Source organism: Vicia villosa, linkage group LG5 (assembly GCF_029867415.1).
Source record: "Vicia villosa cultivar HV-30 ecotype Madison, WI linkage group LG5, Vvil1.0, whole genome shotgun sequence".
Lineage (NCBI taxonomy): Eukaryota > Viridiplantae > Streptophyta > Magnoliopsida > Fabales > Fabaceae > Vicia > Vicia villosa.
The window spans coordinates 142,479,202-142,530,218 of NC_081184.1; the positions used below are offsets into that span (position 1 = coordinate 142,479,202).

The following is a 51,017-nucleotide window of genomic DNA, read 5'->3' on the forward strand; positions in this document are numbered from 1 at the left end:
GGTTTCATTGATCATGGTTCTGGCCATTTCTTGCAGAGTCCTATTCTTTCGTTCTACAACTCCATTTTGCTGTGGAGTTCTAGGACAAGAGAAATCATGGGCAATACCATTTTCTTTGAAGAATTCTTCAAAGAATCTGTTCTCAAATTCACCACCATGATCACTTCTAACCTTTATGATTTTACACTCTTTTTCAGATTGAATCTGAATGCAGAAATCAAAGAATACTGAATGGGACTCATCCTTGTGTTTCAAGAATTTTACCCATGTCCAGCGGCTATAATCATCTACGATGACTAATCCATATTTCTTCCCTCTGACAGATGCTGTTTTGACTGGGCCAAACAGATCAATGTGCAAGAGTTCTAATGGCCTTGAGGTAGAAACAACATTCTTGGACTTGAATGCAGGTTTGGAGAACTTGCCCTTCTGACATGCTTCACAAAGAGCATCTGATTTGAATTTCAGATTAGGGAGTCCTCTGACAAGATCCAGTTTGTTAATCTGAGAAATCTTTCTCAAACTAGCATGAGCTAATCTTCTGTGCCAGACCCACTGCTCTTCAGAAACAGACATAAGACAAGTCACCTTCTGACTCATAAGATCTTGCAGATCTGTCTTATAAATGTTGTTCTTCCTCTTGCCGGTAAATAGGATTGAGCCATCCTTCTGATTTACAGCCTTGCAAGACTTTTGATTAAAGATTATATCATAACCATTGTCACTCAATTGACTGATAGATAAGAGGTTATGTGTTAATCCTTCTACAAGAAGTACATTTGAAATGGAAGGAGAGTTACCAGACTTTATAGTTCCAGAACCAATTATCTTGCCCTTCTGATCTCCTCAAAACTTGACTTCTCCTCCAGACTTAAGCACCAGGTCTTGGAACATAGACCTTCTTCCTGTCATGTGTCGTGAGCATCCAGAGTCCAGGTACCACGACATGTTGTGCTTTGTCCTTTTTGCAGCCAAGGATATCTGCAATAGGAATAATCTTATCCTTAGGTACCCACATTTTCTTGGGTCCTTTCTTGTTAGATTTTCTCAAGTTCTGATTGAACTTGGGTTTAACATTGTAAGCAATAGGAGGAACAGCATGATAATTCTTAATGTGAGTTTCATGATATTTCCTAGGTTGTGTCACATGCTTCTTAGTGTGTGTAATGTGAAAACTTTGAGCATGTGAAGTGTGCCTAATATCATGTGAGTGGCCATACTTGAACTGATCATACAATGGCTTGTATGTGATTTTCATTTTATCAACAGGTTCAAGTTTGTATGGGGTTTCACCCTCAAAACCAATGCCGACTCTTTTGTTTCCAGACACAGCATATATCATAGAAGCTAGCTGACTTCTGCCAATACTTCTAGATAAGAACTTCCTGAAACTTAAATCATATTCTTTCAGAATATGGTTTAGACTAGGAGTGGATTTTTCTGAATCAGAAGGAGATCCAACATTATTGGATAATTTTAACAGTTTTTCTTTTAATTCAGAATTCTCCAACTCAAGCTTCTTTGTTTCAAATTCAAATAGCTTTTTCAGCTTTTTGTATTTGAGACTAATCTGAGACTTGAATTCCAGAAGTTCTGTTAGACTGGAAACTAACTCATCTCTAGTAAGTTCAGAAAATACCTCTTCAGAATCTGATTCTGATGTAGATTCTGATCCGTCATCTTCTGTCGCCATCAGCGCACAGTTGGCCTGCTCATCTTCAGAGTCTGAATCATCTTCTGACTCATCCCAGGTTGCCATAAGACCTTTCTTCTTATGAAACTTCTTCTTGGGATTTTCTTTCAGAAGTTTTGGACATTCATTCTTGAAGTGTCCAGGCTCATTGCATTCATAGCACATGACCTTCTTCTTGTCAAATCTTCTGTCATCCGAAGATTCTCCACGTTCAAATTTCTTTGAACTTCTGACGCCTTTGAACTTCCTTTGCTTGTTCTTCCAGAGTTGATTTAGCCTTCTGGAGATCAAGGACAGTTCATCTTCTTCTTCGGATTCTGATTCTTCAGGATCTTCTTCTCTAGCCTGAAAAGCGTTAGTGCATTTCTTGATATTGGATTTTAATGCAATAGACTTACCTTTCTTTTGAGGCTCGTTTGCATCCAGTTCAATTTCATGACTCCTCAGGGCACTGATCAGCTCTTCCAAAGAGACTTCATTTAGATTCTTCGCAATCTTAAATGCAGTCACCATAGGACCCCATCTTCTGGGTAAGCTTCTGATGATCTTCTTTACGTGATCAGCCTTGGTGTATCCTTTGTCAAGAACTCTCAATCCAGCAGTAAGAGTTTGAAATCTTGAAAACATCTTTTCAATGTCTTCATCATCCTCCATCTTGAAGGCTTCCTATTTATGGATTAGAGCAAGAGCTTTAGTCTCCTTGACTTGAGCATTTCCTTCATGAGTCATTTTCAAGGACTCATATATGTCATAGGCCGTTTCCCTGTTAGATATCTTCTCATACTCAGCATGAGATATAGCATTCAGCAAAACAGTTCTGCATTTATGATGATTCCTGAAAAGCTTCTTCTGATCATCACTCATTTCTTGCCTTGTCAGCTTTACGCCACTGGCATTTACCGGATGTTTGTAACCATCCATCAGAAGATCCCATAGATCACCATCTAGACCAAGAAAGTAACTTTCCAGTATTCAAAGTTTTCACCATCAAATACCGGCGGTCTAGTATAACCATTGTTACCGTTGTGTTGCTCAGCAGAGCCAGATGTAGATGTAGACTTTGCAGTTTCATCAGCCATCTTTTACTGAAGCGTTTTTCTCTTCCTGAATCTTTTCTAAACACGGTTAAGTGCTTGCACCTTAGAACCGGCGCTCTGATACCAATTGAAGGATAGAAAAACACTTAGAAAGGGGGGGGGGTTTGAATAAGTGTAGCTTTAAAAACTTGACCGATAAAAATAAATTGCACAGTTATTTTTATCCTGGTTCGTTGTTAACTAAACTACTCCAGTCCACCCCCGCAGAGATGATTTACCTCAACTGAGGATTTAATCCACTAATCGCATGGATTACAATGGTTCTCCACTTAGTCAGCAACTAAGTCTTCCAGAGTCTTCTGATCACACACTGATCACTCCAGGAACAACTGCTTAGATACCCTCTAAGACTTTCTAGAGTATTCTGATCCACACGATCACTCTAGTTACAACCTGCTTAGATAACCTCTAAGACTTCCTAGAGTATTCTGATCCACACGATCACTCTAGTTCCTTACAACTTAATGTAATCTAATCTAAGAGTATTACAATTGCTTCTTAAAAGCTATAATCACAAACTGTGATATTTCTCTTAACGTTTAAGCTTAATCTCACTAATATATTACAACAGCAATGTAGTGAGCTTTGATGAAGATGAAGATTCTGAGCTTTGAATAGAACAGAGTTTCAGCAAGTTAATATGAGTTGTTTTCTACAGAATCGTTAACCTTGCTTCTCATCAGAACTTCATATATATAGGCGTTGGAGAAGATGACCGTTGAGTGCATTTAATGCTTTGCGTGTTCCGTACAGCATCGCATTTAATGTTATACGCTTTTGTCAACTACCTCGAGCCTTGTTCACGCTGTGTCTACTGACGTTGCCTTTAATAGCTTCTAACGTTCCTTTTGTCAGTCAGCGTAGCCTGCCACATGTACTTCCTTCTGATCTGATGTTTGTGAATACAACGTTTGAATATCATCAGAGTCAAACAGCTTGGTGCAAAGCATCTTCTGATCTTCTGACCTTGAAGTGCTTCTGAGCGTGATACCATCAGAACTTCAGTGCTTCTGATCTCATGTTCTTCTGATGCTTCCATAGACCCATGTTTTGATTCTGCTTTGACCATCTTCTGATGTCTTGCCAGACCATGTTCTGATGTTGCATGCTGAACCTTTTGAGACAAAGCTTCTGAGCGCTGAATTATGCATACTCTTTATATATTTCCTGAAAAGGAAATTGCATTGGATTAGAGTACCATATTATCTTAAGCAAAATTCATATTATTGTTATCATCAAAACTAAGATAATTGATCAGAACAAATCTTGTTCTAACATAAACCACTAACTCAGTACCCTCATCGGTTTGATGTCCGGTTCGGTTTTTAAAACACTGCAAGAGGGTGATTAAAAAAAACTTTACTAGAGGCTAAAAACAAAACTCGCTAATATTACAGGGGAAATTTGTATATTTAACCCTATTATAAATAAATATATTTAAAAAAAATATAAAAAATGGGATATTGGTTAATTGGGATATGCATATCTGAAATATCCGAAAACCCCTGAAAATTTGGGTGCGTTCAAATATGCATATCCGAAGGGTATTTTGGGATTTTCATGGGTATTTTTCACCCTATATGGGTGTACAAAAAAATTCTCAAATTATAACAATAGTTTACTTTAAGTCTTATAACAAATCAAGACCAAACTATAATTTTGATATTGTCCAAGAGTACATCAATCTCACCTAGAACTCCTTTGGACGAGACATTATTCCCCAACAATCATAGACCCTAACAAGTAGCAAATCATATTACACTCTTCAAAAAAATTTGAAACTGGATAAAATATTCAATTCCCACCATTTTCATTGACATAGAAATACATACTTAGAATGTAATGATTTCATCTCCTCGACTTTGTCTTGATCACTTTGTTTGATTTCTAGGTATGTTTAATTTCTAGAAAATGTATGAGCATGTCAATGAAAATGGTGGGAATCCTAGAAAGTAATTGTTCAAATCCTATGTAAAGTTTAACTGACCAAACATATGTGATGAAGTCCTGCTCAAATTGTGTCATGCTCGTTGATAATTGTGAATCTATGTACTTACGAGTATAATTAAGAAGAGATTTAAGATGGTGAAGCTTATAGATAACAAGATACAAGTTAATTAATAACTGTTTATTTTTTATGATGACTTGGTTTTGATGATGATAACACTTGAATCAAACAATTATTGAAAGTAACTCAAGCGGTTAAAGATGCACAAGATGGTTAATCAAGTTATCCTACTGAATCAAGCTAAAGACATTTGTTTAAAGTCAACATTGTAGTCTAACAATGAAGACTTAAGGTTTAATCTTTCAACATCTCAGATGATGGTAATTGATGGATTATTTAGCAAGTGAACTAAAATATCATCAAGTAATAATATTTATACTAAGTTTGTCACCATATGGCTTGCTTAATTGCATCACGACAATATCATTGTACAGAGATTACTAAGTTGAGGGGAGGGGGGGGGGGGGGGGGGGGGGGGGGTTGTCATAAAAGTTTGGTTTTCAACAAAAAAGAAAATAAAAAGATGAAATGTTGTAATTTATGAAGATTAATTACAAAGTTATGTTCCAAAATGACAAAATAGTGGAAGTGAGTAAATGCTAATAAATGCATGAGATGTAGTCCCACATATAAAGATTTACTCACATTGAAAGCCTTTATCAAGAGTTAATATAATTAACTCAACAAAAGGACAAAAGAGGATAAAATTATTAGAACAAAATTTGGTTCTTCAATCTTTAGTTTTGATGATAACAATACATATATTTTTTATGTAACAATTTTGTATTCTAATAGTTTTTTAAGTGTGCAGATTCATTATTTTGGTTGATTAAGGATTGGTGTCCAGAAAATCACCAGAATCAGCGTTAACACACATCAGAAAAATTATTCATCCATTTCTAAAGTGACATCAGCAATACTTTTTTCATAATTCTTATGGAGCAAAATATTGTCGTATACCCATCCCCACCATATCTAGATGTAAATTCTCACTATCTTTAGTCTTGCCTGGAATGTTTCGAAGTGTTCCAATCAAACTATCACATACATTTGTTTACAATGTATCACTTCAAGATAATGTCTTACCTTGAGGCTAGATCAACATAGAAGATCAAAGAACACTGATCTCTTTTTCCAAACATTTCTCGCAATGAGCCATTTTTTATTCTTTCCAAAGACAACACTAAGGTTTTATTGTCGTTTATAAACTTCATCCCCGGTTAAAGTTTTAGGAGACTCCTTAGGGATAGGGGTGGCAAAACGGGCGGTGGCACGCCGGGACGGCCCGCACACCCGCCAAAAATGACGGGTTGGGTTGGGATTTTGGGTCCGCCGCCCACTAAAGCCCGCCTCGCCAAAACCCGCCGCCCGTCTAAGTTCGCCCCACCAAATCCCGTCGCCCGCTAAAGTCCGCCTTACCTATTCTCGTTAAGCTCGTCTCGTCCTAAGTCTGTCCTTTTTTAGATAATTTTAGTAATTCAAATTCAGGCACAATCAAGGAGATATATTGTAAATTGCGCGAAGAACATGCCACGAAGTATGGTTAGTGATAAAATTTCCAAAGGGATTCATTCCTTCCGTGGCAATCCCAATCCTAAAGTTTTTTGGCTTAAGACCAAAATTCGGAAATAACGAATCAATTTTCTTCCATTGCAAAGAACCAACTACATGGCAAATTTTTCCATCATATTTTATTTCATCTGCATGCCATCTAATATTCTTTTTGTAATTTTAATTAGCAAAAATTCTCTCTAACCTTAAAATTATTGGCAAGTACCATAACACTTTAACAAGAGGATGTTTGTTGCTAACATCGTCATAGTCAGCATTATTGTTGTCCTTCACCTTATAATGCGACTCACCATATTTCGGACATTGATCAAACTTTTCATAATCTTTCATGTATAATATGAAATCAGTATGGAATTCATGTATTTTTATATACTCCAAACCCCTTGGATACAATATATTCTCGACCTCATAACAACAATCTAGAAAAATGTTATCTTCCGGTAGCATTCTGTTAGGCGCCAAAATGTTAATATGTGGTATAGTTAGTGGTACTTTTCAATTCTATTTTTTTTCTTCAAATTCTTGTATTACCCATTGTTTCGATGTAAATAATAGTATATTTAGTTAATCAAGCAAATATTTTGGTTAATCATTTTTTATCTAATTTGTAGTTTTAAACGTGTGGATTGAAGCTTAAACAATGGAAAGGCTTAAAGAAGGATTTCAAGCATTTTTTAGGAGAAGTTTAGGGCTTCAGGTTGCGCTTAACGCGGTCATAGTTCGGTCAAAGGAGAAAACAAGCGTTTCTGGAAGAAGCTAGCGCGCTTAGCACGGTATGAGTGCGCTTAGCGCGCTTTTAAGGCAGTTTGGTCCTAAGAGGGGGCGCGCTTAACAGCGATTGTCGTGCTTAGTGCGGTCAGCGATATTATATTTCTCTATAAATAGAGGTCTTGAGATATTTTGGAGGAGTTAACACATTTGAGAGCTCAAAACAGAGATATTGAACTATAGCATTACGAAATCAAATAATCAGAGCATCAATCGTTGAGAAATCACCGTCGATGCTTGATCATATTCTCTCTTTACTTGTTTGTGAAGCTACCATTCTATGGATATCTAAATTTCTCTTGTGTCAAGATTAGAGGTATTTAACCTAGCTATTATGTATTTATTTTGATTCTATGTATGTGAACAAGTTTATGATCAATATAGATGTTAATATTTGCCTTTCTTCTTGTCTTTTTGTCTTGGATCATTATTGAGAAATAAGTTCAAGTCTTGACCTAAGTTTTTCATCTATCAATAATCAACTCTAGAGATAATTTTGTGAGTTGATATTCACTTGTATTAAGCTTTCAAAGTTACCATATTGATAGTTAGGATGAGAGATCTTCTAAGGATCAAAATGGTAAAACTCACAATATCGCTTTAGAGATAAACGGTATTGTGAGGATACGTGGTTATATTGATTATTGATAAGTTCACATGCTAAATTATTAGAATACATATGAAATAGGTTAATTAATCCTAATCTTGACATGTTTTTTAATCCGTTAAAACTTAAGCTTTTTACTGTTGTTAACTAAATATCATGCAAACAAAACTTTCCATTACTAAAACCTTTTACAAAACCTTACTCAAAGCACATTAAACTGTAGAACGGCAGTAATATCATATCAATTCCCGTAGAAATGATAAAGAAAATAATTACCCTAATTAAAATGTTTCAACACATTTGTCTCAGCAAATTAAGCAATTCCGTGAATCTTTTATCTGCCCACCCACTTTTTGTCTTCAAATTAAACAATTTTAACACCGCAAACAACCATGTTAAACTTGTGCACCCCTTATATAAAGGCACATCCTTATCACTGCATAAAGTATCATAAATATTAACTTTTCATTAAAGAAGATTCTCAAATATCTCAGATCATATATTCTAGTCGGTCATCCATATCCTCATCATGCCACTTCCATATTGTATAATTTTGATAAATTTCATCCTAACATAGGTGATAGAATATTTCTTTCTTTGAAATTTTTCGATATTTCCGCATACAACACAAGGACCATAAAAGAGTCCATTATTGTTGGGAAGATTTTGTACTGCTTATTCAAGGAACTCAAGAACTTTTTTTTCATACACCATACCTTATCAATCATCTTTCATCCAACTACGATCCGTAATAAATTATGAAATTTATATCAAAAGCTTGTAACATTATTTACCAATACAACATTTAACAATACAACAACACAATAAGAGTGAAACAATCTCAATATCACTCAAGCACGACAATATATAACATTTTCTATAACATAAAAACAATATCAATATCACTCAATCACAATAACATATAACATTTAACAACATAAAAACCAAAAACTCAACATGAATTGTGATAAAGGTGATAAAATAGAGAATGTACCATAACTTGAAGAAGAGGAAGCAACCAATAAATTATTTTCGTGTATGCTTCTTGAAGTTTGGACGTTCCACTCCTTGATTTCAAGAAATGAATTAGGATGAATTTTGGAGTTTGGACTCGCTTTGGTCTGTTCATTCGCTATCTATTTCATCTGTTCATTCGCTAGGGCATTTCTTGTGTTACGAAGGAAATAAACTAAACATGTTATGTTTTAATTTTAAAGAAACAAATTTTGCCATAGTTGAAAAGACCAACCGTAGTAAAACATATTAATTTTAGAGAAACACTTTACAACCATTGACAAATACAATCGTGGTGAAACAATTTACAAATTTTACTATAAAACTGAACAAGTGAGTAAGTCATTCTGATTTCAACATGCATATTTCATTCCTTAAAATTCTTTGAGTTAGATTCAACTGGCCCACCATAATCTACTACAACATATAGTACATATATGAAATTCTGAAACTTACAATACAAATGTCAAGACCGATGTCATAACACCACACAATGTCAAGACAAATGTTATGACATCTGCTGACTGACAACACAAATATCTCAAGACTGTAACGAACTACATAATGATAAATAACACAATCAATTGTTAACCCAGTTTGGTGCAACATCACCTACTCCGGGGCTACCAAGTCAGGAAGAAAATCCATTATAATAGTATTATTTCAAAGCCTAAACAGTCTCAGTTTATAACTTTTATCATAATCACTACCCTGCACAACTTCTACTTAGAAATAAACATCTAGATATGAGAAATCTCATCTCACTTCCAATCACTGCAGTGATAAACCTGCTACCACAAATCCGCTATCACAAACCTTGTGACTGAAATCAAAAGAACCCAATAGAAAGCTTAAAAGCTTTAAGACTGAGAATAATAACTTGATAAACAATCAAGTAACAAATAGTCTACCACATTGTATCAAAAGACACGTGGGTGACTTAAAACACAAGAAACTCTCAAACCTACAACTCAAGACTTCCCTTAATTTACAATTGTGAAAGTTATGTTACATTAGGTCTAGGGGTTCTCTTTAAATACTATTCAGCTGTACATGGGCTTCGAAATCTTTACCCAAATATTCCTAGATCCACAAGCTGAGAGCTCCAACAAATTTCTAGAAAATATCTTTAAATCTTGGAGCAAATCTTCAAGTTTCTTAAATTGTATCAACATCCAGATTAAATCCTCTAGACCTGCGTAAATATCTGTAATATATCCAAAAGAAATATCAAAAAATCAAATCAAATCTGTCAAGATTTAAAACAACCTGTACTGATGTTCTGGTTCAGCATGTCACAATACAGTATCTGTCAGAACATCTATCTTCAATGCAACTTTCTCATTCTGTTGTACCAGCTTGATTAAGATGTTATAACATCTTATTCAGCATTTGTCATGAACCATGTTTTAACAAAATTGTTGCCAATCCTAAAATCATGATACTAAAAATATAAAAATGTGATAAATGCCAACTGTAGCGTATACATACACCATTTTCCTTGAGAGGTGTTATATTCTCTAGAGTCTCTTTGATTTTTCTACATTAGAAAGGTTCATATCTTAGGACCTTTTCTTTTATCCCATGCCAATTGACATATTAAAAACCCTTATATGGTTGCTTTAGCGAAAATGACCTCATTCGCCGCCTCCACTCTCTGACTCATTACACATGTTACTAATTGATACATGTGACCTACAGTCATATTAATGACATATCCTGGTTGAAGCAAACAACACCACAATTTTAAATAAGAGGTTTAACGAGAGCTTTAATAATTCAATCATAGTCCTAAAATATCAAGAGTTATGATCATAACTTATTTATCAAAAATCTCGTCACATACCTATACACTGGTAAGATCTTGACCATAACAAATTATTAGGTAAGTAAGTTCTCTATGATTCAACAAGAACAAAGAGAATGAAAGTTAATTTAAGAATTATCTTTGCTCATTTTAATGGATTTCAAAATGAAAAAAATTTAGATATAAATAAAAATATGACAAGTGTATTTAAATATCGTTTAAGAAGAAAAAGTAGGAGAAAATTTTACACGTACGAGAAAATTATACATTTATCATATTTTTATTAAAAAATAGTAAAAATCACACTAAAAAAAAATTATATTTACATTTTCTCTTTTCAAGAATCCGAAAATTTTCAAGTTGAAATTTTATTTTAATTTTTAAAATTAATTTGCTAATTGATTTACCATCTCAACATTATTATTAGCATGTCAACATTCTAACACTCGTTTTGAGTTTCTTTTACTAATATAGTCATAAATTTGAAAATTGACAACGTGGTACATATTTTGGAACTTAAAAAATCAATATGAAAATATGAAAAGGAAAAAAATCTTAAACGACCGTGGAAATAAATAACTTAAATGACTATAAAATTAAAATATATAAAATAAATATGCTGGTCATTTTTATAAGGTAAATTTCAATCTCAAGCTTGTATTAATTCTTGTCAAAAAAAAAAAAACTTGTATTAATTATTTTTCAACAGAAATTGTATATATACTTAATCCTTTCTCACATCACTAATGCAATTTAGAGTTTGAAGATTAATTAACTTACAAAAAGAAAAAGACAAACATACATTTAGGTGGAGACTAATCACAGGAATATAGTTAAGTGAATAGTCAACTACTTAAAATAGGAAAAATATTATAATGCTGGTTTTAAAAATCTAGTACACATCGTTAACAAGTTGAATGCTACAAATAAAAAAAAAATCTATTTTTAATTGTGATTTAATATCTCAATATGAACGTAATATTTCATGGAAGTGGTTTAGAGCAGTTAATATTTCTTCTGCGTTCTGTAATTTTTATATATGGAACATCTTACCTCTAAAGTGTATAAAGAGGTAAATGTTCGTTTTTGTTGTATTTTACTTATTCGTTATTAATTCCATTACCTATTGAATTTATTTTTTTTACATAAATATAAGAAGAGACCAAATTTTTTAAAAGTAATTGTTTATATAATTATTTTTTTAAATAACTCATGATAAATATTATATTTTTATCAACCAAAACATTTAACTATAAATTATTATAGATTAGACGGCCTCTGCTAGTTTATATAAAATTTCAACTATTGTAACTAATATATAATTGAATAGTCGATATTTAATTATAATTTTTTAAAAACTTTTTATATATTAAATTAATGTTATTAGGTGAATTAATAAATAGTTAAAAAAATAATACAAATTTATAGAATTATTAGATGAATTAAATCTTGTTAATCCAACTTATTATTAATTGATAGTTGCTGAGATATTTGATGGCAATAACACAAGTTAGAACATGCAAAATTCTATTATTTTTAAATAAAAAAATTTTGATCATTAAATTACTAGAAAAACTAATTTCTTATATTTGTTGACTTATAAGTTACACCAATATTTAAAAAAATTTAAATTATTAAATTTGTTGCTATTAATAAAATTTTACAAATTTAATATTTAAAGAGAAAGTTATTTAATATTTATGTAAAAATATTTAACAGGTTTTTTTAATCAACAAAAGTTAATGAGTTAAATCTTTATATTGAAACAAATATATAATTTTTTTTATTGATTCAAATATCTCTTATAAAAAATATTATAGAGCATATTAAAAAAAAGAAAAATAATTAAGAGTAAATGGATAAATATGTCATTAATATATTTTAAAATTTGAAGATGATCTTATAAATTCAACAAAAAGACAATAAATTAAAAGACAATCAGACATTGAATTGCGCTGTTATTTTTTTTAGATGGTAAAATCAATTATATTAAAATTACATTTGTTGTCTTCCACTTTATTTGAGAGTTTCGTCCGAAAATAAATTTTTAAAAAAGTATAAAAAAAATATTTGACATGATTTTGTATAGAATTATAAAAGCGTATTTATCATTTCTATCTTTTAATTTTAAAAATACTATAACAAAATAAAACATATATAAAAAATTTATGTAAGTCCTCTAAAATTCTCAAAAGCCTTTCGATACAAATTTTGAATTCCTTAAATTAGAAAATTTTTGGTATTATGAATAAAAACAAACCCTCTAAAACTCTCCCAATCAAAATCCTTCAATTTTTTTCACTCAATAATTTTTTTTCTCAAAATCCTCCCCAGCTTTCCTCTCCAAAACTCTCAAACAGGCCTTTAGGCAAAATAACATTCTTATGCATCCGTTTTTGACACCGATAAAAGATTCACCGTTGTTTCTGGTTTGACCACTTTACTTGAAGTGGTTTGAAGACAATTAATATCGTTAATAGTCTCATATCGGATCATATAGGGTCTATACATGTGTTTGTAAGAGGAGACAATCCTCACCCTACAAGTCAATTTTGTAGGAACGAGTAATGGCCAATCCAAATTAAAATGATATTAATGTCTCAACATGTTATCAGATTTCCACAATTGGATCACCCACAATTTATTTTCATGCTCAAGTTAAGTCTGAGAGGGTGTGTTAAGAATTCCGCTATAAGTGAGAATAATCCCCACATACAAATCGGTTTTGTAGGGATGAATTAGACTAAATTAAAGAAATATTCATAATAAATTATTACAAAATAAAATAAATTTATGATGATTAATATCCCTCCCGTCTTTATATATAACCAGGAGGAAACATTCTTTGTTTCATAAGCCTTCAACCATTTATTTTATTGCACCATAACATAACCAACACATACACATAAAACAATATCAGAGTCTAATGTTGACAACGGTAGAGCATACTTGGTCATCAATGAAACCAATATTGGCTCAGCTATGCATTTCTCCCAACAAACGCAAGGCCAACAAGAAAGTCAACAACGTTTCATCCGATGAAACATGTCTCAATAACATTCACTCAGATTCTTTTCAGCACTTGTTCGAGCTTGGTCTTCCATGTAACGAGTCTCTGGAAGAAAAACTCTCTTGGATTCAATCACAAATCATAGGTAATGATGCAGAGTTTGATTCTCCGTTTGGAAGAAGGAAACTTGTCTATGCAGATCACACAGCTTCTGGTCGCAGTCTTCATTGCATTGAAAACTTCATCACCAAACATGTTCTTCCTTTCTACGGTATTAATATTCATGCATCTCTAGTTAATATAGTAGAAAAAAAATGAATTTGATAGTGTTTATGAAAGTTGTTTTCTGTTATATATATAGGTAATACTCATACTTCTGAGAGTCACGTTGGAAGTAGAACAACAAAAATGCTACATGAAGCAACCGAATATATTAAGAAATGTTTAGGAGGAGGAGAAGACGAAGCACTCATTTTATGCGGTTCGGGCGCAACCGCGGCGATCAAGAGGCTACAAGAAGTGATGGGAATTGCAGTGCCTTCTATTTTGAGGGAGAGGATGTTGAGGTGTCTTCATGAAGAAGAAAGATGGGTGGTTTTTGTAGGACCTTATGAGCATCATTCAAATTTACTTTCATGGAGGCAAAGTTTGGCTGAGGTTGTAGAGATTGGACTTGATGATAAAGGATTGCTTGACATGGAAGCTTTAAAGATGCAACTTGAAGGTTATAAAGATTCTAATAGACCATTGTTGGGATCTTTCTCTGCTTGTAGTAATGTTACCGGAATTTACTCGGATACGCGCGCGATTGCTAGGCTTCTTCATCAATACAACGGATTTGCATGTTTTGATTTTGCAGCAAGGTATGCATACTATGATAGTCTGTCTTGCACGTCCTCAAAGACGGATCCAGATGATAGTTAATTCGATTTATACAATAGTAGGACTTAGTGCGTTGCACCATTTATCTATTTGATAGCATAAATAATAGTTACATTAATTTGTTTGTTTAATTAGTGGTCCTTATGAGGAGATCAAGATGAGATCAGGGAAGGTTGATGGTTATGATGCTGTGTTTATCAGCCCACATAAGTTTCTAGGTGGTCCTGACTCTCCTGGAGTGCTTTTGATGAACAAAGCTTTGTATCATTTAAAATCTTCACCCCCATCTACTTGTGGAGGTGGAACTGTCAATTACGTCAATGGATTCAATGAAAAGGTACTATAATTTTTCTTCTTCTTGGTATGTAAATTCATAATTAGGTGAACTGTGTCTAAAATGGTAATATCAATGTGATAATTGCGTATAGTATTAAATAGATGTGTCACAAATTAAATGGATGTTATTTTATGTCCAAAAAAACTATATAAAATAATAAATAAAATATTACTACTATTATAACTCTGTATTATCACCACAATTGAAATAGTTTGTGTCATTAATATTTTCGATACAAGTCCAATTCATTGTGTCACTCATGGCATCAGAGTTCGTAAAGGATTTCATGCCTTCTGACTATTTCTTTTTTTGACTAGAATATGTCTTCTGACTTGCAACAACTAATAAAATACCGGTAACTTTGATTTTTTGTCACGTAAATTAATACACAAACATAATATAATAAATTGTATTCAGTAAAACAGTATAGCATTTATGATTTATTTAATATTATCATCACAACTGTATTCCAGATTGAACGCTGTATTTTATAAAAAAAAAAACATTTGAATGCAATATGGCTGAAGTGTTTGGCAAGATAAAATAGAATTATATGACATACCAAAATAAATGTAAGTATGAATGCATACTTAAGTGTGTACCAAAAAATTAAACATAATTATGTGTTAAATATATAAGTTGAAATAGGTGCCGACATTGACATATATTTCTTGTGTATTTGGGTTATATACTAAAAAGTCCATTGCATGATTCACATAAGAAAATGTCAACTATTGTTTTTTCTTGATTCCTTCTTTTGCATTGGACTAGGAGTTTAAATAACGAAAGAACGTCGAAAATCAATTTAAAATAAAAAATATGGACACTTGCTAAAAATTTAAGTGATCTGACATAACATTTTTATTTAATTGAATTTATCAAAATCAATAACGATTCTTAGATTAGTATCAATAACGATTCTTAGATTAGTCGATTTCAAGATCAGATGTTAAAATTTTAAATAAAAAGTTATTTATATAGTACAACTTTTTTTTTTTTACATCTGTATTAACGGATATCTTCGATTTCAGGATACATTATACTTGGAGGATATAGAGGAAAGGGAAAACGGAGGCACACCACCAATAATCCAAACAATGAGAGCAGCATTAGCATTTTGTGTGAAAGAATTCATCAACTACAATGAGATTGAAAAGCTTGAACAATTCTACATCAACAAAGCACTTAAAAGACTCATGTCCAACCAAAACATCCATATTCTAGGAAACTTGAACACCAAAAGACAAGCCATATTGTCATTTGTCATTTACTCTACCACCAATTCTAAGAACAAACGAGGTAAGATACTCAATGGCTCTTTCGTCGCAACATTGTTAAACGATCTCTTCGGTATTCAATCTCGAGGTGGATGTGCTTGTGCTGGACCTTATGGTCACAATTTGCTCAACATCAATCAATCTCAATCACTCGCGGTTAGATCGACGATTCAAGAGGGTTATGTCGGGGTGAAACCGGGTTGGACTAGAGTTAGTTTTCCTTATTACATGAAGGAAGAGGACTTTGAGTTCATTTTGACTGCCATAGAGTTTTTATCTATCTATGGACAAAGGTTTCTTCCACTATACAAGTTTGATTTGAAGAATGGAAGCTGGAGAATAAGGAAACATAAACTTGAGACTTTGATCAAGGAGAGTAAATGTTGTTGTAAAGAAAGTAAAGAGACAACAATGAGTGACTATGTTAAAGTAGGCAGTGAGCATAATGTTGGAAGTAAACAAATTGGAGTGTTGAGAAGGAAATCATACATAGCTGCTAAATGTATTGCTAGGCGACTCCCCAAATTTCATTCTCAAAGCATGATGCATCTTGATGTAGATGTAGATGTAGATCCTAGTGTCCTCCATTTTATAATTTAACTATGAGAATTGTTGTATAGAACTCTTATTAGTAGCTACTCTTACTAATTGATAGTGAGCTTAATAATTGTTAGTGATCTTTAGTGTCGTGGCTACTCTTACTAGTTGATAGTGAGCTTAGTAATTGTTAGTGATCTTTAGTGTCATTAACATACTTGTAACATGTAAGTTTTGTGTCTTGTAAAAAAGACTCATTCCATGATAAAGGTTCACTTTCAAGAATATAGTATAAAGATCTTTTTCTTTTTATATTTTCTTCTTCATGTCTATTTTTTAATTTTGTCTGAAGAAAGGCGCCTTCACAAATCCCAAACTAAATTTTTTAGGCAGTTAGAAAATTTTGTGGACCAGCTAAGGAAGATGGAAGATAATTTTTTCGGTGTGAACTTGTAGCCGAAGTTGTGTCTTTTGTTATCCAAGGTATTATAGAGGAGTTGGCCAGATGGGAAGAAAGTTTGGTGAAAACAGAATGAATTCTTCAAAGCCAGCTAACTGTATTAGACTTCCAATATCAGGAAGATCATGATATCAATTCTTTAAAAAAGGATGCTTATCAAGGTGCTTAGTATCAATTGGAATCTCTAGCTCCAAAGCTTCTTGCTATTCGTACTTCCTTACGACTTTTTTTTATCATTTTATGACGTATTATTTTCCCAAATGCTTGCATACATACTTCTATATGTGTGTTTATCACACTAATACCGAAAAAGGACAACCCGGTGAGCCTGTCGGAATTTCGACCAACTCCTTAATTGGTTGTATGCAAAAGGTTCTATCCAAAATACTAGCCAACAGAACAGTGGTGCAAAAGGTGATTTCAGCTTCACAGTCTGCATTTTTAGAAGGAAGACAAATAACAGATAGTATTTTAATTGCAAATGAGATTGTGGATGAGGCGAAAAGGAAAAAATTAGACGCTCTGATGTTCAAAGTAGATTTCGAAAAAGCTTTTGATTCGGTGGATTGGAAATATTTAGATTCCGTAATGGAGAAGATGGGATTTCATGAGAATTGGCGCAAGTGGATTTTCGAATGTTTACAGGCAGCTCGGATCTCGGTCCTCGTAAACGGCAGCCCTACGAAGGAGTTCGGGGTCGGAAGAGGCTTAAGGCAAGGTGACCCTCTTTCGCCATTTCTCTTCTTAATAGTGGCAGAGGGGCTGAACGTATTAATGGCCAAATCGGTCCAACTTAATCACTTTAAAGGATTTCAATTTGGTAGTGACGGAGTGTCGGTTTCCCACCTGCAATATGCCGACGATACGCTGATAGTGGGCAAAAAGAAATGGAAAAATATATGGGCAATCAAGGCAACACTACAACTATTTGAATTGGCATCGGGTTTGAAGATAAATTTCCATAAAAGCCAACTATTTGGGATTAACGTTCAACAATCATGGCTAGAGGAGGCAGCGCTAGTACTAAATTGCAAAGTTGGTAGTCTCCCGTTTTCTTATCTGGGTCTACCGATCGGGAGTAATCCTCGAAGATTAGGAATGTGGAGACCAGTGGTCGACACTGTTAGGAAAAGATTGTTCAAATGGAACAACAAACACTTATCCATTGGTGGAAGAGTAGTTCTCTTGAAGTCAGTCCTGTATGCTATACCAGTCTACTTCCTTTCCTTCTTTAAGGCACCGTCGAGTATCATTCGCAAACTTGAATCTCTCTTCAAAAAGTTCTTGTGGGGTGGGCGGGAGGACACTAGAAAAATTAATTGGGTGCAATGGGATAGAGTGTGTCGGGCCAAAAGTGAGGGGGGGTTGGGTATTAAGAATTTAAAAGCATTTAATTTAGCTCTATTAGGAAAATGGAAGTGGAGATTACTGTCAGATAAAAATAATTCATGGTATAAAGTGCTGGCAAGCAAGTATGGAGAGAGGAATGGTAGAATAATTGGGGATGGGAGTGATGGTTCAATTTGGTGGAAGGATCTACAAAACATAGAAAAAGGAGTTTGGGGTTTTGAACATAATTGGTTGGTGAGTAACCTTAGTAGAAATATAGGAAATGGTGAGGATACCCTTTTGTGGACGGATTCGTGGTGCGATGGCGTATTGCTAAAGGATAAATATCCAGGTTTGTATAATATATGCGAAGAGAAAAACATCCTGATTAGAGACTTGTTACCAATGGAACAGGAGGAAAGGCTACAAAGATTTAAGTGGAGTAGAGAGCTATCACAAGAAGAACTAGCAGTAATAAACGAAATTGGCGAGAAAATCCAGAACATAACACTTGCTTCAGGGAGGAGGGATAGTTGGAATTGGTGTTCAGGGCAATACTCAGTCAAAGAAGCCTATGAGATTCTTATAGCGAGAACTCCTTCTGACGGAGAGACAAATTACTCAGAAGCTTGGAATAGATTCATACCGTTAAAAGTGGCAGTTCTAGTTTGGAGACTTTTCCAAAATAAGATTGCGTCAAAGGATAACTTAGTTAAGAGAGGAGTTCTCAATCAAACCCAATCGGACTGCCCTTATGGTTGCGCGGTTACTGAAAATGCTTCTCATATTTTCTTTGAATGTATTTTCTCTATGCAGGTTTGGGTGTCGGTCCTAAGGTGGCCGAACATTCATACAGCTATGCACAACAATGCTATAGAAAATTATCACCAGTTTAAAGGACTTTGCGGAACGGGCAGAATGCAAGCGGAGAAACTATGTGTAATTTGGTTCGCCTGTATTTGGATATTGTGGAATGGGCGTAATGAGAAAGTATTTAGAGACAGTTCGAGATCAGCTGAGCAAATGAGCGAAGAAATTAAGATTGCAACATGGAAATGGCTGAAGTGCAAAGTGAAAGGCTTTAACTACCCCCTCAATCATTGGATAACCAATCCGACTGCTTGCTTGGGAATCAGATGCTGAACTATCACTGTGTCATATGTATGTCAACTTATATCCACATCAAGAGCGACATCTCTTTGGTTTCGTCTCACTAATTTTGAAGCGCGTCGGTGTTTTGGTGAAATCAACCGGTTCAGGCGAAATTCTGCTTTCGGTTTTGGTCTAGTGCCCATATGCGTCGACTGTTCGTCCGGTTGTAAGCTTCTGTCGTATGCTGTCCAATTTTTCCTTTTTCTGTTATTACTAGCATAGGAAGTTTGGTTCAGCCTCAAAATTTTGGACTCTTAGACCAACTTTAACTATGCTGCTGGAATAATTTGGAGCAACTGTTATAATTGGATGCATAACCACTTAAGCCTGTTGGACTGCATATCTTTTTGGGTGGGATGGGTGTGAATCTCTTGTATTTTTGTTTAGGATTGGTGGGATTGGTTGTACTGATGGTTAAAGCTTTTTGTTTTCTGTGTTTTGTAGACTGGTGTAACAGGCATTACTTATGCCTTTCCTGTTTCTTTTATTGAATAAATTTTGCTCTTTCAAAAAAAAAAAAATACCTTGCCGTATTTAGCATTTTGATTGTCTACGCTTTGTCTTCGTCTGGCGAGATGCGGTCATGCTTCCATATTTGTACTGCGGTACACGTCATAGTGGATCTTTCCTGGCCAAGGGTAGGAGATCCCCGTCCCTTTCCCATAGGTATGACACGGATCGAGGTTGACGTCTCTAGGCTTCACACGTCCGTCTTTTGGATTAATTAGATCTGAAAGGGGGGGGGGAGGGGTTCACTAGTTACACATAAAAACATGTAATTCTTTGACAATGGGGTATTTGAAAGTTGCAGTTAGACATGCAAAGCGCCTTCGATAGCACTCCTGGGAGAATTGGTTGTTGTAGTCGGGCGTGCAAAACGTCACTGTTAGCTCCCCATAACTCTTTTAGGTGCACTTTAGTGCTGAGGGTTATTTATTGTTGTAGTCGGACGTGCAAAGTGTCTCCAACCGCACCCCTAAGCGTTGAATCTTTAGCACCCTGAAAAGGGAAAAATGGACAAACAAAACAAGCAATTAAAAGATAAATAATAGAGAATGATTTTATTTAAACATCCAATAGTTTCATATATAGGAGAGGTTATACAAGCAAAAGAATTGGACTTTACTTTTTAGTTATAATACCGTTTGATTTTGGCGATGTTTCATGTTCTCAATATCTGCTCTCCTTCCAGATTTTCTAACTAATATTCTCCTTGCCCATTGCTTTATTTTACTCTATAAGGTACTTTCCAGTTGCTACTAGCTTGCCATCACGAGCATTCTTGCCCATAATGTCGACTATCCTTGAGACTAAATTACCCGGTTGAAACTCCTCATGCCATATATGGCGATTGTATTTGGCGGTCATAGTTTGCTGGACAATGGCGCTTGTGAAGGTGATCGTCAGTGTTTTCCTTCCAAAGGGTCTACCTCTTCTCTAAGGGTGGTATTATTTGTCATCCTGGAAAAGCGTTTGTTGTTCTCCGTGTAAACTTCGTATGTAAGTCAAGATGGAGTTTCCCTTATTGTAGACTACTGGGTGGTACGGTATGCCCACAGGATGTGCGGAAGTTCATCTTCCTAAATGCCTTTGGCTTCCTCTAGTCTCTTTTTCAATCCTCTAACTAAGATCCGGTTGGAGGTTTCTGCTTGACCATTGGTTTGTGGGTGTTTTATTGACGAGAAGTTTTGCTTCATCCTAATTTCCTCCATTAGCCTCTGAAATATCCTGTCTATGTATTGTGTTCCATTGTATGTCACAATGGATTGGCGAATTCTGAATCATGCCAACACATTTTTCTTGGAAAACTTCAAAATATTTGCTGATGTGATCTTTGCTAAAGCTCTGACTTCGATCCATTTTGTGAAATATCTAACGACTATGATTAAGTATCTGAGTTGGCCTGATGCTGAGGCGAAGGGATCAAAAAGGTTCATTCCCCATTGCATGAAAGGCCATGATGAGGTAAGAACGTGAAGTTCGGTTGATGAAGCATTGATCGCATTTCTTAACATACTTTCAGGCATCTTGGGTCATGGTTGGCTAGAAGTATCCTGCCTTTAGGACCTTTTTGGATAATGCAGCACCTCCCAAGTTTTACCCGACTATTCTATCGTGTAACTCTAAGAGGGCGTAATCGGCCTCTGCCTTTTCTAGGCATTTTAAAATGAGGGTGGAAAGGCCTCTCATATATAGGACTCCTCTGACCATAGTATATCCACTAGCCTTTTTCTTTATGAGTGCGGCCTCTGATTGATTTGAAGGAAGATTCTTGTGTTCGATATATTGTTTGATATGGGTGATCCAAGAAACATAAGTTGGTGCGCTTACAACCATTATGGTTTCTCTCACTTGAACTATGCTTGGCATTTTCTTGGTCTCCTGGATGAACGATTGATTGATTCCAAGGCTCTGTGTGCTGGCTTGTAAGGATAACATGTCGGTCTGGGTGTTTTCCTCATGGGGAACAAGTGATATTTCGAACTCTTTGAAGTTCGCTAACTCTTCCTCAACCAATTTGAGATATCTTTGCAACAATGGGTCCTTGGCTTACATGTCCCCCCGGATTTGAGAGACGACTAATTGAGAACCAGTCTTCAACTTGAGGCACTCCGCCCTTACTTTTTTGATATGTATGATTTCATATGCTTCGTCAACTCTTGTATAAGGTGATGGCAAATAAATTGGTTGTTTTACTCTCCTTTACCTATCAAACATGAAACAATTAAAAAAACTACATTTGCCATCACCTTTAACAACTACAATTTGCTCAAAGTATTTGTGGATAAAAGGCGGCTTCGAAGTTTAATTTAGTTCTTTAATTTAAAAATGTTTATATTGAGTTTTTAACTTTTTAAAACTTATTATGTTAGTTATTTTTATTTAATTAATGATGAATAAATTTAAAAATTAATTATTAAATTTATCGCTGATTAAATAAAAATGAATAATATATTATATTTCAAAGAGTTAAATGACTAATATAAACATTTTTTAAATTAAAAAAATAAAATAAATAAGCTAACTTACTAGAATGACTTATATTTGAAAAGTGACTATTTTAATATCTCCAATAACTTATATTTTATTAATTGTGATAACTCATGATAAAATATGACTTAACTTCTGTCTAAGATGTGACACAATATTTAATTATCAAGTTTTTTTTCTAATTTAAAAATTGTCTTTTGGAAGTTTTATACTAAATGATTTAACCTTTTTATTTTAATTAAAAACTTGTCACTCATATATGCATGGAAAGAAATATTTGTGCAAATGGAATTGCCATTGCGACTGTTGGTTAAAATGATTTTATTTTGTGGGATAATTTACTAAATTGTATTGGACAATAGTTCTTTAGAAACATATATGAACTTCTTCTTTCAAATTTTATTAAGTTTTTTGTTTCTTATATAATGTACTTTTTTTCCTATGTAGTGTTCTATCCTATAGGTGTTTTTTTATAAGGTGTTTAGCCAACAATTTTTTTGTATTTATTTCTTCTTTGAATTTAGGTTTAGGCCTCCCATTGTTTTTTAATTTCTAATATAAATAATTATGTTTATTTATTTTATAAAAAATATTTTTTATTTTTATTTTTTTTATTTTTTATTTTAATTTATAAATAAATTTTAAAAATTAAATAATTAAATTATTAAAAGTAATTATATGCATGGTCTTACCAACTATAGGCCCCTTTATTCTAGCTTTAAATTTTTTATTTTATTTTTAAGAATTATTTTTATAAAAACATCTTTGAAAGTATATAAAAAAAGTATATTCATTTTTATAATTGAAAAATTAATTTTGACATCCTATAACATAAATATATATTATTAAAGATTAAAACATAGTCAAAATCATAACTTTTTCAAAATGATGTATTTCAAAAAAAGAATTATGAAAAACTAATTTTTAATATAAGTGATTTTTTGAGATTTTAATATAAAAAATAATTATAACAATCTGCTAAAATATCTAAAGTAACATTTTAAAGATAATTGTTTAAATCAATTTTTAATTTAAAGTTTTTTTGTATATATATATATATATATATATATATATATATATATATATATATATATATATATTTCATTTTAAAAAAATTAAACAAGTGGGCATGTATGCTATTAAAAAATCACTTACAACATGTAACATATATAAACTTCAGTAAAAAGGGTAAATTAAAATTTGTAATAAAAAATTATAGAACCAAAGTTTAAAAAATAACTAAAACTGAAAAAGTTGATACATTGAAACAGTTCAAAAATATATTTAATCTTATTATATTACATGTAATGGCTAATGGGTGTGCTGTGAACTGGAAGACAAAAATAAAATATATTAAACATTCATTCCGGTTGAAAGAAAAGCATATAATAATGAGTCAAAAAGGAAAAAAGAAATGCATAGTTAAAGTTCAAATACAATGTTACGAATGCTACCTGAATTCGAAATATACGTAATAAAATAGTGCCAACAGGTTTTGTTCAGTTTCAGCCCATAATATAAAATCCCCCTGAAAATCATAAACTCTATGTCTCTATCAAACTATATAATATATTTTATATTCTCTTATATATAAACCATTCTGAGTATATGTTTCATCACAATAAAAATATCATACATTACTGTATTCAATTCTTGTTTATGGAGCTAGAACAACCATTGTTACCAAAAGCCATAGCTATATTATCTCAAAATGGAGATTCGGAACCCTTATCCAAAATAAGCAATATATCAGAAACATCTAATGATTTTTGCTACCACCCTGAGTCATTTAAGAAGTTGGTGGAAATGGACTTGCCTTGCAATGAATCTGTCGAAGAAAAACTGCGTTGGTTGCGGTCTCAAATCATAGGTAATGATGCAGAATTTGATTCTTCGTTTGGAAGACGGAAACTTGTCTATGCAGATCATACTGCTTCTGGTCGGAGTCTTCATCACAATGAAAATTTCATCATCAATCATCTTCTGCCTTTCTATGGTATGTCACTTCATAATTTACAACACATTATGAAAAATATTGTAATATTTACTTCTTGTTATTCCAACACAGGTAATACGCATACTTGTGACAGCTATGTGGGAAGCCGGACGACGAAAATGCTACACGAAGCAACTGAGTATATTAAGAAATGCTTAGGTGGTGGAGAAGGTGATGCAATCATCTTCTGTGGTTCAGGAACAACTTCAGCCATCAAGAGGCTACAAGAAGTGATGGGAATTGCCATACCTTCTATTTTGAGAGAAAGAATGATGATGTGTCTTAGAGAAGAAGAAAGATGGGTGGTTTTTGTTGGACCTCATGAGCATCACTCAAATTTACTTTCATGGAGGCAGAGTTTGGCTGAGGTTGTAGAGATTGGACTTGATGATCAAGGATTGCTTGACATGGAAGCTCTTAAGATACAGCTTGAAGCTTATAAAGACTCTAATAGACCATTGTTGGGATCTTTCTCTGCTAGTAGTAATGTTACTGGAATTTACTCGGATACGCGAGCAATTGCTAGGCTTCTTCATCAATATAATGGATTTGCATGCTTTGATTTTGCAGCAAGGTATACATAGTTGATTATATTTGTTGTTTGGGACATTTTGTATGTTGGAATGTTTGATGAGATGTGTTTGTTTTTGCTTAGTGGTCCGTATGTGGAGATCGACATGAGATCCGGGAAAATTGATGGATATGATGCTGTGTTCATCAGTCCACATAAGTTTCTTGGTGGTCCAGACTCTCCTGGAGTGCTTTTGATGAACAAGGCTTTGTATCAGCTTAGATCTGCACCTCCATCTACTTGTGGAGGTGGAACTGTCACTTATGTTAATGGCTTCAATGAAAAGGTAAATCTCGTTTCTCATATTTGAATTTTCGGAAAATCATATGCCAAATTATGTGCGAAGGAATAGAACATCGTTTATTAACACTTTGTAAAGAACCTACACAGACACTAGTAATATTCAAGGAAACTTTTTGAATCATATCATGTGTGTGATCAATGTAGGACACATTATACATGGAGAACATAGAAGAAAGGGAAAATGGGGGCACGCCTCCAATAATCCAGACAGTGAGAGCAGCTTTGGCATTTTGGGTGAAAGAATACATTGGCTACAAAGAGATTGAAAAAAGAGAAGAACTATACATTAATAAGGCAATTAAGAGACTTGTATCAAACCCCAACATTAAGATTTTGGGAAACTTGCACGTCAAGCGACAAGCTATACTGTCATTTCTCATCTATTCAACCACCAATTCTCCCTTATCAATAGATAGCAGTTTTCAAGAACAAGAAAAGGAACTTAATCTATGGAAAGAAATGGGGAATCAAAGAGGTAAACCACTTCATGGCCCTTTTGTTGCAGCATTGCTTAACGACATTTTTGGTATTCAAGCTCGAGGTGGTTGTGCTTGTGCTGGACCTTATGGACATGAATTACTCAACATCGATAAATCTCAATCACTTGCTATTAGATCAGCAGTTCAACAGGGCTATATTGGAGTGAAACCTGGTTGGACAAGAGTTAGTTTTCCTTATTACATGAGTGAAGAGGATTTTGAGTACATTCTAAGTGCAATAGAGTTTTTAGCTTTATATGGCCAAAGATTCTTTCCTCTATACACCTTCAATTTGAGGAATGGAAGCTGGAGAATGAAGACAGAAAGTTTTGAGGCATTAAACAAGGAAGAGAAATGCAACATTCCTAATCATTTTTTTAGAAACAATCTAGAGGAAGTTAATAAAAGTGTTGTTGAAGTTAAACAACAAGATGTAGTTGTGAGAAGGAACCAATCTTATTTTGAAGTGGCCAAATATATTGCTAAGAGCCTCCCTAAATTCCCTCCTCAGGGTATATTGCAAGGAGACATTGATTCTGATACCCTCTACTACAGGGTTTGAATTTTGAATGTGTTGTCAATACTTAATACCAAACATTATTTATGAATATATTCAATATTATAACTTTTTACACCTATGAAGGAAGGTAATAATTGTTGTTACTTTTTTTTTACAATAATTTTCATTTTGCTTGTAATATCTTAACTATTCATTATTTATTGTAAATATATTTTTCTCTCTATTATAAATTTTAGGGGTAATTTTAACAAAAGCATTATTACTTTGAATTTTGAAAATAACAATTATAAAGAAACATAATTTTTTTTTTTAAAAGTGACTGTTAAAAAGGAACGGAGTAATAGAAGTTAAGTCTTTATGAATTTAACTGAGATGCACTGTATAAAGATATGTTCACTGTCAGTCAATCATAATCGTTAAAGTATTTAATTTTTTTAATCACATTTAAATTACCGCTTATAAATGGTTGTGATGCATTAATATCATAAAACTTTTACACTAAAAATGCATACCAATTAATCTCAATATTTATTTATTGACACCCATAGTAATAATTGGATTTAAGATGTGTAGATCTAAGTTTGGACTAGAAATTTTCTTATGTGACAATGATTTATCACTAAATCTGATTTAGTTAATTAATTAATTTTTTCATTAAAATAAAAAAATTATTGGTCATTCCATCACTTTAAAATATAGTGAGTAGAGTTTTTCTTAAAAATCTTATGTAAATTTTATAACTTTGATTTTGTCACACCAGTGAAACGTCTTTCTGAGACTGCGAGGCGGGTGATGAATCGTAATATATTTTTTTTTATTCTACCCCTTCCCCGAGGCATATGAAGTGAGGGGTGTCTGATGCGCGTCTCGATCCATGTATCCTACTTAAGTTGTTTTCTATCATTTGGAAGTGAACCGATATGTCTTAAATCATCTCTCATTTTGCCTTAATTACTTCATCTTGTAAGTCTTGTATTTGAGAGTCTGTGTTGTTATATTTACAAAAGTATGAACGAGACACACATGATAGCTCGTCATCACTACTACAAATAATATATTTTATAATAACACTTTCACCTCACTTAACAAACTGATATATAAACTAAACGGTGAGCGCGTCAGTTTTATTTTATTTTTAAAAAAAATCATCTATTCCCTCGGTTGCTACACACAATCAAGGGATAAACTAACTAAGAGACAAACTTTGAATCTCGGCAACAACAAATTACGTTTTATTATTTTTTTATAATTGTGTCATTCTTTTTATTTTGTTTTTTATTCCTTCAATTAACCTACCAACGAAAGGAAAAAATTATTCAATTTTTCCTATAAAAACATTGGTTCATTAAGTTTTGCCCTATTCTAATTTTACTGGATTATTGGTGTTGAAACTTCTTAATTTATCTGTTAATGTGTAAACTCTCTATTATATTAAGTTTTTTGTTCTACGATAATGAGTAGTTAATTTAATTATTGTCATGAATGAGTTTAATTACCATGTATTTTGAATTAAGTTGTCTATTGGAATATTATTATCACGCTATGATTTATCTTTAACTTGTGAGTAATCTAAATTAATGTTTGATGACTTGTAAATTGATTTATGGTTTGTCGTACAATCATAATGCTTGATAAAAATATGACTTAAATGTATTTTTGATTCCTGTAAGTTAGTGAATTTTTTATTTTCGTCCTTGTAAGTTAGTGAATTTTTTATTTTCGTCCCTGTAAGTTTATTTTTTTTGTCTGAGTCCCTATATTTCAAATCTGTTTTCGTTTTAGTCCCAAAAGCCAAAATCCGCATGAAAATCTGCAGGATTCCTGCGGATTTTCCTGCGAATTTTCCTGTGGATTTTGATTTTAGGGACTAAAACGAACGCGAATGTGAAATATAGGGACTCAGATAAAAAAAATAAACTTACAGAGACGAAAATCAAAAACTCGTTAACTTACAAGGACTAAAAGTGCATTTAAGCCTAAAAATATTCTCGTTTTTCATCACCTAAGATTAGGAATGAACCCTTGAAACCGATTGTATTCCCCTTAAATGAACAACTTAGTTTTATTTATAATCCGCTACACACCTTAGGGATTGATTTAAAACTAAAGGTTTATTCACTAAGAAATTAAAGATAAATAATATAGAGAATCGCTAATTACGCAAGATAGTGAATTCATTCGCAAAGTTATTTTATAGTACTAAGGAAAAACAAAGTCAGTTTCATCCCCAGACAATTTTCATCATATTATTTTTAAAAGTTTGTTCGATTAGCGACAAGATGCCACACAAAAATATTAAGACAATATGATTTAAAAGGAGCGAAGAAAAATACAAATTAAATAACACAGATAATTGATAACCCAATTCAGTGCAACATCATTACGTTTAGAGGGCTACATTTCAACAATAGGAAATTCATTAATTCAAGTAGTCAAATTACATGACGGTCTCATCCAAATTCTCTCAGTTTAGTTCCCTTTTCGTAATACTACCTGTGAATTTCAACCCAGACTCCCTCTAAATCTGAGATTTTCTCACTTTCATTCAAACTCTATCCTAAGTGTTTGCAAGAAAACACTTATATATGACGTGATTCAAATTACAATTACATATTAAATACTCTATCCTTCTAAAAATAAGAACGACGCTCAAGAATAAAGTATTAAAATAAAAAATACAAAGGCTCGCTAAAATAAAATACAACACACACAAAACTTCAAAATCGTAGTTGTGAAACAAGGAGAACCAATTCATTAAATAACAAAAGTAGTCCAGCCAAAAAGCCTAGTAGAGTAAGAGCTCGTTTGATCCAACTTTTTATCTACTTTTTGTTGAAGCGGTAAAGCGGCAAGCAACAAAAGATTTGAAAATATTTATCCGGGAATTATCGTGTCCACAGAGATTGGTGATACTGAACTGCCGTTCGACGGATTTTAAGTTCTTGAGCTTGGGTTAAATGGGTTTTAAGTAAACAGGAAAAATATAATATATGAACATAAAATAAATTCATTCTTGATAGAGAATAACTTATCTAGTTTGAATCTAAAATACTCCTCACAAACTTAGATTTATCACTCCACCGTACTCAATCTACAATACTCATCAGAATCACCATATATCCCTCACATCAATGTCCATTTCTGCAACACCGACGAGAGTTTAACTATATTGCTCTTTCGACGATGTCTCAACCGATTGAACAACATAGAGACATTAAACTTAGATATTATGTGGATGTTAACCCCAAACCCTATGTCTATAATCTAGAACTAACAGGTATTCTCCTAATCAAGATTCACGAAGCATATTTCTATAACAACATAAATCCGTAATGATTAAGCAAAAAGATCAGAAAAACACCGATTAAGATTTGTAAAGCAAACTTTATACAACTAATAGAAAGAGTAAAAAACATCCATGGGTTTAGAGTAATTTACATACAAACTCACCAAAAGAGAAATATAAAGAGAAGAGAAGAAGAGGAACCAAACATTTCTTGGTTTGTCAACACCAAACGATGAGAAATTCGACCTCCGATCATCAAGATGCATGCTCCATTGTTGTTTTCAAGCTCTCCCTACTCAAAAATGGTTGTGATGACTTTGGGAACAAATACCCCAAAGCATAACCCTAAAAAATATGATTTTTCCCTATTTAATGACTTTCCAAACCGCCCAGACCGCGCTTAGCGCGCAAATCCGCGCTTAGCCTGCTCAACAGAAAATTGAAATCTTATTTTGGCCATATCTTGAGAACCGTAACTCCGATTTACGCCCGGTTCGAAGCGTTAGAAAGCTTATTCCATGCTCTATCTAAAAATGAATAAATATCAATGAAATTGATGATTTTTCTCATATTTTTTTGAGCCTTATTCGTCGACGAGTTGGTTTCGTTGCTCAAAATCACGTGTTTGAAGCCGTGTCTTCGACACTTTATTGCTCATGCTCCAAATACCCAAGAATACCTACAAAAAGACACAAAAACTATCAAAATGTATAAAAGTATATGAAAATACGACTATTCACAAAGTATACGTATTTATACACAAAACGATGAATTATTCAAACGGTATTAACAAAAAGTATCGATAAGTGCCACTATTTACAAACACAAAATAACTACATTTTTGCAATTATCACTTTTCTTCACCTTATAAGGAGATAGAGGGCCAAACACACTTTTTATAAAGATCTTATGAAAAAAAATAGTTTTTTTTTAAGACAAACAATTGAATAAATTAAAAGGAGCTTGTAAAAAAGGCGTTGAAACCAACTTTTTCGGAGCTTAAATCATGTGGTCGTGGTTCGAATCCCAATGAAAGCACTTTTCTTTAAAAAAATGACACTTGTGCAGTAGACGTAAGTTTTTCAATTTTTTCTATGGTTCATAACATCTAGAGTTATGTTTTATTTTTTCTTTTTTTTCTTCTTCTGTTTACATCGTCATTTTTGTAGATACTAGTATTGTCCAACTTTTTATTCGTTCTGTATATTATATCTTGTTTTATTGTATAATAATTTTCAATAATAATATTATTAATTTCTTATAATACAACAATTAATCAATACGCTATATATATATATCACGAAACAAATTTTAAATTAAAAATAATTTTAAAGTTAAAAAAATAATCATAACCAAACAACTTTAACTTTACTTTAAAAGCTCTTATTTTTAACTTTAATTTTAAGGTGACTTTTAAGACTTAAAAAAGTTGGGTCAAAGTTAAAGTAAATTTTAAGAATAAAGATCTAAAACAAAGTGAATCTCATAAACTAAAAACGAAATCTTCTTTCATTAAAATCAAATCCATTTTTTTAATTAAATCATATACAATCAAAATCTTCTTCAAAAATATGATTTAATAAAATCTTCTTCAATTAATTTGATTTAAAATACTTCTTATAAGCACAATCTTTGTAGACTTTTGGAAGCATTAAAACCAAAACAAATTTTGAATAAATGATGAAGCGATTCAGCTCACACATAGAGCATGCGTCAGAGTCAAACAAAGACAAGACGTTTCAAACAAGTCAAGATATCTTGCTTAATTATAACCTGCCTACAAAAATTAGCCAATCAATTTAATAAAGAACTCTCCCTTTGGCTATTTTTTAAGCAAAGCAACAACATGGATATTATGCATATCCGTTCTTCTTGATCAGATCACACATCTGATAAGCATAACAACAAAGAGTAAAGCAGCAAGAGCATAACATTCCCCATATCAAAACAAAATAGAAAAAAAAAACTTACCCCCTATTTGCCTCAAAAGAGACAAAGGTAGAAGAACTTAGTCAAAATAACAAGTCATCCACATCTAGGCACACAATTACGACAAAAGAAACAACAAAATCCATCCAAAACATATTAAAAAAACTAACAGATCATCAAAACAACAATAAAATCGCTAGAACATAGTATATGAATCATCATCTGAAGGATTGCCATACACGTCCTCACCACTAACTTCCTCATCATCATTTGACATATCTTCATCTTGATCTATCAGCATAATATCTTTCTCACCATCAGGAACATCAAACTGAGAAGAAGAGGCACCAACAGCTTGCAGACAACATTTTAATAAGACTTTCATAAAAACCTTTTCTCGCAAGGGATATGGTGGCAATGATTTCCAGCAAATCTTTGGCTTCATCGATGAGTTCTTTTTGAATGTGATTTCTCATAGGCCCAGACATAAGAGCCACATCAAGCATTTCCTCATCAATAGATAAATTAGATTCATATATAAATGGAACATTGGGGAGAGTAATATTAGGGACATATTTCCCAACAAACAATTAGTAATTGAAATTCGACAATCATGAAGCAACATTGTTATACCCCAAAATTTGCCCGCATCTTTTTTAGAAAGAAGGCAACAGACTTCTGTCTAAAAATTGGGAGTTTCATATAATCTTGGATTTTATTTCATAAATATCCTGATTTTATGAATACTCGGTTTTTAGAATATTTCTTATACGGTATTTTGGTTCGCTGTTGAATTTATTCTTACACAAACGCCAAGTACTGTTTATCACTTTACACACGCTATTTATTTGAGATTTATTTGGAGATAAATAGTACTGACGCAATTGGTACAGAATTAAATTTTGCAGGCGCAGAGTCCGGGGATTCAGACTGTACTGGTAACAAGTAAATTATTATTAGTTTTTGTTTCCCACTAATTTTTGTACTATACTATTGTTTTCAAATCTTTTCCTTTCTTTTCAAATCTCTTTCTTTCAAATCAAATCCTAACTTTATTCCATACATCTCTCTTTTCAAACCCTACCATACACTTTCTTTCAAATCCTACTACCACTCAAATTTTCCTTTTTTGTACGGAATCACTTCATTCCCCAACGTCTCTATCCTTCTTTTCACTCTATAAATACCTCTCATTTTTTCCATAAATTCTCACATCAAATTTCAACTCATTTCTCAAACTTCTACCTCATAATTATTTTCTCTTCTTCCCCGGCAAAAATGACAAAGTGGATGGATACGTTTTTTCTTATGGTCATCACTATTTTGGTGGTGATCATGTCCTTTTTCTGTCTGCATAGTCCTGAAAAATGCGGACCTGGGTTGCTTACACTTCCGTTCATTTATATGTTGCTATTTATAGCATGGGTTTTTAATCGTCATTTTTAAAGTCTGTCGTATCTTTCGCTTTCAAATAATGTACCGTTTATTATATTTGTCGTACTGTTCATTATATTATGTAATATTTGTACTGTCAGTATTAAATGTCGTACTATCTATCGTACTGTCGTTTAATTATCAAGATAATATTATGTGTGTTTTCTGCTAGTTAAATATTTATTTTTCTGTGCATTAAATATTTTTCAAGGTTATTATCGGTAATTTCGTTCACGTACGGTATATTTTATTTATTTATTATGTTTTGTGTTTTTCTAACAACTCATGTAAATAAATTTTCACCATTAACATAACAAAAAAACAAAAAGAAAAAATTAACTTTAACTGTTAAGTTTTCACTTTAACTGTTACGTTAATGCCCGGACAGCCAGTTGACAGTCAAACTCGCTGACAGCACGATTCTCCGTGTTTTGTACCATCAATCAAATCAATCTTTTGCATTTCAAAATTCCAAGATTTTTGTTCTAGAAGTCTTCTGATAATCACATGATCAGCAGAGGCTCAGCACTGCACAAAAATCAGGTACACTTAACTGTCTCCTACACAAACAGTCCCTAACTAGGGTTTTTGTTTTTTTCAGGAGAACAAGTTTTTTTTGAGACCTCAAATGGATTTCATGGACCTCCATATGTCTCAAAGTACCACCAGACAAATTTTCAAACTTCAATTCGCTCAAACGCACAGTCAGCAACTCAAACAGTCAGCAGACGACCAGTTTGACCGAAAAGTCAACAGACAGTCAAAAATGAAATTTTTTGTCAACATCCATATTTTGTCAAAAGATTCATCATTTGATCAATGTTTGATCATAATTCATCAAGAAAAGATCAGAAATCAACAAAACCCTAAGTTTCAAAATTAGGGTTTTCTCCTAAAAAGTCAACTGAACTTTGACCGGCCATAACTCTCTCCTCGTTCATTCAAAAAATTCCAACCAAAGCTTGTTTTTAAGGAAATTCAATTATCTTTCAAATGCAATTGATCCCATGGTCATTAGATTTACCATTTGAAAAATATGAGCTCAGACATTACAGGTCATTTTCAAAGTCAACAAAAAGTGGTTTTTTGTCAAAGGCCATAACATCAAGATAATTTCTCCAAATGAAAAAAGTTTCCAAAGTAGCTTGTAGAGGACATCTTGAGGTTTCTAAAAAGTACAAGAACTCCTTCATATGATCAAAATTGAGGGAGATATGCCTTGTTGAAGTTGGCTATTTTTTGGGAAAATGCATGAAACCAACATTGATCAAAAATGTTTTTTTTCCAAAAGAGGCCAAGTTTTCATGATCCAAACATGATTCTAATGATGCTAAGGGCCTCCCACGACCAACCTTAGGCCCATAACATTTTTATTTCTTTTTTAGTTTAATTTTATTACATTTAAAGTTAAATTAAAAAAGAAATGGTGTAAGATAATGATACAATGCTTTGTTCTTAGGCAAAAGCCATCAAAATTGATCCAAACTCTGCAGCATAGAAGTACATGGCAGGCCTAGAGCAAGAGGGATGAAGAAAATCAAGCCATGGCCAAGAAATTCAAAGTTTTTATTATTTAAAAATTCAAAAGTTCAAAAGCAATCAATGCTTGATAGCTTAAGTTTGCAGCACTTCCATGGCCTATAAATGGACTAGAATACTTCAGTAAACACACACACACACACAAAGATCTATCAAAGGAATAGCCAAGAAACTCACAAAATTCTCAAAAAAATCTCAAAGCTTTGTAATTTTCGTTTTCTATCTTCCAACCATTATCAATACAAACTAATCATTCTAATCATCTCCTGAGACCTAATATAGTAAGTTGGGATCATTACTCATGGTTATATGCTCATAGAACTCATGCTTCGAAAGTAACATATTCATGCACTTTCTTTAACTTTCGTATCTCAATCATAATTAAACATGTTTTAATGCAAACTAACACTTCTAACAAGTTACCAAGATGGTTTGGGAAAGGTTTAAACACTTACATGCAAGTTTCCACGTAAGAATTCTCATGTACCATTATTGAGTTTTCAAGTATGTGAACTTTCGAATACCATGTTCCATGCGTTTTTAGCCAAAACTAACGCCGCCATCGTGTTCAGGAGGTCATTTTAAGTCGACCTGGGTGCCCCTTGTTTTGGTTCATGGTTGTTTTTGTAGGTTTTCAAAAGCATGGAAATCTGAAGAAAAATCCGCAGGAAATTCCGCAGATAAGTCTGCAGCTAATTCCGCAGGTAAAAGGAAGAAGATGATGAATAGTAGGTTTGAATCTTTGACCAGCAAGCGTGGCATATCCCACTCTTCTCATTCGCTGGTCAGCCTGCGTGGGTCCCATGTTGGACTTTTGAAAAGCTGAATGATCCTATGTTGTCTCTCTATCCACGTGCACCATGTGACCACCAATCTGAGCCACAAGATCACCTAATAATCTGATCTAACGCCCTAGCATGCGCAGACCACCATAGTCCATCATAAGTCACCACACAGGATTTTTTCTTTAATAATTTTAATTCCTTTTTTAATATAACTTCTAAAATTGTTTTAAAATAGTTTTAAAAATCAAAAAATATAATAAAAATATTTTTAGGTTTATAAAGTAATATATTATTTTTTGATATAAAAATATTTTATTTTTTCTTTATAATTAAAATATTTTGTTTAATTAATTAGATAATATTTATATATTTATCTTTTAATTGTTTCTAACCTATCAAAAAATCAGAAAAAAGTATTTTCTTTTTATTAAATTAAGTTTATATATTATAAATTAATTTTGCACATATTTAGAATATTTTTCTCTTAACTTAATAAATTTCCAAAACAACTTCTAAAATCCAAAAAAAATAATTTTATTTTAAAATTAATTAACAAACAATATGAACATATTTTAGACTTAATTTTTAGGTTTAAGTTTTATTTCTACCTTTTTCTCATTTAATTAAATTAATTATGCATTAATTAAAATCAACCATCCAAAAAAATCCAAAAATATTTCCCTTTTATCTTATTGCAATTTAAATTCATAGATAAGTGTATAGGTTGTCAAAATCATGTAAATAGCGTAGTTTACATTTCTCGCACAATCGATGTAATAGCGTAGATTTATTTTCCGCATTTTACATCCCCGCACTTTAATTTCTGTACATATAAAACTGCGTGTATGTCAAAAGATAAAAACTGAAGCGTTAGGTCACTAATTTCAAAGACAAAAATATCTGAATCAGAACACGATCACACTTGCACCTCTTAGGGTAATTCCTCTGTTACTCTTTTCAAAATCAATTCTACGGTTTCAAATACAATTCAAATAATTTCTTTCTGTATCCAGTCAAAGAAAATTTTCTAAAAGAAAATAGGAAAGGACCTTATAAATTTAGGGTAGATCTCCTAATTGCTTGCTCAAATCAAAACAACAAATGTTTCACATATCACTGTGTTTTTCAAAACAAAACTTTCAAAAAAGACAACATTTTGTATATATCCAAACAAGGATCATTACGAAGTTAAAGATCTTTTTTCAAAACATCTTTCGAAAGATAAAACACTTTGTATACATCCGCACAAGGATCATTACAAAGTTAATTTACAAAGGTATTTTAAAACCATATACAAGCATTTCAAAGCAAGACAAATGATTCAAACAAGTGAGCTAAGCAATTAAGAGCCCATGGATAACCATGGATACAAACGAGTGCTAATACCTTCCCTTTGTATAACCTACCCCCGAACCCAAAATCTCTTAAAGGTCTTTTTCTGTTTCTTTTATAAACCTTTCCTTAATTGGATAAAATAAAAGTCGGTGGCGACTCTCTGATTTTCACAACTCAAAAATAAAAGAAGAGTCAGTTCGTATCTCACGAGAAAAAACCGAGGACGACAAACACCAACTACATCTTCACTTAACAATTAACACTCAGCGGTGAGGTGTCCTAGGACTCCACATAACTCATATTGGGGAGTTATGGCAGCCACTATGGTTGCGGGATTAATATTGTGATTATCAATTTTCTAGGTAAGGGCATCGACTTTTGCATTCATATTATCGAGGTTGCTAACTTCGTACATACTTCCCTTCGACTGTGTTTTCTATACAGGAGCACATTTGCTCCCTCGCTGATAATGGTTCTGGGCTATATTCTCGATGAGTTGGTAAGCTTATTGGAAGAGTTTATCTATCAAAGCTCCTCCCGCAGTTGCATCAACAGTCATTCTTGTATTATAAAGAAGAATGTTGTAAAAGGTATGGATTATTAACCATTTTCTAACCCGTGATGCGGGAAGGCTCTCGTCAAGTATTTGTATCTCTCCTATGCTTCGAAGAGAGATTCATTGTCGGTCTGTCTAAAATAGGTAATTTGGTTTCTTAACACCGTAGCTTTTCTTGGCGGGAAGTACCTTGCTAAAAACACTTTCTTTAACTCATTCCATGTCGTTATGGAATTTGACGGCAGAGACTGTAGCCAAACTTTGGCCTTGTATCTTAGGGAGAAAGGGAATAAGTACAATTGAATGGATTCGGGGTCAACGCCATTACTTTTTAGTGTGTTACCGAATTGCACAAACACAGAGTGATGCAGATTCAGATTCTCTATTAGGTTACCGGAGAACAGGTTTTGCTGCATAATTTGTAACAAAGAGCGTCTTAACTCGAAGTTATTAGCCTGGATTACAAGATTAACAATAATCGAGTGTGGCTCATCCTAAGAGGGGACACCAAAGTCCTTAAAAGGATGATTATCACTATTCTTAGCCATCTGAGCACGAAGTTGTTCTAACTGGCATCTGGTATGCAACCAATGCTCAATTTTGTCTATCGGTTGGACTAATTCCCCAGAGGTTCGAGTCTTTTTCATACAACCGAAAGAAGGAAAAAAACAACAAGGATTTTCCTTATTCTGTACAGTGTAATAACAGAGTTACGATATTGATGATATTGGTCCCCGACTATGGCGCCAAAAACTTAATAGGCCTGCAAGTGCACGACTTTATTGGTTTTAGTATAAAAGATGTTTGATTCTCACAGAGACCAATTGACAAGTACCGTTATCTCTTATCACGTTGCTTATCTAAGGTAGTGCGACTTAGTTTGTTTACGTAATCGGAAGTAAGAAGTTTAAAATTAATTCTAATAACGAGACACCGAAATATGATTCTCGTCGACCGTTGATACTCTCAAAAATCATGTTTTATAACTATAACGAGAAAAAAATTGCGGGAAAAGACTAAGTTAAAGGCACCGCCCGCTTTCGCATACATGATTCTAGATTTCGAACCTCTAATTGCCCGCTTTCGCATGGTACAATTTACATCTTAGAAGTTTTGTTTAAAAATAGTCTATTCTTATTCCAAAAGTTATTTTTAGTAGAAAATTAATTTAAATGTACCGTTCGCTTTTGCGTTTCCGGTACTAGATTTCAAACGTATAAATGTCTGTTTTCGCGTGTCCGTTTATAATTTTAAAATCCCTTTTTGAAATTAGTGTTTTCTAAATTAATTTAAAAGATCTTTCAATGTATTTAAAAATTAATTTTTGAATTATAATCCATCAAATACTATTTTCACTTTTTCAAGCTAAAACTGGTATCACGGTATTTCTACTTTCGCACTAAACTTTTAACGATAAAAACAGAATTTTCAGAGTTAAAAATAATTCTCGTTACAATTTATTAGAGTATTGTCGGTATGACGGTCTTCACATTCCAGACTCAATAAAAATCTATTCAAACATAGTAATCACATCACATACACAACATAATAAAAACAAGCAAATGAAAGGAACCTGTAAATTGCATAGAAGATGATACTTGAATAAAATGGTGCTCCAAAGCGAGACTTTAATCTGATACAATGTTGAAAAATAAAGCTAGAAATATGTTGGCAGGCTTAAATTAATGTAGCAACAACAACCCAAATAAAGCAACAAGTACAATGAATATAAAGTTACATAAACACTTTAATGTTTAAAATACTAAATTTATACTATTATAAGCTTGGATGCCTTCAAATTGCAAACCAATGGCCTACATATAAAGGGAAACTCGTAGGAAAACGGCTGAAAACGTGCAATTGAGTGGAGAAAAATTTTGAAGAGGAAAAAACCAATTGCAGATACTAGGTAGAAAAATCTAGACGACGAAGTCATGACGGGCGTCAGCATGCCTGATGCCCTACCCGTCATGACTCTTCAAAGGAGGCTGCAAGATCGTGGGCTATGACGGGCATCAGCCTAGCTGACGTCCTGTCTGTCATGGTACTATGACTTACTTTCATTGCTCCTTTTACTCTTTGGCTGGCGGTCCTTGCCTTGGGGTGCCTGACGCCCGTCATGATTGTGTTGCGCCTGTCATGGCAATTTGTCTTGTGCTATTTTGCGTCGTTTTGCTATTTTTCACTATTGTCCCTTGTCTTTGACATTATTTGATTGTGGGTCTTGCTAACGAGTGCTCTTATGACACTTTTTAAGCATATTAAATAAAGAAAATATTTTTTAAAAGTCAATATTTCAATTTCCAATGCATTTTTAATGCATTAAATACACGTACTTTTTTTTTAAAAAAAAAATTACCATTTTAATCACTTAAAGAGTGTCCTAAGGGCACTAGTTAGCATTTTTCTTTGATTGTTTTCTGAAACACAACATAAAAAATCAACATCTACTATCTATCTATTACTAAGAAATTGACCAAAGTGTCAAAATTACCCTTCCCACTAAAAAATATTACACTACAAATTGGACAAAATAGTAACTAACAAAATCACTCAACCACTTTTCTATTGTCCAATGAAAATCAACTTTTTTGCCAAGTGTCAATTGCATATTTATGATTCAACTTTTTCTCCCAAACACACACCTTCTCTCTCTTACTTAAAATTTCAAATTTCTTTTACATTTCATTTTTTCACACTTTCTTACTTTCATTTTAATTTTTCTTAATTTATTTATTATCACAAAAAATATTAATAATATATTTTTAAATTTTAATCTTACTAAAAATTTCAAATTTCTTTCATATTTCGTTTTTCCATACTTTCCTACTTTCATTTTAATTTTTCTACATTTATCTATTATCACAAAAAATATTAATAATCAATCATTTAATTATTATCCCCAAAAATATTTAATTATTTCACGGGTCACTATCAACTCAATATTTAATTTTTTAATCGATCATTACACATTTTCTCTATCTTAATTAAAATTTCAAATTTCTCTCACATTTTTTTTCACACTTTCTTACTTTCATTTTATTTTTTTCTCTATTTATTTATTATCTCACGGGTCCCTATCAACATAATGTCTATTTAATTTTAATCAATCACTGTCTTTATTTGAGAGATAATATCTTTATTTTTATTTTTTTTCTCCATCTCACGATTTTTTTATTATTATTTAATACAATTAAATTTCCATGATTATTGTTTATTTTACATTTGTTTTTAAATATATTTTATATCGCATCAAATAATTTTTTTATTTCACGGGTCATTATCAACATAGTAGCTATTTTATTTTAATCAATAATTACTATTATTTGAGAGATAATTTTTATTTTTAAATGTTAATATTTCATTTTTATTATCTCCATCTTATGGTATCTTTTTTTATATAATTATTTAATATAATTGAATTTATATGATCATTTTTCATTTATAATTAAACCATTCATTTTTAATTTATACGTATCTAATTAAATTTTATTCAATATTAAATAAATTTACCCGTGCGGCAGCACGGGTATCTTACTAGTAACACTAGAAAAACCTATCAAATCAACACTAAAACATGTGTAAATCAAGTGAAATAAAGATTTATTTTACATGTCATCACTTGACCAACAACAAATATCTATATCACTTTGACCATTGAGAGGCAAAATAACTAGAATTTTAGTAACTACATTTTGAGGCAATAGATGCTTTAAAAGATCCACATTCTATTTATCGTGTTGATCAAATAAGTCCTTTAAATACCGATAAAAAGATGTATTAACATCACTTGTATTAAAATCCATTAACTTTATACCTGGTTTAATCCAACAATGAGACCAAACATCTATATTACACCATGTCTTATTAACCAACAGAGAAAAAAAATATACTGACAGTGTAAAATATTTTTACACTGTCAACTAATGAGGGACATTTATCACAATAAATTCTAATTTTATTTTTAAAATACTGAAATGACATGGCAAATGTAAGAGTGTTTATTGGTTGTATGTGTAAAATTATTTTACACTAACAGTGCACTATCTTTAATCTCTAACCAATAGAGAAAAAACAAAATACAGTGACAGTGTAAAATATGTTTACATTGTCAACCCACGAGGGACATGCATCACGATAAATCCTAATTTTATTTTTAAAATACCGAAATGACATGACAATTGTAAGAGTTTTTCTTGGTTGTATGTATAAAATTGTTTTCCACTGACAGTGCACTATCTTATTTAAACTCTAACCAATAGAGAAAAAAGGAAATACACTGACAATATAAAATATGTTTACACTGTCAACCAATGAGGGACATGCATCACAATAAATTCTAATTTTATTTTTAAAATATCGAAATGACATGGCAAATGTAAAAGTTTTTATTGGTTGTATGTGTAAAATTGTTTTACACTGACAGTGCACTATCTTTAAACTCTAACCAATAGAGAAAAAAGCAAATACACTGAGAGTGTAAAATCTGCTTACATTTGTCAATCAATGTATTGGAATGACATGACAAATGTAAAATTAAATATACATATTAAAGAATAAACTTTTCAATATTGACACAAGAATTCAATCAAATATTTTATATATCAAAGAGATCAAATTTTCTATAAATCAATTTTGTAGAGACAAAAGTAAAATATTAATATTGGCATTTTTTTAAAATTAAAGAAGTAAAGTAAATCCTAAAATTTACAAAGAAAAAACAATATTAAACCTGTTTCTTTGTAAAAGCAAAAACAAGCAAACATAAAACAACGTTATGTATTTGAAAAGTGACTATTTTGATGTTTCTAATGGTTTATATTTTATTTCATTGAGATCATTCTTGATAAAATATGGCTTAATTTTTGTCTATAATGTGACTCTATATTTGGATTATTATCAAGTTTTTTAAATTTAAAATTGTCTTTTGAGATCTTCAAATTAAATGATTTAACTGTTTTAATTTAATTAAAAACTTGTCTCTCATGTTGGGAAAAAAATATTTGTGCAAGTGGTATTGCGAATGAGAATTTTGGTGTAATAATTTACTAAATTGCATTGGACAATAGTTCATTAGTAACATATTTTGGATTATTTCTTTCAGATTTTATTAAGTTTTTTTTCTTTGTATATAATATAACGTCCTCTTTTTTCCTTTATCATGTTTTATTCTACAGGTTTCTTTTATAAGGTTTTTAACCAGCAATTTATTTCTTCTTTAGATTTAGGTTTAGTCCCTAAAAATTTTCGATTTTTTTTTTCAATTTTTAATAACAATAATTATTTTTATTTACTTTTTAAAATTAATTTTTTATTTACATTTATAGATAAATTAATAAAAATTAAATTATTAAATTTTAAACTAATAATATTTTATGGTCTTACCAACTATATTTTATTAAAAAAATTACTTAAAACATGTAAAACAAACCTCAGTAAAAAGAATAAATTATAATTGGTGGTGATTAAAAATCATACGACCAAAGTTTAAAAGAAAATAAAGCTGATATATTTAAATAGTTCAAAAATATATTTAATTTGATTATATTACATGTAATTTGTGTGCTGTGGAATACAGAAATAAAATACATTTAACATTCATTTTTTTTTTAGTCAAAAAAAAAATTAATGCCTAATATAATAGTACCAACAGTTTTTATTCAAACCATCATATACAATCCCACTGTAAATTTATCAACTCTATGTCTCTATCAAACTATATAATATATTCTGTATTCTTCCTATATGTTACATCACATTAACAGTATCATACATCGCTATAGAATATATATTCTACTTTCTTCCAATATGTTTCATCAAATTAACAATATCATACATATCATATATTGTTATATTCAATTCTTGCTTATGGAGCTACAAAAAATCATATCCATATTATTACCTCACTCTGAACCTTTTTGCAAAATAAGTAACATATCAGAAACATCTAATGATTTTTGCTACCATACTGAGTCATTTAAGAAGCTGGTGGAAATGGACTTGCCTTGTAATGAATCTGTCGAAGAAAAACTGCGTTGGTTGCGGTCTCAAATCATAGGTAATGATGATGCTGAGTTTGATTCTTCGTTTGGAAGACGAAAAATTCTCTATGCTGATCACACTGCTTCTGGCCGCAGTCTTCATTACAGTGAAAATTTCATCGTCAATCATCTTCTTCCTTTCTATGGTATGTCACTTTCTTCCTTCATAATTTACAACACATTATACATTATGAAAATTTTGAAATATTTTGTAATATTTACTTTTATTGTTCTTACACAGGTAATACTCATACTTGCGATAGTTATGTGGGAAGCAGAACAACAAAGATGCTACACGAAGCAATGGAGTACATTAAGAAATGCTTAGGTGGTGGAGAAGATGATGCAATCATCTTCTGTGGTTCAGGAACAACTTCAGCCATCAAGAGGCTTCAAGAAGTGATGGGAATTGCAGTGCCTTCTATTTTGAGGGAGAGAATGTTGAGGTGTCTTGATGAAGAAGAAAGATGGGTGGTTTTTGTTGGACCACATGAGCATCATTCAAATTTACTTTCATGGAGGCAGAGTTTGGCTGAGGTTGTAGAGATTGGATTTGATGATAAAGGATTGCTTGACATCGAAGCTTTAAAGCTACAGCTTGAAGGTTATAAAGATTCTAATAGGCCTTTGTTGGGATCTTTCTCTGCTTGTAGTAATGTGACCGGAATATACTCGGATACGCGTGCAATTGCTAGGCTTCTTCATCAATACAATGGATTTGCATGTTTTGATTTTGCAGCAAGGTATAGATAGTTGATTAGATATGGTATTTGTGACATTTGTATGTTAGAATGTTAGATGAGATGTGTTTGTTTTTGTTTAGTGGTCCTTATGTGGAAATCAACATGAGATCAGGGGAGATTGATGGGTATGATGCTGTGTTCATCAGTCCACATAAATTTCTTGGCGGTCCTGACTCTCCCGGCGTGCTTTTGATGAACAAGGTTTTGTATAAGTTAAGATCTGCACCTCCATCCACTTGTGGAGGTGGGACTGTCACTTATGTCAATGGCTTCAATGAAAAGGTAAATCTCATTTCTCATATTGAATTTTTTTTGTAAATCATATGCCAAGTTAGGCATGAAAGATCAAAACACCGATGGATAGCACTATACAAAGCATCGACACAAACACCAAACATAATATTAATATGGACACATAGACACTAGTAATAGTTTGACAAATTTATATATAACATGAGTCAGAGTTATGTTAATGTTTGACATTGACACGTCTTAAGTGAAACACGCCTTCAATATGAATTGTAGGAGTTACATGGAAAAATATGAAAACTTCATGAATCATATCATATGTGTGGCCAATGCAGGACACATTATACATGGAGAACATAGAAGAGAGGGAAAATGGTGGCACACCTCCAATAATTCAGACAGTGAGAGCAGCATTAGCATTTTGGGTGAAAGAATACATTGGCTACAAAGAGATTGAAAAAAGAGAAGAACTGTATATTAACAAGGCAATTAAGAGACTTGTATCGAACCCTAACATTAAGATTTTGGGTAACTTGCACGTCAAACGACAAGCTATACTGTCATTTCTCATTTATTCAACAACCAATTCTTGCTTATCAACTGATAGAAGTTGCCAAGAACAAGAAAAGGAACTTAATCTATGGCAAGAAATGGGGAATCAAAGAGGTAAACCACTTAATGGACCTTTTGTTGCAGCATTGCTTAATGACCTTTTTGGCATTCAAGCTAGAGGTGGGTGTGCTTGTGCTGGACCTTATGGACATGAATTACTGAATATCGATAAACCACAATCACTTGCTATTAGATCAGCAGTTCAACGGGGCTATATTGGAGTAAAACCTGGTTGGGCAAGAGTTAGCTTTCCTTATTACATGAGTGAAGAGGATTTTGAGTACATTCTAAGTGCAATAGAGTTTTTAGCTTTATATGGCCAAAGGTTCTTTCCTCTATACACCTTCAATTTGAGGAATGGAAGCTGGAGAATGAAGACAAAAAAATTTGAGGCATTAAACAAGGAAGAGAATTGCAACATTTCTAATCACTTATTGGGAAACAAACTAGAGGAAGTAAACACAAATGTTGGAGTTAAACAACAAGATGTGGTTGTGAGGGGGAACCAATCTTATCTTGAAGTGGCGAAATATATTGCTAAGAGCCTCCCTAAATTCCCTCCTCAGGGTATATTGCAAGAAGACATTGATTCTGATATCCTCTACTTTAGAGTTTGAATTTTGAATGAGTCGATAATACTTGATGCCAAACATTATTTATGAGTATACATTGTATATATTTGATTGTGCATCATTGTTCATTTGGTTTGTAGTAGGAATGAAATCTTAATTTCATGACACCCTTAATAAATATTGGATTTAAAATGTGTAGGATTTAAGTTTAAACTATAAGGTTTCCTAAATAATGTGACCATGATTTATGAATAAAGATTAATTCGCTTTAATTAATTAATTAGTTTTCTCCTTTGGCCGTTGTAACTTTATAGCCATATTCATGTTAAATCAATCATTTTATGCTTATTTTCCCGTGTCATTTCTATGCATACGTCTTGTTGTTTAAGCAAATGGAAGGTGAAAAGAAGAACCTTCTAAAACCCTGCATTTTAGAGATCCGTGTCATCTCCCTTAAAATGCGGGTCCCTAAAATGCGGGATTCTGGAAGCGTTCTTCTTTCCGTATTTTGAAAATTTTGAGCATGAATCAAATGATCCAATGAAAGTATTAGAAAAAAACAAACACAATTTGATAAATGGGAACATGAATATAGAAGTAATTTATTTTCTTCCTGACCTCGTGCTGAACTTTGTTTGTTTATCAACTACAAAAAGAGTTTGATCAATCATTTATTAAGTTCAACAATACTTATTTCACAAACTAGTAAGTTTTTCCCTCTCATACTCACCTCAGTTGCAAAGAATAATCAAACAAGAAAAGATGCCAAGCGATTGATAAATGTTTGACCCTGTCACTCTCAGGTTTGAAGATCTGGAAACCATGTTCCTCGTCAGAGCCATCTCAAGTTTTTGGAGGCCCTGTGTAGATTAACTATAGTTTACCTATGACAAAACAAATAGAGGCCATATTTAATCAAGATTTAACCTGACAAATAATTTATGAGACTCTATTTATCTATAATTTAATCCTACAAAACATAAGGCCCTGTGCGGTAGTTTGCCTTGCACGCCCTTAAAGACGACCCGATTCCTCATATCCAACTTCAAATAGTTCAATTTGGCTTTGCCACCCACTCGTTTTTACAAGTTCATAGTACAAAATATTTTTTCTCTAAACTCATCTTTGTCAGCAATTATAGGCAATATCTTAGAGCACCAAAGTATAGCAAAACTAGGTGCACCAGGCTTACAAGGGCTAACCATAGGTTTATCAATCCTATCCTTTGCATTAGGGTACATAAATTTCCACACTTTCATAGCCAAGCTATTCTCATGCTCCTCCATGGGCTCTGACCTAATTGGGGTCGAACCCCCGAAAAAGTACAACATAGTAATGCACCCAATATTGAAGAAAAATATTTTTTCATCATTTCTCAAACCAAATTGAAGAGACGCTCTTTTTGAAGATTGAAAGGCAAAGGAAGAAAATATTCAAGTTGAAGAATGAGATTTTGAGCACAAGAATGTTGGAATTTGCAATGGTGTTGGGCTTTATTAGTTTAGGGTTTAATTTAGTGTTTTAAACCATTTATTTCAAATAGGGTTCTGCTTAAAACAATATGTAATTTGTAATTATGAAACTATGCAATTTCAATGTTAGTTAAATGAAATGGGTTGAATGTGGTATGAGTTATCAATTATGGTTTGTAACGAAAATCTAGTTTATCATTTCTATTATAACAAGTGGCCTATAATATTGCAGTACAACGATGCAAATGAAACAAAAATATTAAATAAGGGACTTAACTGAAACAATGTAATAAATATGAGACTATGTTAAGTTTTAGATATAATGAGTAAAAGGACTAAATTGAAATAATTAGGTTTAATGTTGTGACCAAACTGTAAATACAATATCTCTATTCCATGTTATTTATTAGAGCCAAAATTAAGTATCCATGTTTGTAGTTTATGTTTAAGCAAACACAATCAAAAGACAAATTAAGTAAAGAATAAAATGGTGTTTACATTATCATAATTAGAATTAAGATCCTTGTTACATATTGCATTGTCAAAATATTTGTCCATTGACATTGATACAAAAAGCCAAATTTTATGTTCATTGACACTAATACAAAAAATCTAAGTTTGTGTTCATTGACACTAAGTTACACAGACAGTAATACATAAACATAAAGGACAAGATCACATTACAATTACTCCAGGCTGTGTGGATGCACTCTGACTCGGTCCAAGATGACTTGATTCAAGATGACTTGAACCAAGCTGTCTTGGTTCAGGCTGAGTTGTGTGACTTGCTGCAGGTAATTTACAAGTAGCTTTGTTGTGTCCCATCATGTGGAACCTACTACGCTTGATTCTAAAGTTAGTTCGCTTTAGTTGTGTCTCATTTCTTATATTCTCTGATGCATCTCTGGTCCTCTTTTTCTTTGTCCTTCTTGGTTTCCTTTTAATTTGTGGTTGTTGTAAATCAGCATACCTTATTTTCTCCCATAGAGTTCCCCATTCACTAGATAAATTGTAGGTGTATAACAATGCCTCGTAACATTCTCTTTTGTAGCATTTAAGCTCAAAATTGTCAATATCCAAATTTTAATATTTCATGCAAGATATTGTCATCATCCATCTCCTACAAGAGCAATCCTTAGTTGATAGACTCGCAATATACTTATATCTATTATATGAGATATGCCTCATCTCATAATCATATTCACCTGCACGCTTGTGTAACACACAATAATTCAGCAACACAACTTCATAAACAAATGTAAAACATAATCCAAATTTAAATCAAAACAACATTCAATACCTCACAATTTAATTGTTTGTTTTTCTGATTCCTTTTCTATCTTTTTCTTGATATTCAGTATAATATCACATTCATATTTGACAATATTCTTCATTTTTGACTCCCACTTCAGCATGAGATACACTGTGATTTCTTCAATCATTGTACAATTGGTTTGGCCGTAGGTGTGAGAAAAACAAAGTTGAATGTCTCTGACATATTGTTCACCAGAGTATCACATAAAGAACTAGTCCTAAACCTAGACTTTCTCTAAGACCTTGGTGGAATATTTATCAAATGCTTGAGTGCCTCCTCATTAACATCCTTCATTTCAAGCATGGCCTTTTCAAATGCATTCATATAACTGGTTGTAGCAACTTTCCATATCAGTTCCTTAAGCTTAATGCTTGAGTATTTTTTCCTAAAGTTGTTGTATAGATGCTTTGAATTACATAAAACACATAGTTAAAACAAAATATTGAAATATATAGAAACATATTGAAACATAGCTAAAGTGACAAAATATACCTGTCACAAAATTTTTGGTCCACCTCAGGGAGAAATTAATCCAGAGGTGGTAACACTCTCTGCATTAAAATACATTCAGTTCTGAATTTACATAACAACTAAAAAATTAACAATAAACATTGCCATAATAAATCTCCTTTTGTTGATCACTGATGAATGTATATGTCTTGCATAATATTGTACATCCTAGGTTAGATATCAACAGTTCTAGGAACCAGCTCCATGAATCTTTGGTTTCACCTTCCACAACAGCAAATGCAATATGCAACATATGGTTATTTGAATCTCTTCCAATTGCAGCAAGTATTTGCCCAACATAATAACCTTTTAAGAAGTAGCCTTCCAAACTTATCATAGGTATACACTTGAAAAACCTATATTTGTGGGCCTTAAAACAAATATACATCCTTTGAAAATGTGGACTCAGTTGTCTTTAATGATGCTCAATGATGTCCTCTCCACCTTGAAATGATTGACTTGTAACTTTCATAGTTGAGTCAGGATTTGACCTTAATAACTCATATGCATAATCATAAATTCTTTTATATTGATATCTAAAAGAACCATCAACAATATCAATAATCATTGTCTTTGCTCTGTTTGCAAGAGTTTTGTTAATCCCCACATTCCATTTCTGTTGAGTCTTCTCCATGATATCAATCATTTTTAAACTAGGATTCTCCATCACATTGTTTTGCATCTTACTACTGAGTCACTTGGATGTGATAAAATTGACCTTGTAATTTGTGCTACATGTATGGTTATCAATAATCTTTTTGAGCTGCCATATATCTTCATGTTTGATTTTTGCATAATACTCCTCCCATGGATATTCTTTTTTTTTTTTGCATATCACTCACATCCTTGTGTTATCATTTTTCTTGAATTTTAGGTTCCTACTAGAGTGTATTGCATATGTTCTAATACCATCATCGAAATCTTGTTTAGTAGCAAAGTATGTCCCCAATTCCCACTTGTAGTCATCCATCCTTTTAGGTATCTTAAAAGTTTTCCAATCCGCCTTACTAACACAATAATCTTCACTATAATATTCTTCAAATAAATCCTCACTATTTTCTTCCTTAATATCACTCAACCTTTCAAGTTTACATTTGTTTCCTGTTCAATAACACAATCATCCAAAATATTTCCTCCATCACTTCCTTCACGTTGTTTTGGTTGCTTAGATGGTCTTTCAACTTTACCTCTACCTTTCTCATTCCCCTCCCTTTACCTTTACTTTTACCTTTCCCTTTTCCTTTACTTTTACCTTTACTTTTCCCTTTCCCTTTCCCATTCCCTTTACCTTTACCCTTCCCCTTTTCTTCCTTTGCTGCTCAACCACATCATCTTCATAAACCTCATTTTCAGCAACTTCCATGTCTTCATTCATACCAACGTCATCACTAGAATCTTCAAAATTAATCTCCAATGCACAATCCTCACTGCCACCATCTTGCCCACCTTCAACTACTGTGTTATCCTCTTCCAAACCCATTTCATTCCCATCACCATCTTGTCCCTCATCTTCAACGGGGTTACAATTTTGTCCCTCATCAATCCCATTGGTCTCCTCACCTAGTCCCTCATCAACTTCAGTGGTCCCTTTATCCACAATGTCTCCTTTATCCATGTCAGTTTCAACTTCAGTGGTCCTATTCTCCAAAATGTGTCATTTATCCATAATATTCTCAACTTTAGTGGTCTTTTTATCCAAAATGTCTCCTTCATCCACAACTCTCAATTTCAATGGCCCCTTCATCATTATTCTTTCCTAATTCAGTGTTAGTGGCACCTTCTTCAATATTGTATTCAAGTGAGAAAATCGGTTCCTCAATGATGTTAGCTTGTAATATAGGATGAATAACATATAAATGCATTGTCCTAATCAACACTGCATTTATCTTCATCCTCTTAGTTCCATTGTCATCTTTCCACAAAACCATTGTATTAGTCTCCATTTGATCGTAATATCAAAGACTATATACATTCGCATAATCTAAATCCTTTAACCCACTCAAAACTTCAAAATAACTTCAAATATTAGGATCAACATCCCAGGTTTCCTCTAACCCCTTATAACTTAATTTCGTGAACTCAATAAACTCATCCCCATGATGCACTGTAAACGAATATCCATGACATAAACAAACTACCTAAATGAGAAATAGCAATAAGGAAGATGATGACAAAACCTAACAAGTTTTTATTTTTAGTAACAAAGCTATGAATATTCGTACCTTATGA

The 51,017-nt window shown here is 32.5% G+C and overlaps 3 protein-coding genes across 3 annotated transcripts; all 3 read left to right on the top strand.

Moving 5' to 3' along the window:
* The first annotated feature begins 13,415 nt into the window (after positions 1 to 13,415).
* LOC131607611 (uncharacterized) lies at positions 13,416 to 16,921 on the top strand. The gene is made up of 4 exons (XM_058879590.1): positions 13,416 to 13,847; positions 13,938 to 14,439; positions 14,594 to 14,795; positions 15,827 to 16,921. Exons 1-4 carry the CDS (start codon positions 13,493 to 13,495, stop codon positions 16,670 to 16,672), a joined length of 1,905 nt encoding a protein of 634 aa, XP_058735573.1. The 5' UTR covers positions 13,416 to 13,492; the 3' UTR covers positions 16,673 to 16,921.
* Positions 16,922 to 24,151: 7,230 nt separating this feature from the next.
* On the top strand, positions 24,152 to 26,528 carry LOC131602852 (uncharacterized). The gene is made up of 4 exons (XM_058875071.1): positions 24,152 to 24,537; positions 24,610 to 25,111; positions 25,193 to 25,394; positions 25,556 to 26,528. The coding sequence occupies exons 1-4, from the start codon at positions 24,201 to 24,203 to the stop codon at positions 26,450 to 26,452; spliced, it is 1,938 nt and encodes a 645-aa protein (XP_058731054.1). The 5' UTR covers positions 24,152 to 24,200; the 3' UTR covers positions 26,453 to 26,528.
* A 16,562-nt stretch (positions 26,529 to 43,090) lies between these two features.
* Positions 43,091 to 45,783, top strand: LOC131602853 (uncharacterized). The gene is made up of 4 exons (XM_058875072.1): positions 43,091 to 43,461; positions 43,557 to 44,058; positions 44,139 to 44,340; positions 44,643 to 45,783. The coding sequence occupies exons 1-4, from the start codon at positions 43,143 to 43,145 to the stop codon at positions 45,534 to 45,536; spliced, it is 1,917 nt and encodes a 638-aa protein (XP_058731055.1). The 5' UTR covers positions 43,091 to 43,142; the 3' UTR covers positions 45,537 to 45,783.
* The last annotated feature ends 5,234 nt before the right edge of the window (positions 45,784 to 51,017 follow it).

Bases quoted from the DNA above. Each gene is read 5' to 3' on its own strand.
- LOC131607611 (XM_058879590.1), top strand. From the start codon at position 13,493: ATGTTGACAACGGTAGAGCATACTTGGTCATCAATGAAACCAATATTG. The intron at 13,848-13,937 runs GTATTAATATTC...TTATATATATAG, and splicing joins ACATGTTCTTCCTTTCTACG to GTAATACTCATACTTCTGAG. The intron at 14,796-15,826 runs GTACTATAATTT...CTTCGATTTCAG, and splicing joins TCAATGGATTCAATGAAAAG to GATACATTATACTTGGAGGA.
- LOC131602852 (XM_058875071.1), top strand. From the start codon at position 24,201: ATGGAGCTAGAACAACCATTGTTACCAAAAGCCATAGCTATATTATCT. The intron at 24,538-24,609 runs GTATGTCACTTC...ATTCCAACACAG, and splicing joins TCATCTTCTGCCTTTCTATG to GTAATACGCATACTTGTGAC. The intron at 25,112-25,192 runs GTATACATAGTT...GTTTTTGCTTAG, and splicing joins TGCTTTGATTTTGCAGCAAG to TGGTCCGTATGTGGAGATCG.
- LOC131602853 (XM_058875072.1), top strand. From the start codon at position 43,143: ATGGAGCTACAAAAAATCATATCCATATTATTACCTCACTCTGAACCT. The intron at 43,462-43,556 runs GTATGTCACTTT...GTTCTTACACAG, and splicing joins TCATCTTCTTCCTTTCTATG to GTAATACTCATACTTGCGAT. The intron at 44,341-44,642 runs GTAAATCTCATT...TGGCCAATGCAG, and splicing joins TCAATGGCTTCAATGAAAAG to GACACATTATACATGGAGAA.